The sequence below is a fragment of the Falco punctatus genome, assembly GCF_963210335.1.
Source record: "Falco punctatus genome assembly, chromosome: 11".
NCBI lineage: Eukaryota > Metazoa > Chordata > Aves > Falconiformes > Falconidae > Falco > Falco punctatus.
Genome location: NC_137591.1, coordinates 21,197,700 through 21,269,755, shown reverse-complemented (window position 1 = coordinate 21,269,755; position 72,056 = coordinate 21,197,700). Strand labels below are relative to the sequence as shown.

The 72,056-nt window shown below is 40.4% G+C and overlaps 1 protein-coding gene across 1 annotated transcript; it reads right to left on the bottom strand.

The window, feature by feature from the left end:
- Nucleotides 1-12,631: 12,631 nt before the first annotated feature.
- SNX7 (sorting nexin 7) lies at nt 12,632-64,243 on the bottom strand. Its single transcript, XM_080407125.1, has 9 exons — nt 63,724-64,243; nt 57,789-57,971; nt 55,830-55,940; nt 55,244-55,408; nt 54,133-54,334; nt 52,041-52,240; nt 48,489-48,575; nt 41,407-41,559; nt 12,632-33,209 (listed from the first exon to the last, which is right to left on the bottom strand). Exons 1-9 carry the CDS (start codon nt 63,910-63,912, stop codon nt 33,129-33,131), a joined length of 1,371 nt encoding a protein of 456 aa, XP_080263251.1. The 5' UTR covers nt 63,913-64,243; the 3' UTR covers nt 12,632-33,128.
- Nucleotides 64,244-72,056: the final 7,813 nt, after the last annotated feature.

Here is a 72,056-nt window from a genome sequence, read left to right as displayed (position 1 = left end):
CCTCTGTTTGGAAAAGTCCAAAGTCTTTTTTTTTTTTTTTTTTTTTTTTTTTTTTTTTTTCCCCCCTGGAGGAGCTATGCTGTTGTAATGTCTTCCCCTGGTGACTACAGCAAGAACAGTGGGCAGCTTCCTGAAGTGATCACATCAGCAAAATAATCATCTCTAAATTATGTACCTGCTAGTGGCTTCGTTAGTTGATGGGGTGCAGAGAACAGCTCTTGTGCTCTGAACGTGATTAAGAATGGGCACAATGGTATTCTCCAGCTGAAATTGCTGAATCCGTCCTCTAAGATGGGGGCTTTAGTAGAAGCCCCAGTAAAGAGTTCTAGTCCCCAAAACCAAATTCTTTGCATCAGTGTTTCATCTGACAATGTTCAAATCTAAATGGGTAAATAGGTAAAAACAGGTAAAAAATAAAATTTATTTACCTAAATAGGTAAATAAATAAAAATAAGAAACCAAATCCTTTTTCTGACAAACCTCTCCCTAAATAACTGTGTTATACCTAAATACCTACTTCCTGCAGCTATAGGGAACTTGCAGCCTTGCTGGCAATCTTTAATGTGGTTCTGAATGTGAGATTCTTGAGTTGTGAATTCCTAGGATTGCTCTGAAGTAGGCAGTTAACCCTCAAAAAGAGACTACATGTCTACAACTATAAAAGAAAAACTAAAAAGCTACAAAATGAGAAGGGGGTGAATTTCAGAAGCAGGGAAAATGCCATCTTGCACTTGTTAGAAAATTTGCTAATTTGAGGTAGATTTGCTATATCTTTCCAACTTAAAATATCAATACATTAGTGGATGGCATTTCCACATATTTTAAACGCTGCAGTAGAAGAGAACTGCTGCTCTTAGTCTGCTGTTTCTGCTAAGAAATCATCTGCTGTTTCATCATTTTTTACTACTGTTGTTTAAGGAAGCAGCTACTGTTCCTTCCTTAGCAACCTCTATTTATACAGTAGCAACTGACAAAGATATTCTATTCAAATATGCTAAAAATAAGTCTGATGTGATGAGAATGAAGTGCTTATTTAGGAAAACAAAAAGAAAAGCCCCTATGGCTCTTGTTGGAGACAGGGGACTCGAAGCTAATCCTAGCAGGAAATACAAGGAATTAAACAAGACCCTTGCCTTTTGGCAATACTTTGTATTGTTGTCAAGGCAAGGTGATAGATCTTTTTTGAGATTGATACCCATTTTTTTTTCCTGAGCTATTAGAGAAAACACTATAAAGATGTAGTCTTGGAGCATAAAGTCTTCCCAGAGAGAAACGGAGAATGGCCTTGTTTTTGTATTATATTTATTCTATGGAGTCACACTGGATGACAGTGAACTCCAGCGCAGAAGAGGGGGAACAGAAAGATTAAACAAACTATATATTGTCAATGGAGGGTGAGAGCTTTCCCACGCTGTCTTTTTAGGAAAGAAACCAAGTGAGTAGGGACTTGATGTCAGCTGATTATGTGACAGAATTCTGTCATCCCGGGTCTCCTATGGGAATGTTGCCTGCTTGTAATGTATACATTTCAGTCAATTACCATTTTTCTTAGAAGAACAGATAATCACGACATCTTTGATCTTTAGTTCTTTGTCAGATTAAGAGAAGCTGGTACTCCCATGGCATTGGAAACTATGCTGCTGCTTTTTATTTGCTGCCTCATGACCTGCCTTCCCTGCACATTGAAGGTAAAAGGCTGTATTCTGCATGTTTTAATGAATGGAATGGAATTTTTCTTCACAGATTTGGTGATCTGCATGTAGGGGTTAGTCATGGTCATTAATGTCATTTCCTTAGGAAATTGGAATTGCAAACTCACTTCAACCTGTATACTGCTATAAACCTGAAACTAAAAGCTTCTTATAGTTGAGGGGAAGAGTCATCTCTACCGGCTCAATGGAAGAGCCCTCTTCTACAAGTCTTAAGCACTGTGGTGGGAAATGCCACAAAGTTTTGGTCACCTACAAGGCTTTTTGTGACCTGCTTGATCTCCAGTGTGTGATTTGATTTTCAAATGTACCACAGCTATGGTGGTTGTTTCAATTGGAAGGAAGATTGCTGAGAGACACACATGTCAACACAAAAGAGAACAGTACTAAAACTTTTCTATGCATCCTCACTGGTCTTTAGTATACCTGCTTCTGTTGTTATATGGCTCTGTGCTCTGTCTTCAATTTTCACTCTGCTTCTGGCATTTGTCTTTCTCATTAGATGGTACATATTGCTGTGTCACATAGTGTAATAACCAGCAAGTGTAGTTGGACTTGGGCCTTAGCCAACATAAAATGGATTTTTCAGGTGCAAATGTGAATAGAAAAGTAGAAAAATATGATGAGGTACCATTTATTTTACTGGGAGTAGAGCAACAGTAGAAAATGAGATATTTTTTTTTCAGAAAAAATGGAGGGGTAAGGAAAATTTGCTAATAAACATGAGCAAGATAATCTAAACTAAAGGCTTGAATCTGAATACAAAGGATATAATGTACAGTGACTTTATAGACAGTGGATGAGCATTTCTTATGCAGCTGGTGAAGCAAACAGATCATACTAGATTAATTCACTACACTGCAGATCCTACAGATAGTGGCGTGACAGTCATGTTTACAGGCACAAATGTGGCCTGAATTTGTGATGACCCACAAACTAAAGAGAAAGCAAAGATGTTCAGGGCTGTGTGTATCGTGCCTTCCACAATACAGCAACAAAGAAAATTGCTCAAGAAAGAAATAGATACTGCTCCTGCCTATTCTGGTTTGTGTAACTCCAGGTGGGGGTCAGGGGACTTGTTCCAGATTTAAGTAGAAGACCTAGCAGAGAGTGGGAGGGGTTGTTTTGTATCTTTTTATTGTGTACAAATCGGACCATACGTTAATTCTTTCAAAAAACATTGGTATGATAAATGGCCCTTTCCAAAGCAAGCTTCTTGTGTGGAGCTACTCAAAGAAAATCACCAGCAAAGATGTATGTGAGACAGGAGAATCCCAATCTTCATCACTCTTCTTCAGTCGCTTTATGTCCTCCTACTTTGAGAGATCTCCTTTCTGAAACTCATACCCCACTTCTGATCAGGCTTTGAATTAGACCTCAAATGTAGGCCATCCAATGCAAATACAGTACCTCCTCTCATACGCGTCTCTCCTCTGCTTTTGCCCCCACTCCAGCCTGCACTCACAGACCATTTGCAATGCTTCAAACACAGCTTTTGCATTAACTGTGAGGAGGTCGCATGAGAGATGTAGCTTCCTATGTCACTGCTGTTCCTGGTCTGTAGCTAGAGCTGAGATACACAGCCATGCTCCTTCCTACTAGGGTAAAAGGATACCAGATGCCTTCAGCAGGACAGCATACTGTGGGAAACATGGTCCTAGTTGCTGATGAGTATTTTCACATTTGTATTGTTATGTTGGTATCGTTCTTCCTAACAGACTTAGTTGTGACAGGAGGCTGTAAGCTTGCGTAGATCAGTGGTTAGCCCTGGAACAGGGGAGGGCTCTTTCACCTGTCAGATGGAGACTGGAATTATCATGTGATTTATCAACTGTGTCTCCCAGAAGCTTTAAGATGTCCTGGCACAGCCCTTCTCCAGGACAGTATGTTATCAGAATAGGCTTTCAGTTTATCATTTCTTATTCCTTGAGTATGAGATAGATGTGATTTCCATTCATTTGCTGTAACAGATGCTGTCTTTGCTTTCATATGCCAGCTTCTTATTCTTGATTACTTTTTGAACTTACTCTTCCATATTGGTCTTTTATTGCTTTTATTACCAGATAGCATAGAGAACTTTGCAGCATATGTTAATCTAGCTTAATTTTTTTTTCTGTTTTCCTTCAGTGCCATTCCTCTCTGAGTTTGACACTTCTGCACTGTTAAGTGTGTCATCTTCCTCATTGTTTGATACTGGTTTGCAGTTTAATAATTGGCTTAGAATATATCATAGAGAAATAGATAGCTTTGCCTTGCACTTTTCAACACCTAGGCTTCTGTCTCCCTGTGGCAGTGGTAGAACTGTGACATTCTGCCAGGTTACGCATTATTTGACGTGAGTGCTGATTTCAGTGCAGAGGTACACACAAGGGGAAATGTAAGACATTCCAAAATCAGGGAGAGACTTCCTGGTCCAGGCAGCGGTGTCCTCCTGGCTGTCCTGGCACAGTCATCCATGAGACTGAGGAAGCTCTGTCACAGGCAACTGTGATCCTTTTGGAGCCCTGCTCTTGTGTTCAGTGCTGTTGTCACAGTAACGGCTGTATATTGCTGGTTTGCCTATATGCTTCTGTTTCTGTGTCAGCAGGGTCAAAGTGGATTAAGTAATGCCAGAAACACACAGGCTCCCTGACACCTTTCATTTTCTGTTGTCTAACTCTTCATGCAAACGTGCAACATGCTGATACCAGTGCAAGTACCACTTCATCTGTTTTCACATCTGTCCTTCAGATAGGGCTGACCATGTTTTTACCAAGGAAGCAACAGAGTCTTCCCTCATCTTACTCCCTTCCTTTAGTGACTCCCCCACTACTGTTAGTCCCTTTGACTTTGGCTGTATTGTCACAAAGATCAATACACATGTTGTGGTTTAACCCAGGCTGGTAATTAAGTACCACACAGCTGCTTGCTCACTGCCCCCTCACCCAGAGGGATGAGGAGGAGAGTTGAAAAGGAATGTAACACTCAACCCTTGAGATAAGAACAATTTAATAATTAAAACAGAATAAAAATGAAAGAACAATAATAACAATGATGACAATAACAGTTATAATGAAAAGGGGAAAAGAAAGAATAACGTCCAGAGGGAAAGGGAGAAAGGAACATGTGGTGCACAATGAATCTGCTCACCACGCACCGACTGATGCCCAGCTGGTCCCTGAGCAACCATCCACCCACCCTGGCCAACCTCCAGATATATATACCAGGCATGATGTCCCATGGTATAGAACATCTCTTTGGCTAGTTCAGGTCAGCTGCCCTGGCTGTGTCCCCTCCCAATTCCTTGTGCTCCTCCAGCCTTTTTGCTAGCAAGGTCTGAGGAACTGAAAAGTCTCACATCAAAGCCAAAACACAGCACTGCACTAGGTCCTAAGAAGATAATTAAGTCCATCCCAGCTGAAACCAGGACAACACAACAGAAGTAGCGCTTTCTTTGACTGTATTTGCTTTCTTACTACATGTGTCTACAAATGTGATGTGATTTATATCTGTTAGACTGCAGATTCTTGGCACTATGAATTGTCTGTATCTGGGTCTCCAAGGCTTCTCATTAAATGGAGCTTTCATCCAAAATGGGACCTTTAAATGTCATCCATAATCTTCTATAGATACTTTTATCTGTCTGAGACGTTTGGGATCCCACTGCTGAGCACAGCATCTGCAGACCTGGAACAGTGGGTGTAGTACTGAGATGATCTAGCCACCCTGTGAACATGAAAGAACAGGCCAGGATATATGAGCATCTTTTATGCTGCTGAAGACTTAAAACTGAAATTACTGTGAAGGGCATGAAAACAAAAAAAAGGAGAAAGAAATTTAGCTAAAGATTTAAAGAGCTGTTATTAAGATTCTGAAGAGGGAAAGTTGCTTACTGAAGTAGCTAAGTGTATCAGATGAAAAATTACTAAAAAAGTCTCAATTGAAAAGGGAGCTTTCCAAATATTCTATTGAAGAAACCATGTAAACACAAAGAAATGCAAATAGATTTCTGCCTTCTTTTCTGAGACTAAGTCTTTAGCTGTTCCCTCCTATGCAGGAAATTGCAGTCTATGATCAGTGTACAAAAGTATAAATTGACTATATTTACAGACTATATTTATGCAACAGGGATTTGTTTTCTGACCTGCTGCTCCCTGAATGGAGCTCATCATGATCACTGTGCACAACCAAGTGGAGTTTTGCCAAGTATGGTTGTGCAGCCAGGACTTCTGATACCAGCTAGATAAAAAGCAGCTTAAGAGCTGGAGGTGATGGCTACCAAATCCATCATTCACTGATTCTCTTATCACACACACATGCTCTGACAGATTATAACCAAATTACTCAATTTACAAACTTAGCAATAGAAACTGCCACTGTTGCTAATAGCATTAAAGTTTCTAATGACAGCAGTTTTGAGAGGCTACTAGACAAAAGGCAATTTAGATGCAGTTTGACTCTAGGTGTTTGAGTCATGATGTTTCTCACTGCTCATGTATTTTTGGAGAGGTATAGGAATAGGATTTGTCAGGCAGAGGCTGAAGGGACATGGCAAAAGTAATTCTGCAGCTGTGTGAGTGCTAACAACGTTTTGAGTAATGACTTAGGGGCTCCGTTTATTGGATAAGGTACTCAGCCTTACAGCTATGAGAAAGTGCTATAGGAGGATTCAAACTCATCTATTAAAACAACTGGTCATTATGGTATCCAAAAGCAAAATTGTGGTAAGGGACCTTTTTTTTTCATCTTAGTATAGTCACCTGCTCCCTGCTACACCTGCCCAGCCCATAGATCTTTCTGAATCACTTGGGAGGCTCCAGAGAAGGGAAAGTTTGGTTTGAAGGAACTGAGGGAGGTTTAGATTTTTTTTTTCTTTGTAATAGTTGTGCATCTTTTAGAACCCCACCTCAGAGCTGGCCTAATGAATCAAAGCTTGGGGAGTGGAAATGCAATATTCTGCCAGCATAAGACCTTGGCTTGAACTGACAGCTAAGTAAACACTTGAGAATTAGTGGGAGACAGTAAAAATTACTGGAGACACATTGAAGTTTCTTGAAACTTTAAAAAATAATGCAGGTCTTCTTTCTGTTGATTTACTAGGCACACCTGTGGCAAAGACTAAACATAGAGGAAACACTTCAAGCAATATTTCCTCAAAACAGAAATACCATTTAATAGTTGTTTTATTTTCCTGCATTCTTATTTCTTTCACCAGAAACTATCCTAAAACAATTGAAAAGACCTCAAATATATGCTTGCTTATAAGATGCTTCAACAGATGTATAAAAATGGCAGGTAATTCTGGCTTGCTGGATGTCCAAGTAATTGGAACACATTGCAATTTGACTAGTTTTTCAGCCAAAACAGCCAATTTGATTCTAATGCATTAGTTTTGATAGGAAAGGGCCTAATCTCTTGGCCGGTCTTCCCTGACTTTAATAAAACTGCTTATCACCTTCCTGAGGAATCCAGTCCTCAGGAAACCTGTTCTTTTCAGTAGCAAAGCACCAGCCTTTAGAAGTGAGCATTGCTCTTGTTTCCATTTCTCTGTTCTCCTAGTCTTCATGTCTCAGCTAGTATCAAAGCAGGACATTTCAGACAACAGCAAAAATAAAATCTGACCCCATCTTTCCTTTCCCCTGTTCTTCAGAAATGGTATTCTAAAGGTCATCTTTGGTGCAGATATAATTTTGTAGCTATGTCTTGTTTCCTTTTCTAAATGGATTTTAGTCTGAGCTGTAGTCCAAGATCTTGGTCATTTTGGTGAGAAGATCTGTAGTACATCTTGTATTCTGGCTAACCTCTAAGCATATCCTACCTGGCTTAATTTCCTCTGTACCACCAACAGACTCATGGAGTTTTCACTCCCTGTTCTTCAATTTGATTTAGTGGTGCAGAGCAACACTACAACAGCCAGTCCATGGTAGTCACTGGGTAAAAATGGTAGTGGCTGAAGAGGCAGGCTGTCCTAGGGCCAGGCGCTCAATACTCGGTGAAGCAATGCTGGATGGTGGTCTGGGCTCACTAGCTTAGGGGATATTGTTACTAAGGTCCTTAGAAAACTTTCACAAGAATGCATAAATGCATAAACTGTGTCCAGACTGTTCTTTGAGCATGAAATTTGCCTTATGTTTACCCCGTTTGGAAACACTTCCATGAACTATGAAGGAGAACCTTGTGAGGTGAGGAGAAATATTACAAGGAAAGCTCCATCTGCGAGCAAGGAGAGCTATAAATTAATTTTGAAAGGCAGCTAGTAGTTTACTGGGTTTCATATTTGCATATTCTGTAGCCTACTTAGCAGTGCCTCTCAGGGTTCGGTTGAAGTCTTGGCAGAGATTGGTGGCTGAGATTTCTTACACCTTGGTATCTGTCTTGCTACAGAAAATAGAATTAACTGAAGGATAGTGAAATAAGTACATGAAACGTGTTATTGTATAGTGTGACAGCACAAGGGGAGAGATGGGGAGGACAGAGCTGGGAATATGGAAAGTGTGTTTTAATCAGGACATTCAGTCTGGAAAGAACTAAATATAAGAATTAGTAGTTTGTGCTTTCAAAGTCATTTTTCATAGAGAAATTGCTTTCTAATTTGTATTTTGTATGGAGTTGTTCTTTATTATTTTATAAACTCAAAAGAAATTCTCTAAATGCTTTTTAGAAGTTTTGTTACTTCTAAAAGTGTATAATTTTATTTGATAACTATTTTTTTACTGATGGATCTCTTTCTGATTGTATGTAGTCTGAATAGATGCTAGTAGAGCTAGCTTAGTAGAACTACAGTTGACTTGGGCTTTTCCAAACTGTTGGTAGCAATTTTACTTTTCTGTGTCCTTGGGCCAAAGTTTTCAAATGCATTTAACTTTCAAATGTTAGCATTTTTCCAAAGTAGTAGTATTGTTATTATCATCATCATCAGTAGTAGCAGTATATTAACTGCCCACATCTACATGAATGTGCCTGCGTCTGGATGAAGCAGCCTAATGTTAGGCTGAACACTTGGATTTGGGCTTAATGTATGGACAGTTGTGAGTTGATGCAGGGTCAGCTTAAAAGTCTTAGTTTTTTGGCTCTTAATCAAAGAAATATGATTGCGTAGGGTGTTGAGCTGTGGCAATACATTACCGTGGGACAGACCCAGCAAAGGGCTTCCAGACGTGCTCAGGAGCTCACGTTGAGATTTTGGATTTGTCTCAAGCTCTTGATGAGCTCATTGGACACAGCCAGCAGGGACTGAAAGCAATGAGTGCCTCGTCACTGACTTAGCAGGGGCAGAGCCAGCCCAAACAGTCCATGTGGAACAGATTAGCCTGGAAAAATTCCCAGGAATGGAAAGTATAAAAGCAGAGAGTAGACCTCATTCCAGCAGGGTGGTGGAAAGGGCAGGCCGTGGGTTCACCCTTCTAGTGTGCACCCTGAGCATGGACATGGCAAGAAGTGCTCCCGTGGAGTGGCCTTGCTTGTTGTTGGGGCACTCATGCTGGCTGCCGTGCCGCTGCTGCCCAGCCAGCTCCTCTTAGGTCACAAAATAGCCTCTTCTGGAGGCAATTTCTTTGGGCTGAAAAAAGATGCTTATGTACCACAGCAGAGGGATTTGCTGAAGAGTCTGTAGAACTCAAACATCAAATGCTTTAGCTTGCGATTGGAGTTCAGTGGATTAACTTTTGGGCACCTTTGAAAAGCACCTTCTGTGCTACTCATTTGAGAATTTTAAGTGGAAGATTTTTGGATTCTGAAGAGCCCTTTCTTGAAATCATAGCGTCTGGATTTTTTAAAATCTACTAAGCCCCATATTGGAATATTTCTTCTGAAGCAAAGGAATCTTCATTTTGCCTCTACCATGTATTAAGAGATTTCCCATGCTTACAGGGCAGTTGGAAAGAGCTATACAAAGTTCAGGCTGGGAAACCTAGTTTTGCAGCATACAGCCATCGTGCACTTAGCACATGTTATTTAGTAGTATTTCGGCCCCTACTTCTCATTGAATGAGAAAGAAAACAGCGCAAGGCTTAATTTGCTAATACCTTTGTTGTTGACTCAAAACTTCCAGTTTAGATGAACATCTTTTGGAAGGAGGGGAAGAGAGGAGAAAAAGTTTAGCGAGATGAATTGTTTGACATGTAGGCTGAGGTTTTGGTTTTTTAACAGTTATCTGTGGCAACCTGGGCAAGTCACTGGGAAGTGAAATCCTATGACTCATCCCACAGCTAGTGAGGAGGCATCTAAGAGGACTTACTGGAGGATGGATGACCCTTCAAAGAACAGAGGTGCCTTTGTGCTTTAATTGCTGCATGGGTGATCATTCATGTTTTCCCAGTGCCAATAGTTTTTCTTAGTGGTGAAATAAAGCAATGGTTCCTACATGCAGGGATGGTGATTTTTCAGGGCCAGATTGGTAACTCATGATGCTGCTGGAAAGGTAATATTTAACCTGCTCTGGAGCACAAACTGAATTTTCACCATTCTGTCGGTTTCCCATGCATCCTGAGTGGTTGTCAGATGCCATCGTGATTCAGTCACGGAAAAAGTTGTTCCACTGTTTTTAAAATACATACTTTAAAGTAATTTTTTAAATGAGGTCCCTACCATTAGCTCTTGAGAACCATGTTTTGGTCCAGGGCAAATTTATCAAATGACAAACCATGGAAAAAACAAATTTTAAATGAAAATGCTATCAGGCATTAACTGTGAAAGCAGAATAATTCTGCTGTAATAAATTTATCTTTGTGCCTGCAAGCAGTCTTGTAATGGAAAAAAAGTATTAAATTGTGTTTATGACATATTATGGCATTTCCATCATTCCTTTGCAGAATAATACTCCCATGTTAGAGAAAAATCTGTGTGCTTGCATTTAAGCATGAGAATGTTTCTCTGATGTTCAAGAGTTCATTTTAAAATGAAATTTTACAGCCTTCACCACCATTGATTCATAGAGCCTAGGAGGCTTTTATTAAAAATACTTTCTAATGTATTTGTGATAATTTATGCTTCTTTGTTCAAACAATTTAACATTTTATTTAATTTAGAGAAGCCTACAATGATTAAACTATAAAAAAACAAATCACGCAAAAGCTGAGCATCCTCTGTAATGCAATTAATATAATAAAATTCCTTCTGAGATCAAGGGTAGATCCTATATCTGTATCTCACTTGTCATTTTTTCAGGTAACAAATTAAACTCTATAAACTTTATTGAAATATTTTAACTACTCAGTTATTCTGATTATCCTTTTCTGGTTTCTCTGCAGCCTACCCACTGTGCTGTAATATAGTTCAATAATACACAATATTTTTATTTTATTTGGTAGTGCGTACACATTTAAAATAATGCAAGAAGAGTTCTGCAACACTCATCGATGATTCAGTGCAGTGCTCCAAAGTGTGCTTGCAATTCAGTTCTCTTAATATCATCTGCAGCTGTTATAATGGCACATTGTACATTTGCAGGCTGAGATCACTTGAAAATAAAACCAAGATCTAAAATACTTCTAAGTAGTAAATAAGCAAAGAATTATGTTCTTCATGCTCTTCATTACAGATGCTTTTTCCTTTTACAGATTATTTCAGAACACCTTAGGGCCTACCTAGTAGTTTATAGATAATAATACCCAATTAAACTGTATAGTTTTTCTCAACACATCGCCTCCCTGAAACAGTCTGGTAGGTGAGGAACCAAACAGAGCATGTGGATGTTTTGTTTTTATTGATTCAGTGTCAATAAATTCTCTCTGGTACCAAACTGATGCCATCTGAATAATCCTTTCTTTTTTTTTTTAACTATTTCCCCTTCAGAGGTTAGAAAACAAAATTCACTTTTTAATGGGGCTGGGACTAGAAAGAACCTTATGTGCAAGAAATGAGATGGGGAATTTATCCTGAGTCAATCATGCACTTTGCCCTCTTTTTACAGCTATTTCCAACATTTTACTGAGTATTTATTGTAATGGTTATTGCTGACACTTGTGAGTGCTGTGTACTGTTCATAATCATTTCTACGTCCGCAGTGCACCCTCTGTGCCCAGGGGTGTTAAAAAAGACTTCTCTCTTCTTCTACAGAGGTCATTTTGGGCTTTCAAGAGCTAATATTTCCACCCCGGCAATTTTCCTCTGCCTCCCTTTCCCTCCTGCTGGGTTGGGAAGCAGCTGTGTGCCATGACTCAAGCTAGCAACCCCCCAGCTGTCACCTTGCCCTGTCACAGCAGTGCTAGGAGTGCCATTCAAAGGACGCCCTTCGACCGCTCCTGCCAGCGGCACTTCTGAAGGAACTTACTGAGGAGCTACTGTTTTCAGCAGGAATTGTGACCCCCACAACGTATGTTAGACATTTTATTGGGAAGATCAGAAATACTGTATTGCAGAAGTCACCTTCTGTTGGGAAGAAGGATGGTTCAGAAAAGTTTCTGATGGAATTGCAAGTTGTAGTTCACCCTTTCGATTTCTGAACTTGGAACTGGTCTCTTTATAGCTGCCACTCCCCTTCATGTGCATTTCAGAACAAACATCTTTGCTCTCTGAGGCTTCTTATTTTGATGTTTACCACACTGTGAGGGGCTTGGCATATTTTCCAATACCTGCATTCTCTTTAGACAGACTAGACAATAGTGTTGAAATATGTTTGGGTTTTTTCCTTATGAGCAGCACCATCTTCTGTGTCCCTGATTTCTGACACATGAGTAGTCAGGTATGTCAGACGTTTTATCCTGTGGCTTTTTACAATGCGCTGGCAGCTGGTACGTGGGCTAAGTGAAAAGAGAAAGGGCAGGGCTGTGTTGAAGCAGGTTTCCAGCCACCAGAAAACCCCAGTGTTAAAGTCAGGCTTTTAGCAGCACTGTGCTCAGTTTCTTAGCTGTAATATGACTGTGGTGTTACCTGTCTTAATGTGTGTGCCGTGCTCAACAGATGAAGCTATAGGAAAAAAAACCCAACCACCTCATCCTCTTCAGGGAAACAGAAGCAAAATATTTCGTTGAGCAAGTTGAATGCATATTTATGAAAGAAAAGCAAAAATACTGAGAGGAATGAATAGTATGTGTTGAGTAGTGTTATAATAATTTTGCAAAATAGACTTCTCTTCCAAAGGAAGACTGAATCTACTTTGGTGTGGCAACAAGTAAAAGAGGCCATGATGAAAGTAAGCAAGGGAGGAAGGGAGAAGCTCCAGCCACCTGGGAGCTGTTTCCATGTATACAAAGGATTTGTTCTGTGAGGCAAGCTTAAAACTGGTGACTTCTTAAATTAACTCCAGGCATCTATTACCATAGGGTTTTGCTGAAGCTAAGAGCTTAGTGAGATTCAGAAAAACTAATTAGATGTATAGATGATGGAAGTGTTCATGATTATTGTAGATAGGTTTTCAAGGTATTTATGGTATAATTAAACCATTAGGCTAAGGAAGCAATCTTAGTCCTGAAGAGAAAACTTCTCCTATGCTATTGTTACTGCGTATTTCCTCTTACCCAGCCTTCTGTGAAAAATCTGGTGCTGATATCCACCAGAGAGAGCATACAGGACAAAGCTGATCTCAGGTCAAGTCTACACTTACAAATCCTCTCTCAGCTATTTTATATCTGTGATTTGTCTACAAATGACTTAAAAAAAAAAAATGTTTAGTATTTACAGCTGTTGAGATTGGAAGTGAGCAAAGCATTATGTGGCATCATTTCTACTTTCTGCCTGGCTAAATATACAACACTTCATGAAGACAGACCCTTGGTTTGGGTTGTTTTGTTGAAGTGGGTTTGGTTCGTGATTAAATACATGGTGAAGTCCCATTGTAATGGGGCAGTAATGTTACAAGTTTGACAAACATGATTTGTGTAGCGAGCAAATAGTGTGTAGATCATAAATAGCTAAGGAAAATAACATAAATTTTAGTAGGGCATAATGTAAGGAGCAGATGTTGGAGTAATTTTCATAGTGTTTTGGTACCCTTCTTGTCTTTTCTGACTGTTAAGGTAGACAAGATACAGTTGCTGTACATGCAGCAACAAGGCATGCAAATATCCCTCTTTACTTCTATTTAAGAAATAATTCAAATACTTATTTAGTAAGTAATAATAGGAAAGTATTAATTGAAATATGACAAGTTGGAACGAACCTGTAAATAAGTCCGATGTGGGCAGCATCTGATCTTTCTATAGTATCACATTCAACATTAGTTTTATGTATTATTCCTTTGTGCATGTTGCAAAATCAGTCTTATATCTGTCCACTGGGATGAGGACGTATGGGAGCGGGCTGCAGGCTAGACGGGGACTTATTTGAATTACTTTGAAGTTTTTTGTTTAGCATTACTACTTAAGAGTTGTTTTCTTTGCCAGACAGAATTCCTTCTGGTATTTAAAACTGTGGAAAACATTTTCTTTTTTTTTTCTTTTCAATGGGAGTGTGAACAGTATTGGATATTAAAGAAATAGCAATACAGCAAAAGGTCATTATTTGTTGCAGTGCTAAACACAGAGACAATAAATGATTCCATACATTACAAGAATGTGAATCACTGAAAAGAAATGCATCTTGACTAAGGTGCAGTTAGTGAAAGTGTGATTTAAGAGCTAGAGGTGTTTAACAGTTGCTGTAAATCACCCATAATTTTAATATTCCTTGTAGTGGTTTAGTTTAAGTTGTATAACATTCACACTTGCTCCAAAAGGAAGATGTACGCTGTGGAAAGAGACTGGATCAATTTTTATATCGATCTGCAGTTTACACAGGGGATTTGACTGCACCAGGATCTGATGCTTTTCCATTAATTCAGAAATAAAAAGTAATAAACTGCAGTAAGTCTGATTAACCCCAAAATTAGTTTTAGGAGGATCAGTAGTATCTCAAAAAAATAAATACATTGTTATCTCTTCCACTGGGATTTTTCATTTGGAAAGACACAGCTATCTGAATACACTGTGTGTGAACTGAGCAGATCTGACTGTAACATTTTAGGCTTATTGTATAACAAATAGTTTGCCACAAGACCCAAGAGGAGGATATTTTAGGGCAAAGTATTGAATTCCTGTGGGTTATCATTTTGATGTCGTTAATTACATGTACAGCTGTAAGCTTAAGGAGTTCTGTTCCTTTTGGCAAAGATTCATCAATGCATGAAATTGTACAAAACGCCCTGGTTTTTCATACATGAGATTTCCTTAGTTACTGCATTTCAAAAAACCCTCTTCACTTGTATTTCCCTTTGCAATTGTCTTTGCTACAGGAAAAGTAGTGTGTTCAAAGACAGTCATTTAATTTTGATAACATCAGAGCTGTAATATTTTTGCTTCCTTGCAATCAGATCTATCTGTTTCTCTTAGGTTTTCAATGAAGTACATTCCCGTGACGAATGCCACAGGCTGCAGAATCCTTGATGTTAAGCTGTTGCTCTGATTAAGAGATAGGCAGCCAGCAAATTAGAAATGCTGATCCTCAGATGCCGAGCTGGAACTTTGATTAGTCACTAGCAATAAATATAAAAGTCCTATCAAAATATCTTCCTCACTCATAGATAAATATTATGTGTTATGCTTGTCTCTTTTGCAGCGATCCCTCCTGTTCTCTGCAAAGTTGACCAGCAGCCAAAATGTGGCACAGCGGCAGCAAGCAGTACAGTGGTCCATGAAATATTATGTCAGTTATGTAAGGATGAAGGGCATAATGTACATAAATCAAGTGCCTTGTGTGGATGGTTTACCTGGGCCAATCTGTTTAATATTAGTTTTTCTCATGGTGTGTACTGTTTCATAATGGATAATCTAGTCTGTGTGGCTTCTCTAGAGCCCCATTCAGCTTCGGAATCTCCCTCAATGGGGTGCACAGGCCAATATCAGTGTGTTTTTCAGATGCTTTTGCAAGTGATCTCATTGCTGCCAGACTCGTGGGTGGTGCCCAGGGGCTCGCCAAGTGGGAGCTGCAACTCCAGGCTTCCCCTAGCACTGCCTGGGCTGGAGCGCAAGGTGTTCCCACGTGGAGAGCTGAGACAGGTCTATAGGAAGAGCTTTAAAGTACCAAACTACCAGCTGCCCCCAGGCCTCTGGGAAACACCTGGGTCTCATGCAGGGCTGCACCAGTACAGGGAGTCTTACAGAGCCTTGCAGGGTTGATCACACCCGAGCAGCCACACCAGCAGATCACCAGGGCATAAGGGCCAAAATGGCTAGGCCAAGATGTCTGTTTAAATGCACTCTTGCCCTCCTCTCCGTTGGAGTACTGTACCATAGAAAGCTGTAACCTGGAGTACTGTGGCAATGGATGGCAGTAGTGGCAAGGAGGGACAACAGGCTGTGTAAGCTTTGATGCCGTAATAATCCTTGTATGTACAAATGAGGTGTTGGTCATAGCAATTATGTAAACATTGATTAATTACTTTCATAGTAGTTTTCAGCTGTCTTTTATATTGTATAACTCAGTTATAACAGTGATAACTGTGAAAAAATCAGTAGTATTCTGATTTCATAAGGATCTATTTTAAAGTTTAATTTTAACCCTTAGCTGCTTGATTTACTTCCTGTTTAATAGGAAATCCATCATGTGCTCAAAGAGCAAGTTCTGTAAATTTCGAGACAAGAGGGAAAAAAAGGAAACATCATCCACATAAATAATGAAGTTGAACCCCTGATTTAAGTTCAAAGCTTAATTCAGCCTTAACTATAGAGCTGCAGCTGGCATCTCATAATGAAAACTCTTAAGTGGCCTGTTGAATTTATCCTCAATGTCCACAAATGAAGTTATAAACTTTCTTTAGAGCTTCACTTCTGCTTCAATGCCTGCCCCTGGTTTTAGATCTGCAGACTTCTCAATAGCCCTCTGTTTCCCTGGCTTCGTGGAAAGTTCGATAGCAAACCTGCAAACATCCCGTGTATTTAGCTCTCTGCAGCTGTGCAAACAGCACAATGCATTTTCAATATTCTGCTTTAAACATGCACATGGATAATTGAACTTCAAAGCAACAGCTCTGCTAATTCTTTTATGAAGATGCAAATTACTAGTGTGACTTCTCACCAGATTGGGAGCTTAATGGAACAATCAGTCTGATCTAAATCTGCCCCGAGGCATGAGCACAGTTGGGGGTATTTCTGCAAGTCTTATCCATACTTTAGTCACTGGCAGGGTGCAAAACTAACAGTAGCCTGGAGTTACCAAAGTTTTCACGTTCAAATCCCAACACTGGAGTTACCTCCCCTTATAACCTATGTTATTTCAGGAACACTGGCCCTGATTCTCATAGTATTTGCAGGAATCAAGCATGAAGATAAAATTTTAACCAGGGAAAAAAACTCAGTGTCTTCTCAATACTATGGAATAATGGGGTATTTGTTAAATTCAGTGTCTTCTCTTTCAGCAAAACCGTGCTCAATGGTTGGTAAAATATGTGGCATATTCGGCTCCATTATACATATTTCCTGGTATATTTTTTTAAATGAGCCTTAACTTGAGAAATGTTTGGCATGTTCCCCTCTGACCATTACCATTGTACAGCCAGCTTTTAAATGAAAGACGGAAAAATACATTAGGTGCCTTCAAAGGCAGCCAACACAATTTACCATCTTGCTTTCAGATTCACAGAAACAGATATGAAAGTTTAGCTTCTAGCTATTGGGAAGTCCAACTCTAATTAATTCAATATAGAAAATCAAGGCCAGAGAGGAATAAATGGTTTTGGGTTGTGCCTTCACACTATTGCCTGTCTCCACACGTGCACCTAAAATAAGATTGAAATAACAGTTTTTTTCTTAAAGGCAAGATATTATGAACACTTGAAAATAAGTGCAAATTTCAACTTTGAAGTACAATTTGAATTTCCATGGAAGGCTACATAAAAAATATGGCCTATCTTTTCAAGTAGCTGGTAATTTGGGATACAAGAAGAGAATCTTCCAGTAAGTGCTAAGGATCTGTGGGCTGAGATTTTGCACCTTTTAAAGGTCTCCCCATCTGAAACGCATTTGTGTGTAGAGGGAACTGTCTAGCTGTTCTTCAGGCCTAAACATGGCTGTGATTTTCACATGTTTTGACAAGCTGCCAGCTTCTCAAAGGGAATACAAAGAGGACAGCTGTGCTGGTTTGGGCTGAGATACAGTTAATTTTCTTCACAGTGGCTAGTATGGGGATATACTTTGGATTTGTGCTGAAAACGGTGTTGATAATACAGGAATATTTTAGTTGCTGCTGAGCAGTGCTTACACAGAGCCCAGGCCTTTTCTGCTTCTCACACCACCCCACCAGCGAGTAGGCTGGGGGTGCCAAACAAGTTGGGAGGGGACACAGCCAGGACAGCTGACCCCAACTGACCAAAGGGGTACTGCATACCGTATAATGTCATGCTCAGCTGGGGGAAGGAGGAGGAAGTGGGGGACACTTGGTGTTTGTCTTCCCAAGTTGTGTGTGATGGAGCCCTGCTTACCTGGAGGTGGCTGAACACCTGCCTGCTGATGGGAAGCAGTGAATTAATTCCCTGTTTTGCTTTGCTTGCATGCACGGCTTTTGCTTTACCAGTTAAACTGTCTTCATATCAACCCATGAATTTTCTCACTTTTACTCTTCTGGTTCTCTCCCCCACCCCACCGCAGGGGACTGAGTGTGCAGCTGTGTGAGGCTCAGCTGATGGCTGGGGTTAAATCACAGCAGTCCTTTTTGGCACCTAATACAGAGCTTGAAGGGTTCAAGATAACAACAGGTTTGATTGGAGTGTGCTAGATTGAGTTTGTAGCTGTTATTGCTGTTTAGCTATTAATTGGCAGGCTTCTGTGCTTGCCATAAGGCTTGCTTGCCTTACTGTATGTTAGAGTTTAGTGCTTGCTAATGGCTGCTTTTTGCTTTTATTGTTTGCTGTATTGCTTATCATCTTACTCTGCCTGGTAACATTCTGATAACAGCAGTGGTGATGTGCCTGGGCTGGCAGGTGGCCAGAGCATCACTGCTATTTCTGTGCTGCTGTACTGGACAAGCTGGAACTCCAGTGTGAACTTGAGTCAAAGGGACTGTGACCTGTGGATGAGTCCACATGGGAGCAGGATGCCCCGAAGCATCTGTGGCCATGCATAAGTCCACACCAGAGCTGATACATCTTGAAACATCTGTGGCTGTGGTTATGTCTGCGTCACGGCAGATCTGCCTCTGAAGGGATTGTGGCCCAAGGATAAGTCCATGTCAGAGAAGGTACATCTAGAAGCATCTGTGGCTGTGGAGAAGTCCATGCTGCAGCAGGTGCAGCTTAAAGCATTAGTGTCTGTGCATGAGGTCGTGCTGGAATACGTCAAAGCATGTGGCCATGGATAAGCTCACAACAGAGTAGGTACACCCCTGGTTGGACTTAAGCCATGGGTAAGGCCATTTGTAGCAGGTTTACTTCTGAAGGTACTGTGGCTGTGGGTAGGGCCACACTGGAGCAGGTCTATCTCTGAAGGCATTGTGGCCCTTTGAAGTGCACCTGTTCCAGCATGTCCTTATCAAAGTGACCATGGCCGTGGATAGGTCTATACCGCAGCAGATATACCCTTGGAGAGACTGTGGCTCACAGGTAAAGCTTCACTTGGAGCAGGTACATCCCTAGGGGACTGCAGTCTGTGGATAAGTCCAAGCCGAAGCAGGGTGAAGGGGAGGAGTTCATTGCAATGCTAAACCTTACGGTCTGTCCAAAGGGACCAGGGGTGGAGATTGTAATCGTTGTAACCCAGGATTTGAGTTGCATGTTGTAGCAATAACTATAGCAGGAACCACAGGACCCAATGGAGGACAAGTCTTACAAGAAGCAGTGCAAGTGCTTAGATGCTGGCTGAGGTTAAACCATGACAGTGGCAAAGGGTGAAGTGTGGCATGAGAATTCTTTTTCAGGAGGTGGACATAGCAACAGAGGTACTCCTGGCAGCTCATTAGTTCATACTTTACTTGCACTAATGCTGGGGCCACAACAGGTTGTCCTGTATAATACTACCGTCCCCCTTGAAAGCCAGTCAGACTTTACCAAAGAGAAACTGCTCCTCCCTGTGCGGTGCCAGTTCTATGCATCAGAGCCACAGTGCCACTGAGCTGGCACAGAGAGTGGACGTTACACATGGAGTGTGTAGCATTTACTTATTTATCATCTCTTTTTTCTCTTCTCCTCTCTACTCTTTGATCAGAGACTCTACGTTTTTTATTCTACCTCCTTGTGCTCCATTTCCCAATCTTCTTTTCTCTACTGAGTTATTTCCTCTGGGTCTTATTTCATGTTCATTTTTCACAGCATTTTTTTGAAGCAGAAAATGCATCAAAGATGCTTCAAGTTTGCGCTGAACTTTAAAAACTACAGTCTTTGAGGGACTTCAGGGCTGAGGTGGATTCACTTCCCTCCTTGTTGAGGAGGATGAGGTGGGCCTGGTGTGTCTGGTTGGTCAGGCAGCCTTGGCAGGCAGGGCAGGTGCTGTCCCAAACAAGGACCAGAACAGAATAGGAGCAGTCTGGTGGGAGCTGCTCACCCAAGTGTAAAAAACACCACAACCTGCCACCTAACCACTGCCACCATTGCTTTGCCTCACTGATGGGAACACATTTACTTTAAAGATAATCTGAAATTTTCCCAAGCCTCAGTGTTTGGTATGCAAATGAGAAATGCTGTGAGTGATAGAAAAAGCCCACAGTAACAAAGGTGCTCTTGTAGTGTGTTACTAGCAAGCAGCATGGAGGTGAGCAATGATGACCTTCAAAAGCTGCATGGAAGTAATGATGCAGCTCCACTGCTAGGGCAATACCATGCAAACCAGTTGTGTGAGCTAGGGAGAGGGAAGCTGCTAGATGGTAATTACCTGTGCTCTCCCTGGGAGCTGGCACAGGTGAGTGTCCCACTACAAACACACGTGCTGTCACACCCTTCCAGGAATTTACCATCCCACCTAATTATCCTCTTAATAGAAAGGAAATGCTAAAAGCCAGTGCAGCCATGTGCAAGCACCCCTGAAAGACATGGCCTGCTGGCACTTCTTTAAATCTGGCATTTAAAATTGCTCAGACAGATGGAACAAAAGTATGTAATAAAATGTGACATTTTATTTTATCATCTATATTTAAGTGAATTCTTCTGATCATTCCCACTGTTGGTAGCACTGAATGGGAATCGGATTCTGACACTTTGCAGTTTATAAAACCCAACTCCAGGGGTCAGACAGAAAAACAATAATTAATTACAGGATACACATTCATCCACAGAATCTGGCTACTGTGGATGACAGCTAAGCCTAACAGAAAAAAATGACACAGTTCCAAAAAGTCATAGCTCTGTAGTCAATCATTTACAGACTACTTCTCAGTACCAATTGTCTGCTTTGTGGTCTTCCTTATATATTTTTCTATGTATCAAGTTTATTAGAAATTCAGAAAGAAAAAATATATTTGTTTTCCTCACTGGTTTAACAAGTTAGTCCCACTTGTTTGCTTTGGTATGTAACAGAGCACCTTCTCTGTCTTCCTTAAACGCAGCTCCATTTGATACATGCTGTCTCTCCCTGTTAGTGTTTCACTCCCCGCTGCCCTGGACACACTCCCAGAGCCTCTGCAGAGCACAGGTATAGCTGGCAGCTGTCACAGACCACAGCAGATAGCCACACTGATTTAGCTTCCAACTTTTTATTCAAGAGAAGCTAACCCTGAAGGTCAGCACTCCCCACTTAGCATTGTTAACAAAAGGAGGTGGAAAATTGGCATAAGCACAGAGTGAGCCCTTATGCTTTGAAAGATTGCCCCCCACCTATCCTTTTCCAATTTGGTCAGGGACTTCAGCAGCAATTATATCACTTAATGTTCATTTAGTACTAAATTGGCAATATTAAGCAGTAAATGATTGAACTTTTAATTAGCAATTAAATTAAAAGCAGCCTCCTCACTGCAAGAGAGATGTCATTGAGAATGAACTTAATATCTGAGAGTATTTTACAAACAGCTTTACTGCATTTTATAGGTGATGCTTTTCTGGGGCTTGGCCCTGAGTTTGTGATGACTACTTGCTCCTACTACAAACATGAATGGTTTGCATCCCTAGGACATACCAAAAATACATGTGCAGGTGTAAATATTAATTCCACTGTAGCAGCAAGTAGAAGTCCCAGCTTCAGAGCAGAAACTGCTGTGTTAGGTGCTTTATCAGCAAAACCAAAACACATCCTGGCCTTGAAAGCTGACAGTCTAAGACATAGATGCTTAGACAAATGCCTGGAAAAAAATAACCATGCTACTACTAAAATTTGTGGTCAGTTTTTTATTTATGGCACCAATTTTCTCACCGAAGAAATCAAAGCAGCCAAGAAAGCACTGCCACCTGTATATAAGGTGCAGAAATGAGCTGGAAGCTGGGGATGCAAGGGAGAGATTTGTCAAAGGATCTTCCCTTGAGTATCTCCTTAACAGAGAGCTTTATACTCTGGGACTCTTGCTTGGAAATGGCAGTTGCCCCAACAAGATCAGACAATGACTGCAAATCTAGCTGCTCACAAGTGGGCAACGGGGCACAGGACCTGTTGTTCCTGCCAGATTTTGAACTCCTGAAAGCCTAGCCCATCACTCCCCAAAGTGTGTCATCCGTCATCCATGTAAACACAGCACCCATACCCTGGGTGCCACTGGTAGCTAAAAAATGTGTGGCTGAATCTAAATGAAGCCTCTTGTTTGTGTTCCTCTGCTCCAGCGTCAATGCTGACCTCTTGGTGCTCCAGCATTGATGATGCTACAAGGGAAACTCTCCGGCAGTCATTGCTCTCAGTTATCAGCATTATCTCTTCCAGGCTTCCTGTAGGCTGGCTATGTAAATCATATGTACAACATCTAATTTTTAAGGAACTTGTCACTTGGGGTAACCTGTGCTGTTTGATGGTGCTGAGGAGTGAAGGGAGAACCTGAATGAAGACAGCATGGGCTAGTTGAATAAGCTGCAAGCTCCCTGGTAGCACTCTCACTGCTTAATGAGTTTGCTTTGACCACTGACTGTCATGTCCTTCCTTTCCAAGCAGTCTAAAAATACGCTCTTATTTGGTAAGTATTTTTTTCTATATCAGAATTTTTAAGTGAACATTGAGTATTTTCAGGAAGCCAGTTTCAAATGGAAGCATTTTCAGCAGGTGCATCAGACACTGGATTAGAAAAACTTCTGTCAGGGAATGGTTGGATGAAAGTTGAGGTTTTGCCACTTGGGTTTTTGGTTGCACCTCTGAACAATACACAGGCCAAGAATTATTTGCAAAAAATTGTTCCGCAATACATTTCAAATAATGAATATTTCAAGGAAATCATTATGGACCATACTTGAATAGGAAAAGAGGCAAAATAGTTGATAAATTATTTATGCAGCTTTAGCACTAATGTAATAAATATTACATGGTGTCGGAGGGGAATGAAGGATTTTGAAGTGAAGAAAGAAATTAACCATGAAGGAAAAACACCTGAAAATTGGAGAAGGTGAATATGCAGATTTGAGATATGTGAATGATAATGAAGAGACTAACAGGAGAAAATAAAAAGGCTGACAACTACAAATCACTTTGAGAGACAAAAATACTCTTCCTCTTTAGTCCTTTTTCTACAGAGAATATGCAAACTTCTCAAACTTCTTTCAGCTCTGTTTAAAAACATAACAATGAAAACAAAGGAAGACCCCCTAGAGTTAGCCAGGTGGGAACATTCCTAGATCTGGCTAAAGGGAATTACGTGATCAGAAGTACTAATTTACAAAAGGGCCATAACATTTGGAGAAAAATACCATTTTGAATATCAAATGGTGTGTCACTTTTATTTTGCAAAGTGACTTTTCTTACAAGTTTAATACTGAATTAGGATAATAGGGTTGTATATTTTTTAAGGACAGAATCCATAGGGCTTTGTTATGCTTCGGGTAGGCAAATTCAGCAGCATTAGCTGCCACCACATCTGAGCGGTTAGTCAAATCTGCTCCAACATACCGCATATCAAGTGACAATGCCATTATTCCTTGTTTGCTGTTTTGCTCAGGTATAGCGTGTACAGATTCTTGCTGATCTTTTAATTTCGCTCTTCATTTCAACATTTGAAAAAACAGTATGTTTTTAATCTTATTTTTGTGTTGAGAAGAGGATTTAACCTTCCCCCCCACGCCCTGGCCCCCAAATCCCTTCCTGTTTACCTTCCTTTTCAACAGTAAGTAGAAAATGAGAGAGAAGAGAGGCAAGTTTAAAAAGCCCAACATATTCCAAACAGATTTTGATAAAACTAATTTTTCTAGAAGTGGAAACAGAGACACATTATACATTTTTTTCCCCACTGATAATGGACTTGGGCTTCTTTTAACCTCAGGAATAACATATTAAAATGAAATGTTTTATGTTCATCATTTCCGTAAATGTCTCATTTACAAAATCTGTCATGGGCACACTAGTCTCCTCCTCATTGGACATTTACCAGCCTTGGCATATCAATCCATCTTTTGCACATCTGCTCAGAAAGTGTAATTAGTTATACCCATATGCTGCAGAAGTACATGATAAAACTGAAGAAACAGAAAAAGCCAGGAGACTTGACAGCCTTTCTCCTTCCTACTATGTGTGTTTTGTTGAAGATTTAGAAAAGTAAGAAGCTTTTCTTGCCCTGTGCCACAGGGTGGGGATATCACTGTGGCCTAAGCAACTTCTAAGAGATTAGGCAAAAGCAATTCATAGTTTATTCTAATACTTCTGGTTCTATTCACTTGAGAACAATTATTTGTACTGTAAAAAGATGTAGTATTCCCCAAATAGACATACCTTCTTTCCCTGGTCATTAACATACTTATGAACTCGCCCTTGCAAAGAAATGATAAATAAGGCAGACGGGGATCTCACCTGAAGTTTTTTGACATGAGAGACCCAGATGGGAAGTTCTTGCTGCACAAAATGACACTCGTCTGTAGCAAATACGAAAGCTCTAAGTTTGTTGATCATCTTTTTGACAGCCATGCTCAGTTTTACTGGCAAGTGGCAAAGGAGACAGGGACTACAATCCAAAACCAAGCTGTGCCTCAGCAACCAAATTTGTTCAATGGCATCTTTGTGCTACTTTGGCTCATGGGCAGAGCTGTTCCACTGACCAGCATTCAGCCCCTGCATTCAGTGGTGATGTTTCTGCAAAAGGGCTGAGCAGAGGGCTAGTATAATTCCCTTGAACTTTACTCAGTTACAGGATCTTCTAAAATTTGCTTTTTTCACTAAAGTAGCGTTCATTACCTTGCATTCATATTAGGCTCTTCTTTCTTAGGACACCATAGTTCAAGGCTATAGATACTGGAATAAAGCTGTTACAACTATGATTTATCCATTAATCCCAGCTTCTTCAACGTTAGCCCCAAAGGATGAAGTATGTTCAGGGTATGCTATAGTTCCATCTCCATGGCAAGAGATTTGCAGCCATTCTCAAAATCTGCTGTAATGAAATATTAGTTTATTTTTTTCCTGGATGGTACGTTATCAACCTCAGTGACATTTTTTAAAACCCAAGATTACAATTCAATTCATAAGAAATTTGAGCTTTCAATAGGAACTCACCATCACAGTGTGGAGCAGAAGCCACTGGTCACTAGTTAAATGATACAGTACAAAATGAATGCTGAATTCTTTCAACTCTGTTTTCTTGCTTTCTTACTGAAATCCAAAACAATGTCCCTCTGTTCCCATAAATCTGAACAAATTTTTGGTGATTCAGCATTACAGAAACACCTTTTTAAGTTCATCTTTGACACATCACATTTAGTTGTTATATATGTTGTTCAATGGCTGTATATTTTTCTTAAAAACTAAACAAAATGAACTTTCACATTATTAGTATTATTTTACTTCAGTAGGGGGTTCAAAATCAAAGTGCTGTACCTCCATCCTGCCACTTTTCTTTTGGGATTAATAGGGAAAAATGAAAAGCTCTCCTAATTACAGAGATTCAGCTTTCTTTATAAACTGGCTATTTTAAGATCTGTTTACAAGATCACAATATGAAACGTCGTTCAAAACCAGTGTGAATTGATTACATCCTTCTGAAGAACACGTAGCAGTAGAATATGCATTTGTAGCTGTTACAGTGCCCTATAATTAAGGCTTTATTACGCATGTTGCTGCTGCTGGAGAACAGCTGAGATACTTAATATGAGACAATGGAAAATGCTTGTCCCCCCACCCCCCCAAAAAAAAAAATCACAGCCCAACCTTTTAGAAACAAATGGCAGAAACATTGTGGTCACTACCACATATAAGTAAGTCAAAATACTGGTTGTATTCTGCTCCAGTTTCTTTTTAATGAGCAATTTTCCCACAAATACTATTAAAAATTTGAATGTTGCTTAATTGGGAGACTTCCTATTAGAACAGCTGAACACAGTCTTTGGTCTTTTCATTCATTTCCAAGGATTCTGATCACAGGATGATGATGGAGTGGTCAGCAATCACATCGGGAATATTCACGTATCCCAGAATGAATGAACAGACCAAAAAACAAGAGGCACTCTATAAATACATTGGCATGGTTAGAATCACTCAGGAAACTCAATTCTGCTCTGAACTGATCTCACATTTTTTAAGAAAACAAAATTAATACTGAAATGTTCCTTGCACTGAGAAGCTCTCCACACAGATGAGCGAGCTAAATGTCAGCTGCAGGCTTTATGGGCACACAGCCATGCCATGTGACACTGCACTGGCCATTTCATGTGGTTATTTATACCTGTGTTCCTACATCCTTGCTATAAAATAGCTGTACTACAAATAATAAATTAGAATAATCTAACATCTGGATCTGTGTTATTGGAGAGGGACTCTCAAGGAAAATCTTTACAGCCTTGTGGTTTATTTGTTCTTAATAAATACTTTTGATAAATGATACAACATTATTAAAAAGCAGATATGAAATAATATAGTTTTCCATAAAGGTCATCCATAAGACACATGCTTCTAAGGGTAGATGAACATATATAGCAATAACATTGATCAGCTTTGTCAAGTTGCCAACAATGACTTGCTGAGCAGTGAAGCCAGAATTCCCATAGCAACCCTCACAAACTTAAGACACAATGCATTTGGTGGAGGTAGCAAGCCATATAAAGTAGGAACAGGAACATTTCAGTTGAGGGTTAAAAACTAAGCTAAATATAATTTAAATCATGAAAGCAAATATCCTTCTAATTGTATCCAAGGTATTTTTTTCCTTGCGTACTATTTTTGATCTTCTATATTCTGAAATCTATGTAGAGACTGCAATCCAAGTGACGGATGACAGTTATCTTAGTACCACTCCCAGAATGTGAGTAATGACACAAAGTACAGTAGCTCTTTTGGCTCCTCAGCATCTCTGTCAGCGATGGGGCAGCGCTGCAGCTGAGAGCTGGGGTTACCTTTCCCCAGCATGTGCTGGTTCCCAGCCCTCCAAACCCAGCCCCTCTGCCAGCTCCTCTGTCAGGGGACTACATACCCTGTCCTAACGGGTTGTAAAAGCCCTATTAAACCTAGGTGAGGTGCTCAGTGGGTGAGCAGGAACCAGTGTGGGACTTGTAGGAAGTGGCTTTGCAGCTGTTATGGAAAGGGCAGGAAAAAAAAAATCAGGGAATGTCTTCTGTTGGCGTCTCTGCATTTTAGGCAGATTGTGCATGGCTTTTTTTACATTGGTTAAAAGAAGCAGGCTAAGACTTGCTGGTTGGACCCACTACTGCCTTCCTGTATTAGATCCTCTGGCTAGAGTTGATGCTGGTCAGTACTGAGAGTCTCTCTGCTTCAGCAAAAACTCAGAAATGAAGGAAAGCCTAATATAAGAAAAAAGGCTGCAGTTTCAGTCTTCAGCAGAAGGGTATTTCTTCATTAGCTGTACCCATATGTGACAAAATGAGGCACAACTGTATTTATATAATATTTTAAAATTCTGTTAACAATTGCATGCTATAGTGCACAATCATAATCACAGAAGATGATAAATTAGTTGCTTTTTCTACTTTCACGCCTCCCCTTTTGTATTTCTCCGTTATTTTTCTTCCCCACAATGAGATGGTAACAAAAATATGTGCAATCACAGGAATAAAGCCACATGCTGGACAACCTACTTTACTATGTTAAGCTGTCACAGTTAATTTGCTTATAAAATTTGTACTGTCCTGTCAGTGAATGCACACATAGTCTCCACAGAGCTATACTCACATAGCTGTTTTCTTTCAAAACCAATTACAAATCTTTCTCTAACCCTGCTTTAGCCTTGTGCCTTGCTTTTATGGCAGCAGAGTATCTGCTACGTCTTTTTGTTCATTGCAAAAGGTATTGCTGGTGGACAAAAGTAGGAAAGGATGTACTAAATTCGTGTAGTAGTTTTTCTTTTCATAGAATTACTGTCAATTTTCACTGTATTTCATAGACTCAGAATACTTTTTAGGCTGAAAGGGACCTGCATAAACTTCCCTCATTTGGTTTTTATTAGATAGAAACTTTGGACTCCTGTGCTGTGCATACTGAAGTATCAAGCAGTAAAAAGAGGTGAAAAAACATTAGCGAGTGAAATTTCAGTGAGCTGCTGCTCATTTAGGTAGTCCCTGCCAGCCTTAAGGGCTCAGTACCAGCTTTGTGGGGCCCAAGCACCTGGGCAGGAGGTGCTGATGTTTGGAGCAGCTCTGGCTTTGTCTTGTAATCCAGCAGCCAAATAATGCAGTGCCTGAGAATAAAGAAACATTTCTTCACTTAGAAGTAAGGAGCTTTGTGATAGTTGTACGTGTACAGAGCTTCTTGCTCAGCTCTCATTCTACATACTATTTTGTTACCTTCTGGTGAAAGCTTGATTTATTATTTAAATGAATGCAATTCCAGAGTACAAATAATAAAAATATTAAACATCTTATTTATTTTCATTTGCAAAAAAGCCTGGTGAGATGCTTCACTTTTGTAAAAAAAAAAAATAAATAATCATCACATTATAACATTGCAACCATGTATTTTTTGATTAAAGAAGCGAATTCAAAAAGGCAATTCAGTTGCTCTTCAAGCTGACGTAGTGTTATAACAATTACTTAAAGAAAAGTGAATCTTCCCTACACCAGGTAATCAACATTACCTTGATTCCAGGGAGGTGTCTTAGTTTGGCATTTACAGGTAATGGCTTACTGGCAATTCTTGGTTAATTATTAATGCAGACATAATGATGCTTATTCCTTAACTAACCTTCTAAGCAATACAATTATCAAAGGAATTATCCCTGCTGAAAACTCAGTGTCATGTAATAGTCTAGATCAAAAATGTTAAACCTCGAAGTATGGCTTTTTGCCTGTAGGAAAACTAATGTTTTTTGATTGTTTCCCCCATTATATTTTAAACAAGGATATCCTTTTACAGTTCGGCATTTCTTTAATTGTGTACCTTGCCTAAAACAGGATGTACCTTCACATTTCAGGTCCCCAAACCCTCCCTGGAAGTTTGTGGTGTCACGTTCAGGTTTGGATGAGCTGCCACTTCTCTGTTCCTCCCAGTCAGGCAGAGCCACTGCCAACAGGGGGGCTGCGCCCCAACATTGGTGCAGCTTGGAAAAGCAACACGATAGGTTTCTTGAATGAGTTTAAGGTTCAGTTTGTTGGCCAACATTTCTTTTACTCACTCTGTATTTAATAACCTTCTCTACCTCTCCAGTAGCTGAGAAGCTTTTTGATCTTTGTGTATGTTTTCAGTCTAACGAGAGAGAGAAATGCGTTGTTTACAGGCCCTAGGTACGAACCGCTGTGGTATGTTCAAGAGGCATGTTCTCAGCAACTGACCTTTTCTTCTGTCTTGGAATTGTTTCCTTTTTATGGTGAAGACACAAACCATGATGACTGAACTTTGCAGCCCTACAAACTGTGCAACCACACTTCTCCTTGAGGAAGCTCGTGGTTAGCCAGGAGCTGGGTCTTGCACACTGAACTGAGCAAAATGAGGCCTCTTTTCTTTTGTTTAAATAATTATCTGACTTGTGCTTTCCAAGTACCTGTACATAATTTCAGAACGCTTTAATGGGCACTTTGAAAGTAAGTCATGACTACCTGCCAATGGTTCTGTCTCAGATGCTGGGCAGAAAGGGCATCACTGCAAAAAAATGAGCCAAGAAAACACAGTCACATTTTCTTTGCCTGCCTAAGGAAGCTGATAAGCTGTGCTGCTTCTGTATTCTGCAGGTGGTGATTATCTAGCTAGGAAACTGAAGGTGCATTCGAATTTTCTATTTTACAGTAAAACATTAATGTTGTTTTTGAAGTGATCTCACATAAATTTCAGAACAAAACCCACACAGCTGGATGAGAAACTTTCTACCACTCAGAGTTGTTTCATGCTCTCTGCAAACAGACATACTAAAACATCGCACCATTTTTACACTGATTTCTTTTCTTGAAGATCAGTTTTGCCTTTTAAGTGTTTAATTAATTTCAGTCTGCAATCTGCATAAAGAAGTCTAGGCCTCTAGATGAAAGCTTGTAGCTGTAAGCACCTAAAAGTTGAACACCTCACTGGACTTCTGGCACTTCGGAAATTATTTAAAGTGGTGGGCTCTAACAAAGCTATGTGAAAACAGCAGAAAGAAAATCCAGTAAGAATAGGCAGATTGGTTTTGAGTAATCAAATAATTTAAGCACTTTCTAAGTATTAGCCTAAGGAAGGTGAGACTTCATGAAAGAAAAATCGTTGGAAATAGATTTAAATATACAGTAGGCTTTCTAAAATTATACTTTGCAGAAGTATATGCATAACACAGAAAGGACAATGTTTGATTTTACTAACAACAGACCTTGGTTTTGCATGATGATAGTGCTACTAGAAGTCAGAAAAACATGGTCACAAGAAAGCCTCTCTATAACTGATCACTAAAGCCTTTCCACCCGTAAGTTATGGCCTAGCTAAAAAGGAAAAGAAAGTAAAACTAAATCATGAACATAATGAACTGCAGCCCTGTGTTTACCCAGAATGCCAAATCTCCAATGATGCTTCTGATTTCCAGATGCCTCAGAGAGCAGCTTTTCTGCTCTGGCAGAACATACAGATAAAATCAATGCAACGCACTTTGGCATGAGGAGCCTGGATTAGGGCACGGTATTTAATTTTTGGTTATACTTATCCTTCCAGGTAAGACTGTTCAAGCTCAATTTCTTGAACTTTTGCTTATCTGGTATTCAGAGTGTTACTGCTGTCTGTCTTGTTGGAATCCTGTTTATAGGACTGTACACTACTGAGAGATTAGGAGCTAAAAACAGCAGGCAAAATTGAGTATTAATAAATGCAAATTAATGCTCACTGGGGAAAACTCAATTCTCCTGTATATACACACTGATGGAAATTAAATTATTTAGTAACCTTCAGAATAGCTCTTAATGTTAGTGGACAGTTCTATGGAATGGCAGCTCAGCATTCAGTGGTACTTTAAAAAATAAATTAGGAATTAATAGGAAAGAATGATGAAAAAAATAAAAGCATCATTATGTCAACAAGTACATTTCTGGCGTGCCTGCATTTTGAACATTGGTTGCAGCAGAACTAGAAAATACAGAGAAGAGCAATAACAATGAGCACAGATGTAAAATGTCCTTTGTACAAGATATTAAGGTACGTTTTTTCCTCTGGGGAAAGAAGCAGCACTTGGAAGACACAATAGAGGTTTGTAAATTCTTGAGTGGCACAGGGAAGACAAATAGGAAACAATTGTTCATCTCTTCTCACAATTTAAGAGGCAGAGGGCGTTACCTGATATTGGGTAGCTGGGTTAGCCAATCACAAAATTGATTTTTCCTGCAAATTAAATTGTGGAATCCATTGATATTCAGCATGGTAAATACTAGAAATTTAGATGCGAAAAAAAAGAAAATAAAGCACAGGGAAAGGCATTAAGGGCTACTAAGCACATTGACAGAAACACTGATACTAAAAAATAAAAATCAGCAGGAAGGATATGGAAAAAGAGCATAGTCCAGCCATGTTGTTCTTCCATGCCTCCTGTGAGCATCCACTGCCAGCACTGCTGGACAAGGACACTGCGTGGCACAGCCCTTGGGCACCGCACTGCCTTCCTAACGTGGACCCAGGTCCTGTCTGTGAGTTGTCCGTGCTGGCAGAGATGCATGCTTCCTGCAGCAGCATTTCAGAAGCATCTTAACTGCTATTTTATAGCTGAAAAAAAGGAAAAAAAAAAAAAGCTGACCTTTCATTAATACTGCATGGAGGCAGCATGAGAGCAGTCTTCCTTCCATTGCTGAAAAGGCCATACTGGTATTCCAGGATCCACTTGCAATCTACATTTCTTAAGATCAAAGCTACACGATGACTTGTCCAGCTTGGACAGGCCCACGGCCACCCACGTGCAGCCATGTGCTTGGGAACTGACCCTCCGCAGCCATTAGGTCACTGGCAAGAGCAAGCTCACAAAATACAACCACAAAAGGCAGAGGTGACAACTGAAGCCCTGCTGTTCTGTAAGGCCAGAGCTGCAGTTGGGCTGTCTCCATTCTTGTACCTCATTCTTTCCATATTCAGACTTAGACTTGCTCAGACCTCAACTACCAGGGAGAAGAACTGCAGGAATTAAAAATGCAGACTGACAGACCTTTTGGGTGGAATAATTCAATGACTGGAACACTTCAATGCATATTGCATGAGTGAATCAGCTAATCATTTTAATGCAAAACTCTCTTTCCCTTTCTTATCCCTTTCTCTTCCACACTGGCTATCCAAAGAGGAAGGAACTTAAGGATTTCAGGAGGGTTAGCCATGGGAGTAAAAGGTTTGATCCTGCAAACTCCAAATGGAAGCTCCTGTGTTGGCAGGATCAGTCCTGTGACTAATGTATCATAGCAGAGAGAGTCTGTTTCATGAACTGTCAGGGTTTTCTTTATCCTTTAAAAAATGACAAATTGAAGATGTTTAATAGATACGTAAGTACTGCAAACTGAAAACTGAATTAACACCACTTTAAAGCAGCATCAGTCTCACAGCACATGTTCAGCATCATTCCGTACCATGTTGTCATCAGGTGACTAGCACAATCTATTGAAATAATCCTAAAGAGCTCCTTGAAGACTACACTAGGTAATGTTACAATACTGGAAATTACTCAGCAAAGAGAATATAATAAGCATGCTAAAATACCAAAACAATTCTTAAAGACTAAGTTACAGAATGAAGACAAGCTTTCCTTATTAAATTTTTTTATTAAAATTGAGCTATTTTTACATATTTAAAATATTTTATATCCAAATTTTGCAATATTTATGAAAACAATTGTATGCAAACACTTGCATAAAAATATGTAAAATCACAGCTAAGCAATATAAAGCAATACATAGCATGTTCCAAAATGTATTTCAGGACTAGAATACCTGAGTTTTCAATAAGCTGGTTTCCTGCATTTCACTGATTTTTAACAGTTAAATTTAATAATGTATCTGATCTCGTATAAAGCACTTTGGTTGGCAGAAACTGCATGGAAAAGGCAGAGATGGAGCAGAGATATTACTCAGGGTCTATCTTCAGAATCTGCTTCCACATGAAGATCCACTGTTTGAGATGCTAGGAAGGACTCCCATGTAGCAAGGCACTTAAAAAAAAAACAACACAGATACATATGAATATAGTGCATAGGGAGATTTCTGTAAAACTGGCAGCCAAGGAGAGAAAAAAGAAAAAATAAATAATCACAGAATACATAAGCATTGTCACAAACTGCTTTTTGTGGGACTATGGTAAAAGCAAAATATGGTTTCCTAGGCAGCTAAGTGATATGCAAAATGTTAGCCAACATGCTGAGTGAGCTGTAAAGGTCACTTTTACATAATGACAAGCGCACAGTGTGAGCATCATAATTGTATGTGTTAGCATGGAAGATGCTAACATTAATTATGCTCTTCTTTAATCTCTCCCTTTAGTTACAGGCCAAGATCTCTTCCAAATAGAAAGCACACTGTCAGGCAGTTTCCTTGTAATCTCTGTGGATTCCTATTGTATAGCCAATTTTCTTTCCAAGTTAAATTAAAACATTTTTTTTCTAAACACAGAGGGAATTAATTTTTCCCCTGAGTAATGGGAAAGAAATGGGACCAGAAAGACGGGGGCTGGAGGGGTGGGGAAATTGTCATCCTTACAACACATGGCATTTTTCTCCTCATGGAAAAACATAATTGTACAAACTAATTTTTGTATTTGAAGCACCAAGATTGTAGGCAGTAAAATGGAAAAAAAAGAAAAAAAAATCCCCAAATGACTTAGGTTCAATTTGGCTTAAGTGAGTGTTGGCAGCTTAGCAAACCATTATAAATCATAGATTAGTGTTGAGAGTCATGGCAGGGCTATCGCTAGGCAACCTGTGGTGTGGTGATGCTTGTTACTCAAAGTACCAAGTTTCCACTGTTTCAAGTCTGTCATTAGAACATGGCAGGCAAATTCATGCAATAATTTTATTGTTTTGATGCTATTGAAAAAAAAAATGAAATGGAAACGTTCTAATAAAAAGTTGACTTACACATTCACATCTATTGCTCTTGACAGTGAAGCTTATTTACTACTTACTGTACACCGTTTTTTTCCTGAAGAATGTGATATACAATAAAGTCTTCTGAAATTTATCAGGAAATGTTTTCTTTTATATTAATTAATTTTATAATTATATATTAATTTTATATTATCTGAACTTTTAATTAAATCAGTACCTTGAAAACAGCATCGTTTCCTGAGTGAAAACTTTTGCCATAAGCTATTCAAGCCATAGTAATTTGCTGTGCCCACCTACAATGAAGTATCTAGCATCCATCTGTCATTGCTTAGGAGACACAGACAATATGTTAGCATTCATGCTGCTTGAATACAGCCACTGAACTCTGTCATGTTAGACAGCTCTAGTGAATGACTTCAAAACTCTGCCATTAAATATGCAGATTTAATCATACTGCATTAAAGAGCTCGGGTCCTGGTATTATTGCATATCCATGTGCAAGCAGACAAGTGGGAGGATCTGACAGTCATGAATAATGTTAAAGTATAAGCTCAAAAAGCAAAATGAAGACACACAGGATGACTGGACTTGGGGGAATCCATGATGACACAAGGACACAGAACCAGGGATGCCCATAGAATTATGAGTGACAAAAGTAAAAAGAAAAAGCAAACAAAAGTCAGCAGTGATGCCTCTGAAGACACACAAAAGTAGAAGACGTGGGTCTGCAAGATAATGATAGGCTAAAACAGTTGACTGACTTAAGAGATTACAAAGAACAAGTATGTGGGAGCTTATTTCTGCAGAGGTTTTTGTTCATCAGACATGTTAGAGACTGTTCCTGGGGTTTTTATATATTGTCCCCTAGACTATGGAAACCATGAATCTATTCCCCCAGTCTTTCTTTTCCCATCTGGCTGACAAATTCCCCAACTAACTTCTGCTGCGTTTGCACACAACATTATGCTGCTGTTCAGAGCACATCTAAGGTCTGAATTACTGTGAAAAGAAGAATAACAGCGTAAGATTCATGTGGAAATCTGCTTTCTCCACTGACTTTTTGAAGAAATTTATTTTGAAATGGTAAATCAGGGAGAAACTGTGAAAATAGTGCTGGCATGAATAGTGATCTGCAAGTGTTGCAAGCTGATTTCTGACTTAAAAGGTCTTTTTGACCTTTTGTATAAAGCCTTTAAGGTTTGATCATTAGATTCTCCCCTACTTCATGTGACACTGTGGCAGGTGAGTCTGTCTGAGATGCCTGAGCTGGAAAGGTAGCATCTTGGTTTTAAAATGTCAGTGAGGAAGCTGCTAGCAACGTGTCTTCACTGTGGTGCTCAGACTCCGACTTCTGTTCGCTAGATTACCTCAGCCTGGATTACCATCCTAGAAAGCTGCAAGGCACATCTGTTTTCCTAGGCTTTTTCTAGGTGTGGGACAAGAAATGATCGCTGTTTCTTGAAGAGCCTTTTGCTGGCAATGACGACTTTTTTTGTCTGAACCACAGTTTAATTTGTACCATGTAGCTCCATGTTTTGTCATTCTGTAATTTCAGTAACGTGAATTAAAATACATATATCAGCACTGGCTAGAATGTAAAAATGGCTTTCTGTTATCTTTGCAACGCGGAGCCAAACTGCACGTGTTAACATGCAATCACAATATGTTGCTTAACCAGACAGATACAATCTACTGAAATCTTTCCAGACCAAGATCCAAAGCATTTTTTCCAGTTACATAAGTTATTCAGCTTTTAATTTATCCTTGTTTATAAAACCAAAACACATTTTCCAAAATGTAAGAGCAATGGTGGCTCATTTCACTGTCAGACATCACAGTGCTGCTACAGCTGACAAGTTTTATAATTAACCATACCAAAACAAAACTAGGTCTCTGTGCCTTAGGCTCAAGCTTTTTATATTGTGCAGCATAAACTGCATGAACGACATTTTGTTAGTGATGTATACTTCAACATTATTACAGAATGATTTTACTTCATTCTCCAGGGAGGTTTAAAATGGAGATCTAAATAGAGGATCAGCCATCTTTTTTCTAAAAAAAGAAAACCCAAACCTAGGAAATTAAATGTGCATGCATAGGACTGAAATTCGTAATCCAATTACTTGTAAAAGCCCAGCAGAAGATATAAAAAAGCCTAAATACACAAAATGAAATAGCAACAGCTTAAATAAGGCTACTTCACCTAAAATATTCACATTACTAATGCAGGTCACACCTCTATTCTGCAACATCTTTCTTAGAAAAAAAACAGAAAAAAGGTTTTCATATAGTACAATTACATATCTAACTCAAAAGGAGATATGAAAATAGAACATGTAGTAGGGATCATAAGAGCAGCGGTGTGTCACATGCAATGCGTGTTTCTGTTCCAGTTCCCTGTTTTCCATGGTTGAAGCCTTAAAAATACCATTCAATGATGGCATTTTCTGGAGTAGAATCCGAAAATGAAGTCTTGTGTGTGTCTGAGAGAGAAACAAAAAGTACTTCCCTAGTTTCTGGGTGCAAGGAAACAAAAACTGGAGTGCACAGAAACAGTGATTTCCACTTGAAAAAATGTATTCCTAAATGTATTTAAAAGAAATTTTATGGTTCAAAGATGGATTCTGGCTTTGAAGCAACATTCACAGAGACAAACTGGCTCAGCCATGTGGGAGCTTTTGAAAATCACATGAAGTTTGTTAGCTAAGTTCCCAGGCATTGCTAAGGTAGGATGTGATCAACATGCATGAGCAGCCAACCTTTTGCTGGGCAACCAAATGACTAATTAAATGCATCACTTCAGAGGCCTCCAGGACAAACAACTCTCATATATTTTTCTGCAGCCTTTACTAGTTAGAGATGTACAGAAGGGCTCTGGAGTTAGAGGGAATTTACCGTAATGGGGAAGGGGTATTGTTTTGCCCTAATGAATCTTTTGGATCGATTTGTGTCCGTACAACATGTAGGTTACAGAAATAAACTAAATTATGCTTGAAATAGTTAAGAAAATCAGGAAGTTATGTATAGTTTTGGAAAAGAATAAGCTGTGTCAATACCAACAAGAATCCAGTATAACAAAGATAACTTCAGCTTTCTATCTGATGAAGCTGCAAAGGTTTAACAGGATTAATCTTACATGAGAAAAATAAAACTGGAGGCAATGCTTAAAAGCAAAGGCTCATCCATGCACAAGAAAATACATGTTCTTTCAATGCCGAAACTAATTATCATCCTACATTATGAAAAGAACCCAATCTTCCTGCATTTACTAGAGTGTCTCATGGGCAGTGGAAAACCAAACTGTGGTACATTTGCTGGATTTATAATGTCTAACCAGTCTTTGGACTGGGCTGCAAAATCTAGCCACTTACTCGGGTGTTTTTCCTGAATAGAATAGGTTAACAAAGTTCTTTGCTGAGAAAAATTAAAGTGTTTCTTTTTCTTTGATGCTGTAAATATCCTAAAGACTTTAGTAGACATGTGAGAAAAACAAAAGGAAAAACTGAATAGATGTTTAATTGCTATTGTTCTTTGAAGCCAGACTTCAACATTGCCTGGTTTGATTTTGCTACTTTGTACCAGAAACATGTTAGCTAAATAATAATACCACTACCACCACCACTACCAATAACTTTGTATCTTGCTTTGGTTTTAGTAGGGCTGCATCTTTAGGGCTTTGCAGAATATCTAATCCTAATTTAAGAAAAATCACCCTGGTGACAATCAGCCTTCTCAACTGTAAGCTCCACCCTGTGGACAGCCTGTGATTTCAGCTGTTTGGCAGACAGCTCTTCTGGACTAAGGTGTGACAACAGTGTCACACCACAGGCATGGGAAAAAGGAATAAAATAAATGGTACGGTGTTAACAAATGGTTCATTCAGGAACTTTTCTCTGTCAGGCAAACAAATCGATGCTATTTACTTCAGAAATAGGAGTAAAGTTCTGAATTTTTTAAAAGTAAAACCTTTTTCATATTGCTTCAGAAAATCCTCCTTATTTCAGCAATACACTTACAGTCATTATTAATACAGTATGTTATTGGCTTTAAGCCTTTGTGGAATACAGGGAGACTTAAGCATATATTCAACTCTTTTCCAGATGCAAAGAAAAGGAAGTAGAGAACTCTATGAACTCTTGAAACCAGCTACAGGAATACCAAATACTTGGTCAGTCATGGTAATTCTTGGCTACTAAATAACATTATATTTAAATGTATTATAACATAGCTCATACATTATCGCAGGAAAGCCTTCATTCTCATAGGCCTGCATAGGAGCACCCTGTAAATTTGCAACACTGGGCTTTAATTAGTGTCTTTGTTACCACAGCACTGAGAGACACAAAGAGATTATCGGTTCCACAACTGCAGAAACAAGGGAATACTTCTTATTCAAGTCTATTAAATGCAGATGGTCAGTAAACTGGAAGGCTACAGAAATACCTCTACTTGTTTTGAATTAGTAAGTATGGAGAAATATAATTACAGGTAACACTTTAACGTAACAGTTATGTAACGTGAACATTAATTCAGCTTAAGGGAGACATACTCTTTTATGCTAGCTAAGTGATGCTTGACAAGTTGACAGCAGAATCCTTAGGCAACTACAATCAAGGAAAAATCCAAACAAATGTAAGGCCATACTCCTTCCCCATACTGTCACAAAGAACAACTAACATTTTAGGAATTTTAGTGTACTTTGACACACTGCTATGTTGTATTTGATCATGCTGGGTTTAGTTTTATACAGTCTTGAAGGACTGGATTCTCTACTGCAAAAGCCACCGGAAAACATGAGATGTCTGTGTGTCATTACTCCGTAGTTCTCAGAAATGTAAGGGATGCAGAGAACGGCCACCAACAGGAATCAGTCCTGATTAGGGTGTGCACCTGGGAAATTAAGTTAGCAAGACTGGGGAATAATGAAGAGCACAGAACACAGTGAAATGCTATGGTAGGGAAGGGAATGGGACGCTGCTCCTGGAGAGAGGCAAGAAAGGAATTTAACTGGGGCAGAGGGGGGGCAAAGCTGTGGAAAGGAGGAGAAGTAAGTAATGACTAAGTTAGAAAGCAGATGATTCCTCATAGGAGACAGACAGAAGAGCTGGGCAACTGAATCGTGTTCATGGCATGAGAACATGCAGAGAACATGCTTTTGGGGGGGAGGTGTGGGGAAAGGCAGGAAATAAGATGAGGCATGCTACAGCAAGAAAAGGCTTAGTAAGTGTCAAATGGTGCATCAAAAGTGTGAACAAGTAATTTAACTTCAGACCTGAGAGAATGCTAATGATGCAAGTAATAACTGAACAAGTGAAAAAGACTGTAACAAGCACTGTATGCATGAGTTTAATGAGCGAGACTTAAACTATTATCTTTAAGGCAGGATTTTGTTTTCTACTGAAAGCATAAAGATCATATTCTGATTCTCAGGTTTCTGACAATCCCTTCCTGAAGTTTGACTTCCAAACAGTGAAAGCAGATGCCAGGGCTTCTTTTTCTGCTGTTCTCAGGGCTGCATTGCATACCTGTAGTTTGTAATATAAGGTCCTCTGACAGTAATCACTTCTCCAATAATTAACCATCAGCAATAACCACAGGTCTCCAATAAACACGCATATTTTAGACCAAAGCTCCCATTAAATATTAATTTTATCAATTTCTCTTGAATGTCAGGATTAAGATAATGTTTTTCTGATAAAACAGAAAAAAATTGATAAGTCCGCACTTTGCAAAGAATGAGTGATACACTTAGCACAATGTTTTCTATTATTGCAACTGCTGCAGTAAGATAAGGTGTTTTTCTTCTAAAATCTAGATCTACCAAGATGTAACAGCAAAAATGTTTTATGCAGATTTCAATATTCAATACAAGCACCAACAAAGAATAATGTCTCTGTATAAATGAGTTTGTCTGGTATTTCAGAGGCTATTTAAGAAGAACCACTGGCAGTTACAGAGACAGCTGAAGCATTTTCTGCAGGTTGTGACTTAATGATAGTCATTTCATGTACAGTACGAGCTTTGGTGTTCTAAATTAAAATTCTAATCCAGCAAAAGGCATTTCTAGACAGGAAAGAGAACCAAAGAATTATTTTTGTATTTTCATTTAGCTAATCATTCATTAACAAAATATTCCCATATATTTAGCATGATTTTAACATATGTATTGCTGATATAGAAGTCAGAGATCATCAATAAGTGAAGAAAATGTGAGAAGATGCCAAAAGCTTGCTGCCTGATTTCAGAAAATATTTTGATCTTAATATGTAACAACAGATTGTCAATGTCCATGCATCTCACAGACTGTATGTTAATTAATTAGACTTGATGATCAAGAACTCTGTCTTTTCAATTATGTTTTAACAAAATGATTTGTAAAATCAGGGCACTGTCACTGGCTAACAGGCAATCCATATAAAGTTTAGTATATAGAAATCAACATATATCCTAAAAATTACTAATTTATGACTAATAGATGGCTTAGTGAATTCAGTTTTTTTCTTCCCAAACTAAGGAGAAATACTTTAAAAAAATTCAAGACATATGGGATATTTTCAAAATGCGTACTTCAGTCAGCGTGTTCCCCATGAAGAAACTTCACAGAATGCTTCACATGTTTTGTTATATGCCTTCGATTTCTTAGTATATACTCTTGTAAAAGAGAATTCTACCAATAATATGAGCCAAGGCATTTAAGGTGAGAATCAGAATTAATTCCAACATTTTTCTTTCTTTCTGAAGCAGTGACTTTCAATTACAAAAAGATACAATGTATTCATTGCATACACTTGCAGCATTTGTATTTTTTAGAAAAGTGCAATAAGCTTTTCATATTGATTTCTCAAAATTGTATTCTTCTTTATCCTTGTAAAGTCTGATTACTCATGAAAGAAAAATTCCTTAGAGAAAGAATGTGCTGTCTGAAATGGAATCACATTTAAACGTTTTCCTCATACAAGATCATTTACACAAGTCTGAGCTTTCCAGAGGGCTTCTTCATGCAGTTACAGCAAAAGGTTTCCAAACTGAAATATAGCAGCTGATGTTGAACCGGAAAATATGTTCCAGATTGCTGTGGTTAGTAAAACAAGAGTGCCCTCTGTCGATGATGAACTCAGGATCAACTACTTGGGCACAAATAAAACACATTTTGCTTGAAATGTGTCAAAATAAGGATAACTGCCTCCCCGCAAAAACTGGTTCTGAAGCTAACACAGGTTTGAACTAAAATGCAAAATTTCTCTTTACAGACAACCCTTGGACTTCTCCATTGAAGTAATAACATTGCTATGAGAAAGGGTTTTACCTCTTCATAATAACGGAGATTGTTCTCAGCCACATTAGTGAACGTTGATCTCATATCACACTGCATGTTCTGCTTCCACCTGTCCCAATCCGCTTTCAGAGCATTATTGGCACATTCGACTTTGTCTTCAAGTTTCCCAATCTCTTCTGAGAACTAAATATGAATTGTAAACATTGAAAAATATCAGTAAAGTCACCATTTCAAAAGTGATTGCAGTGCAGACAAACAGAACTGCAGAACTAAGGCTGGTATTTAACTTAGGGCAGAAAATCATTCCCTAGGGATAAATGAAAATTTTATTCTTAATTAATAACTCAGTACAATTTCTGAAATACTAGTAACAGAAATTATAGTCCGGAATTAAAGTGTTGCTGAAGATATTGTTTTTGACTGAGAAGTTACAGACTGGTGCCTCTTGACTAGCAGTTGACAGTAATGCATCTAACAAGGAAAATACAGGGGGCTTTACTGAAGCAGAATCAACTATACAAATTAGATTTGGCCAGAAAAGCTGAGAGAACCCTGACAAAACCTTTGATAACCCCAGGAGAAACGAGAATGGGGAGAAGACAGCAGAAATTAAAAGAACAAACTTTCTGAATTCTTGCCTGTCACCTTGCCATCTTCTTTTGTGGACCTAACCGCTGCGCGACCATTTGAGGGAGCGAGAAATACAGAAACAGAGAAAGAAATTAAACCAAAGGACTTCTGCAGTGAAGAAACCCTTTCGCAGTGATCCTTGATGAAAAACCTTGAGGGCTACTCCACAGACATTATTTGCTTCTAATTACTGTAGATGCACAAAGTGACTTTTCAGCTAATGGGAATGAGTGAGCGGACAGAGGCCCTCTGTTTAATGAGTCTTCTAGTCCTCTCAATAATTTTGTGACCTGTTGTCATTTACTAATCAGCTGTGTCAATTCTGGCTGGCACCCAGTCACAGAACAAGGTACACCTGCAGTTACAGTGCAAATTCAGCTGTGTGCTGGGCCTGGCCGAGCCCCCAGCAGCCCTGCAGTGCTGCGCTCGCACCGGTGCCCGGTGGCGGTGACAGCCCACTGGGGTTCGGGTGCTGCTGAGTGGGGCTCCCGCAGCACCACGGCTTCTCCAACCACCCACCCCAGGCTGGGGGGGACAGGTCTTGGCAGGGGACGCAGCCAGGGCAGCTGACCCAAAGTGACCAAAGGGATACTCTGTACCGTATGACATCTGCTCAGATATAAAAGCGAAGAGCGAGGAGGAGGAAGGCAGGGCATTCGTTATTTACGGCATTTGTCTTCCAGAGCAACCGCTATGCGTACTGAAGCCCTGCTTCCCGGGAAGTGGCCTAACATCACCTGATGATGGGAAGCAGAGAGTAACATCTTTTGTTTTCCTTTGCTTCTATGTACATGACCTTTGCTGTTGCCTCATGAAACTGTCTTTATCTTGACCCACAAGGTTTTTTCCACCTTATTTCCCACCCACCTCCCAGCCCCATTCTGCTGAGGAGGGGAGTGATAGAGTGGCTTGGTGGGCACCAGGTGTCCAGCCAAGGTCAACCCACCACAATCTGCTGGTACTGCACAGCGACTGTCTGCAGCAGGGTGGAGGTCAGGCAGAAACACCACCAATGAGGAACATCCAGCAGGAAAAGTTCATCTCTTTGTATTGTTTCCATTGCAACTCAGGTCCCACACATCATCCTCTTCTTCCTTGTATTCTGCTTTCAGGCAGGTTGGTTTTTTCCTCATACAACACCCCTGTAAAGTTGCATATGTGCTTATGCTCTCTGCAGAGCTGGTGCTTTCATTATATGAACATTAGGATGCCAGGGTTAACTTCCCGGATTTTCAAGGAAAGCTTACGCTATTGGCAGAATGCAGAAACATCAAAATTCACAGCAGGATGTGGGAAGTCTTGGTGTGCAGTCTGCAGCTTGAACCATGCAAGGAAGACAGAGTTCCAGTACAACAGCCAGCAGTGCTGCCGCCATCAGACACGAACAAAGCAACACTGCCAGAAATGGTCACAGAACCTCAGCCCAGTGCTTAATTCACAAACCACAGATCACAATTCAGTCTGACATACTAGAATCCTTCAGCTCTTAAAGTAACCAAAAACTCAGCTAGTAAAACTGAAAATTTCATCTGAATGGATTTTCTCCACATTCCACAATACACAGATGAATAAATGTTTCTAGTTTAGACTTGATTTCTACATTGATTTCCCTTGCCACACTTCTAGATTAATGAAATACTGGTTATTAATCGAGAACAAAATGCAAAATATTATTTCTACTTTACTGAAAAGTCCAAGTTCAATTATCTAGACAGACCAGTAATTAAACTATGGACAAGGGTAATTTCAACTACCAACACTGTATTCAATCTGAAAAGGTCAATCCAAAACTTGAATGTGGGGAAATTTCCTTTAAAGGAATTACAGGCAGCTGGATTTGGTATCTTGGACATGTCCCAAGTTAATTGCCTTTCCTTCAAACACCAAAAATGAATGCACACCGAATACTGAAAAGTGAATATTTTTAAATGATTTAGAGTAGGAAAGGCAGTTGGATCCATTTTCTGCTTTTGCAGAAAAAGTCCCTATATGGGAATGAGCTAGGCTATAGACATAAAGAACTCTTCCAACTTAGAAGTCCTGGCTGCAGCAGCTTCCCCTTATCTTGTCCTTCATATCTTTAAGATATTCATTTTTCAGTTTGTTTTTGTATTGCCTTTTCTAGGAACTATGACTTTCTTCCACGGTGTAGTCACATCATGTGGACAGGCAGACTGTTCTACATCCCTGCCTGGATATGTGGTTTACACATCACCCTGTAAAGCCCAAAAGAAACTGTCTGTTGTATCAAGGCAAGGGTTGGACTTAAGGTCTAAAGACGGCGTTATGCCGCACTCCCTCATCTCAGGTACAGAGGTATAAGATCTACTTTTTCACAACTGAAAAGAAACACAAATGCCACCCTCTTCAGGGGCCATGACAGCAGAAATCAAAGAACAATGGCTTAGTCTCAACAAAAACATCTGCCTAGTGTGTTCCTCATTTATAAGATGTACATTGTTACAAGTTATCCTTCAAAGTAAATATGATTCTGGATCCATTTTTTTATGTTGACCTCACTGAGGCAGCCTGTGTGGTAAGTTAAACCTCACATCAGTGATGGCCAGAAAAAGCCAGCACAGTGCTAACCAGACATCAGAGCACAGGACGGGAAGGTGGGAGGCAGCTAGGGCAGAGCACTACCCGACGTGAACAGTGAGCCTGTAGCCAAAGAGACTTGGCCCGTGAGCCAAACTACCTGGTAAGTGACGCAGCATTTTACACTATCTCACTATGCAAAATAGCATGCTTTTCTATCTGCTACATGAAATAATCCTACAGCTTGGTGATACTAACCCTTTTTAGCCTGCAGTTAAAACATAAGATATATTCAGAATGTGATAGATTCAGCATTTAATCTCTTTACTACTCAGTTTCAAGCCTGAATACTGGAGTCCTTAAGTTAGCATTTAATGCTTATCTGGTTCTGTCAGAGCACATTACACCAACCTTTTGTCAGAATTACTGTTAACACTAGTGGCAGTACCAAAGCTGTTGAAAACTCCCAAACCACAGAGGGAGGCACTAGCATTGCTGTGTACGCCTTCAGAATGGAGTGTGGGAGCAATGGAGTCAAAAAACTCCAACGTCTTTACAGCCAGAGCTCTAGAAGTAAAAAAGGTCTAGACAAGCAGGAGGGCACCAAAGTCCTCCCAAGGATCCCTGTCACAGCCTGCATCCAAAAGCACAGCCTTCAAACCTTCCACACCCTGAACAACTGCCGCCTTCATGGACTGAATTTTGGCATGGGAGACAAGGTTTTGGCTTTTTAGCAGCACCACAAGCAGCTTTCTAAAAGCTTGGTGGCAGAAGCACAGCTCAAGAAAATGTGTTTTCCCAGCCAATGAGCCTGACATCTCATAAGGTTTAATTTGAGATTCCAGCCTATTTCAGCTGCGCTGACCTTGGGGATGTTCTGTATTCTCCTGCTGTATAACCTCCTGTTTGTTAAATCATTTAATGTTTGCCATTTTGTTTAGCATTTGTGACCAATGCTAAAGATCTTACGCCTTTTATCAGCTCTAATGACAGTCTGAGATTCCATCTCTATGGTGGAAATCATGGTGGTTTAACCCAGCAGACAGCTAAACACCACACAGCCACTCGCTCACTGCCCTTCCGCCCAGCGGGATGGGAGAGAGAACTGGGGAAACGAGTAAAATTTGTGGGTTGAGACAGAGACAGTTTAATGGGATAGAAAAGAAATGGAAAATAATAACAACAGAATTACAATGTACAAAACAAGTGATGCACAATGCAATTGCTCACCACCCGCCGACTGATGAGTTCCCAAGCACCAGCCCCCAGCCAGCTTTCCTCCCAGTTTATATGCCGAGCATGACATCATATGGTATGGAATATCCCTTTGGCTAGTTTTGGGTCAGCTGAGCCAGCTGTATCTCCTCCTAGCTCATTGTGCCCCTCCAGCCTACTCACTGGTAGTAGTAGAGGCAGGGTAAGAAGATGAAAAGTCCTTGACTTAGTGTACCCAGTGCTTAGTAACAACTAAAAACATCAGCATGTTAGCAACATTATTCTTATCCTAAATCCAAAACACCGCACCCTACCAGCTACTAGGAAGAAAATTAACTCTATCCCAGCTGAAACCAGGACAATATGTACTTCAAGATTAGAGTTCACACCACTCATTGTCAGCAGAATTCTGGCTACTAGATGGCACTGACCAGTTCAATCTGACACCTATGAGATCATTAGCCGCTACACGAGTTCTGCTTAGGAATAGAAATGCGCAAATACAGCCAAACTCAGTGTTTGACACCAATTCCAGTAACAGTACCTCTGTTATGACCACCTTTTATTCTGAAATCAGTCTGCTTAAAAATGGCAGCAAAATATTTCAACACATAATAAAAATTAGAACATCGTAACAACCTGATGAAAACAACTAACAAGTTACTTGAATTGTTAAAAATAGTAGTACACCATTCTCTGTGGCCAAACTATCATTAATAGAAAAAGCCTTCGACATCTAATTAAGAAAAAGTCTTCAGGACACAGCTGCCACTCAATTAGAGAACAGAGGATTTTACGATTAGATTAGACTGACATCTGTTTTACTGCTCTCATGAGACTGCAAGGAGAATCAGGCTCTCAGAAACAGGGTTTTTTGAAATGAGTAAGAAACAGAGGAGTTGGAAAGATAAAACAAAAGTCTGAACACCTGGGTAATCACGCTGTCCAAAGGCTTTTACCAAAACTGTAAAAACAGTTTTGGAAACAAACAGTGAAAAAGACCAGGTTGTGCAAACTGATCTCAAAACTTTACTGGAAGCAAGTACAAACATCTCCTTATGGAGTAAACCATTGTCAATATCAAATCGACATGGCATGATCAGCTCTATGCTAAAAGAAAAACAATCCTTTTTGTCTGTAACAGTTCAGGAGAAGACAGTGTATGCACCTGGTTTGAGGACCCCATCAGATTATAACGGTAACACATTCTGGAAAGACCACATCCTGCTAGGCAATGTTCTCTTACCTATGGTGGGCAGCAGTACGACTAGCTGCTGAACGAGCTCTGTGACATTGGAATTCTTTGCTGAATCACTCTGTGCAAATGCAACTGTTCTTAGCAGGTTGCCAACAAACCATACAAATAGGAAGTACTGATTAAAAGGGACACAACATTACAAAGTTGATACAACTAGCTGCATATAATTAACTTATGCAATGACGTCTTACACTCCTTTCTACCAGAAAAAATTCTTAGAATGACAGACTATCTCACATTGGAAGGGACCCATAAGGATCACTCTTAATATATACTGTGCTTTTACATGCAATGCAACTAAAGCATGCTGCCGGCTTGTGGGGCACCCACATGTGCATTTTCTAAAAGCTTCAGACTTTATACATTAACTAAGGACAAAGGGCAGGAGAAGCACCAGAGGAAGTACAGAAACAAAAAAACAGATGAGAGAACACAAAGGCAGTGAAATGAGAGGACAATATAAGATAGAAGTAAACAGAATTTCTACTTCAGGAGAAAAAAGACCCAGAGGTCTGTACTTACTGTCCCACTGCAAGACACAACATACCATAGCCATAGTAGATATCAGACAGTGGCAATGTATTATTTATTCAGCTCAGTGACAAGAAATAATAAAAATATGCATTTCAGGTACCAAAAACTATCTAAACAGCTCATCTTTACATGAAAGCTAATTATGACAACCCTAATAAAAAGTATCTGAAATGCCACGGACTATCTCCTTTGATGTATTAAAATACTGTTGTTATTATTATTTGTCAATTACATATTATTTACACTGTGTAACACCTTGTGTTAACACTGTGCTAAAAGGACATTATTTAGGCTGAGAGTTAACCAAAAATTTTAAAATGCCAATATGCATCCCAGAAGTTCCCTATCATTGGCCTGCTGAGCCTTGCCGACGGTTTTGGGGATGCCTGCTCCCATGGGCCTGACTTCACTAGAATTAATGAAGTTGTCATACTGGAAGTAAAATAATATCCCTGGGCCCAACCAAATAAGACTGAAACCTGAAAGAACAGAATCCAGAACTTTTTATTTCAAATTAGTTTAATGAACAGCTTCGCTCATTCTAACCACCTCCTCTCCCTCTCCTTCTCCTACCAGAATGGCGCAGCAGCTACGAGAGCACTACAGCCAGTCTTACTTTCTTTTAACTCCCAGTGTAGAAGTAAACGGAAATGCTAAAAATAAGCTGTGGTACAATCTGTGTTGACAAAACACAGCAGTCGCCCACTATTACCATTCCTTTGCTCCAGCAGCTTGTCTACTGAAGTTTTGCATCTTTTCACGATCTCCCTTGCCTGGCACACATAGCTACAAAGACCAAACCTTTTCAGAATAAGTATGAGAATTACAGAGGCACCATCCAGTTACAAAGCACGGCTTCAGAGGACACACTTTCTTCAGGGGATCATCTTTTGCAGTTACTAAGGCCTGGAAATTTCAGCTTTCTGTACATACTCACCAGATCCTTTTCTGTCTTTTTATTGGCTAAAGCATCAACTTTGGAGTCAAGCTCGCCTTGAATTTGGTCTCTCCTTTTCAAAACACCCTTAATACAGAAGAGAAAAAAAAAGAAGTAAATTACACCAAATTTTAGACATCTATTCAGAAAACCACCCATCAAACAACTTGCCTAATTAATAATTTAAGCAAGATCACAGAATTATGCCATTTAATAATTTTGATGTGATACATGTACTTTCCTCCAAAAAAAAATCTTAAAATTATGAAGACCAATTTTTCAATACCTGTGTTTTATCTTATGTGTTTTTCAAGAATCTTAGTAAATCCAAAATCGGTGCCGAAAGAATCTGACATATACAATATCATTGCTCGCTGTATGAGAAAAGCTGCAACAGCGGTTTACTTAGTATCTGAACTCAACTAACTTAACTAAGCTCAACTTACTGTATATTCCTATTTTAAAACAGCACAATGAGTTTGCCAAATCTCATGAACAAAAGTATCTTCTTTGAGTAAAAGTTACAACAGAAAGTAGGATGACTAAAAATGGTTTACCAAGCATTATTGAAATTGTGACTTTAACCTTCGATATTATTTTGCAAGTCCCAAATGTAGTTCAGAAACATCAGATAAAATTATCATTAAAATGATAGATGTTCTAACATCGATATACTAGCTTATTTTCAGCATATGTAATTACTACCTCCTTTAAAACTGTCTTATCGGGTATTGGATTTTTAGCATAATGTCAAAAAATAATTAGAAAGGGGAAGAAACGTTACTTGTTAAACTACAAAACAGGAATGGTATTACAGATTAAATTTCCATTTCCGATGCTCATTTGCTCTGTGACCTTGACGAAGCCTTACAAATTTCTCTTTGCCTTAGTTTCCTCATCTGTAAAAGCACACTCAGGTGTGCTTATCTTGCAGAAATGTCCTTTAGTCCCTTTGAAAAAGAAAATCAGAAACGGGACATATATAATTATAAATTTCAAAACCTTGTTTTACATTACCTTGCCACAACTGGTTTTACTGCTTCTCCTGCATATACTGAAGAGGTTTTCAGTAATCACCTCTAGCACAGGGCATGTTGAAACAGCACAGGACACAAGCAGCTCTACTTTCTCTAGCTGTCTTATTTTACAGAGTTCTTAACAAACACAATAGAACAATTTAGGAGGTTAATTTTCAAATAATTTTTTGATGTTTCTTTTTGAACAGGTACTCACTAGAAAAAATCAGTAAACCTGACTTTGGACAGTTCTGAGTAATAGATTAGTAATACATACTAATGCTTTATAGTTGAATAAATAAGAATAAATGTAAACCTATACTTCAGTACTTCAGAATATCTTTTGATTAGATAAATACAGAAAATACTTAGCTGCAAACACAGAAGCAAACAAAATATGTCTCGAACAGCTTTCCTTCATATTACAAATGCTTTCTCTTTTTTACCATTTCTTTTGCCTCCTTTAAAACTGTTTTAGTGACTATTTGGCAACTTCTATCACAAATACTCCTTAAATTACAAGATAAAACCTATTATTTTAATATTAATGTGCTACAACTATAGACAAGTGCTGACTTCTAACAGCAAACAGAGGGACTGTGTTTGAAAAAAATATTATGATACTTCTATAGTTTTTTTGTGTAATATTTAATGGCACCCTGCCACAAAACCCTCAAATAGTTTTATGTGGCCCCATAACCAATTTATTGCTGCAATTTGTGCCCTGAGGCACAGCAGTACTCTGCACACCCCAGATCTGTTCTGTGAGTTAGGTAGGAAGGAGCCAGCCCAGATGTAAATATTTTAGCTATGAATTCATCTCTTTCCCCAGTTTAAGGCTGAACTCCCAACACTAGAAAATACAAGGAATGTATTGCATTGACCGTACCTTCTTCTGCACATGTGCAGCACCGCACAAAGGTCCCTGTGACGGGGGTTAAACACACCTCTGAAAGCAGGTTTTACTAGTGTGTCACTTCCCCTCTTGTGTTTTGGTTGTGACTAGTCATGCCCTCTCCAAACTGTGAGAGGGAAATAAGCCATTGGAAAAATAAACATCTACGGTGAATGAAAGGAATGGAACAGCTGTAGAACAGGAATGAACTCGTGGAAGAAGATTTTCATCCAGATAGGACCTCATGGCAGCCTAATGCTGCGTTGGCAAGTGTTGCATCAAGAACACTGCAAGTGGAAAAAAAAATGCAACGGGCAACAGCTACTTGTAAGTAACGTGCATGAAGAGCCAGGGAGTCATTCTGGGGTTTGTCCACAGAAACTCCTCTGTGCTCTGGACAGAAGAGAATGCCTGAGAAAGGGTGAGCCAGGCTGCAAACTAGAAGGCAATGGGCAGGCAGCTTCTCTTCAATAGCAAAGGCTAGGATTGCTCATCATGGGTAACAGAAGTTCTGAAAAAATAAGTTTGGAAGTGAGGGAGAGGAAGAAGACCTGCAATTGCTAGGACAGTGATCGCTTTAGATCTTTAAGCAAAGCAGTACCTACCTCCATTTACCTGCACGTACATGTGAATAATGAGGCCTGTGAGATACAGGACATTTTGTATGGCCCTTCTTTCAGTGGAGCTTGTTTTAAAGATAGAAGTCATTGCAGCAGTAATTCTTAACCTTCTGGTAGCTAAGCCTTACCAAGAAACTGGCAATGTTCTGCATAGTGCCAGCAAAGGCTCAGTTAACTTGGGTCTTGCTCTACCCATGCCCCGTAACACGCTCTAAGCCCCTACTCAGAAACTACCGCAGTAGGAGTTGGGTTCCCAGCAGCAAGGCAAGAACAGATACTGCATCTTGCACCGCTCAAAACCTAAACAAAGAGGGGTTTGTACACATTTTTGCTTTCTGGAGGCAGCAGAGTGGGAATTATGACATGCTGAATTCAGTTACTTAATTATGTTGATTATCCATCAGCACTGAGTTTATCAACTCTGTACTCAGATTTTTTACATTCTCTCCAAGTGCAAGAAAAATATGTACATAAAGGGAACTGAGAACATCATCTTAGGGCAAAGACTAACACATGCTTATATAATGGCACAGGGACTGGAAGTTCCCTGCTGTTCTGGAAAAAGAAAACATAGTTTAGGAACATCTCCTAGAAAGGGAAAAACCTCTCCACTCCTTTTCCCCCACACAATCTGTTACTCGATGAGTTCATATTTCAGCAGTGTCAGAGGAGGTCTTAGCTGCTGTTTTCCAAACCTTTCTGTTCCCGTCCCTCTGCGACAACGCAGTGCGCTCTGAAGGTGGCACAACCAGGCTCTCCTTAGCACAGCTACCAAGGGCTGCCTGCCACGCAGAACTATCCAGCGCTTCTCAGCTGGAAGGGGCGCCTCTTGCCTGATTAGCAAGGGAAACAGGACCAGCTGGATCCTCTGCTAACGGACAACTATCCTGTGCTGTGCACGTTTAGTAACAACAGAGGGACTGCAAAATCATTTTCATCATTACAAATTCTCTTCTAGAGTTTGTCACTGGACTAAGCCAAATTTTATACACAGCCACAGCAATCCTTAAGAAAACCTTACCATCAGAATTTCACTGTAGAGAACGTATTCATGTAAAATGGGCAGCAGGTTTTCCGAGAGCCCTGCCATTCGCTTCTCCGTAGCCTTGCAACACTTGTCGATGCAGCTGGCAACACCTTTTAGGGAGTCTGCTATATCTTCTTCTGATGCTGACCAGAGTGTGTGGATGGGGCCGTACTCCTTCATTTCATTAAAATACTCTTAACAGGAACATATACATATATTACTCTTTTGTTCATTGGTAGTTGTCTAAGTGATACTAACTGCAACCTCATATTTACTGTGAACAAAGCAAGAGACCGAGGCTAACGTTTAATTAAATGACCAAGATAAGTAAACTGCAGTTCATTGTTCATGAATAAACTAATTGATGTATTGTAATTAAGTAGTTCCTAGAAATCTATCAGCAAAAATGGCCCAGTGATTTCAAAAGGATACACAAACACAGGTAGACCTCAAGAGTTGTATTCAAGATGACCCAATGGCCTGAATTACTTTATGTTCTCCTCATAGAGAGGGACAGGAGCCATAGCAGCCCCAAGCAGCAATTGGTCTGACTTGCTTCTGCTGTCCTGAATTTCTCTGCTTACAGGAATGCTCTGGATCCTGTCTTGGTTATTAAAGCTAGCAGCCTTGGTGTGTCCCAAAAGCTTCAGATGACACACCGAAGTTCACTCCAGTTCTGCATGTGTTATCTCTTTTAGTAGGTTTTATTAATCTAAATACAAGGATATCCTACGTATTATTTCTCTTGTGTCTCCAGGCCAATTAATTCATTGTGCCATTTGGTAAGGCTAAACTCGGGCAAGGCTGGATATGACCTGGAAGCTGCGTGTTCACAGGAGGGTACTACGAATGCATTGGTCATGTATTGAAAACACAATTTCATCACAACTAAATTTATAATGAAGAAACATCCAAGAAAAGATGCAAAGCAGCTGGGTGGCATGAAGAGTGTAATGTTTACTTTGAGGTTAATTGGACAAAAAAAACCTCCATGGAAGATGTAATTAAGAATCCCATGTTAAGCTACCAGAAGCAGGAATGTTCTCTGAACCACAGCTCTCAACAGTTCACATCCACAACAGTGCGGCCCTGCACACAAGTGTTCTGACAAGTGCTATCTGGAAAATCTAGAAAGAAGTTCTAACCTACAGCATTTGGGAGCATGTCAAAATTAATAAGGTTTTCCAAGAAATATTTTGGCACCGATGCCTTGAACCTATGGACCTCAGCCAGCTGTTTCCACTGAAATTAGCAATATCAAAAGGAACTCTTTTCACCAACATGTATTTTCCTTTTGTAGCACCCCTCCAGTTTAGTGAGGACACACTGTGATCTGGCACTGCACAATAAAGCACAAGGCCTCAGTTATTAGAGAACACAGTGGAGCTCTTCAAATTATATTATACAGACAATAAGATCCCTCAGGTGCTGACCAGTGGGAATTCTACTGAACGGGCCTAACCTGAGATCAGGGTCAATCTCAGAAAGCCAGTAATTTAGCGTTCCAAGTAGGCGTGCAAATTGCTGTTAATTAAGGAAAAAAATGAGATTTCAGTCATCCTTCTTAAGGAAACTCTTAAGAGGCACAGTTTCCCATGACAAAAATTATGGCCAGCAGTAAAGCTATGTAAAACAATTAAAATCTACTTGGTCAACACAGAAAAAAGGTGCAGAATGAAACCCAAAGAGAGATGTTTAGAGATCTGGAATCTAGACAGCATTATGCTAGTATGAGACAGCACAGAAAACTGTGACTACTTACATTCCAGTGAAAGTACAAAACAAAAGGTCATGCAGCTTTCCAAAAAACACAAGGAAAAAGACAGCCAGACTTGCTACATTCTCTTCTAAGTTCCTTCTCAAGTACTTCAATGACATGTTAAAACTCTTTCTATTAACAACTTATTCAAACTAACTTGAAGGTCTGCCAAAATAATGACCATTATAAAAAGCACAGTATAAGCACAAATTTCCCTTTTCCGTGCTTGCCAGAAAGTGTATTTTGCCTGGCATAATGGAAACTAATTTATTTTTCCAATATATTAACTTCTTAAATCAATAAAACCGGTACTTGCTTTCTACTTACCCCTTTCTTCTTTGTAAATTCTATGAGCTATTTTGTCTAGTACATTTATTTTCTGACTAAATGTTTCCATGTAGTTGTTCATTTCTGTAAACATTTCAGGACGATTTTTCACTCCTCCTCTTACTGAGGATGCTACAGCTCTGACGGTCTGTCCCATCCTGCTCAGCAAACTGGGACCTTGCTTCTTGTGTGAGGAGAGTTCCTAAAGACAAAAGAAGCCGTGTTTACTTCCAAATACTTTTTTAAATTCTCTGAAAATAATGCATACTTTAAAGCCTCTGTGTGTCTTTTGCATGTGTAAATCTTACTTTAACATTTTTAGACCAGTGTCAGAACCATCATGTATATTTATTAACTGAGCCTTTCTGGGCAAACACAAGCATGCCGTGTATCACACTCTTGCAAGAATGATTAAAGATGGCAGAGAACCTTCACCCTTTCATTCCTTAGGGTGAGGTGGCTAGTTTGCAATTTGGCCTTTTGAACAGGAAAGCAGAGGTAATGATTGCAGAAGGAAGTAATTGAGAAAAGCAAACAATGATCCCACTGGAAGAAGTAATCCATCTATCTTTTTTGTAACTCTTTTTTAATACGTTGTGCTAGAATAACCTTTACTGAAGTTCAAGGCAAGCTTTTCTGAGTACAAAACTCCAGTTTTCAACTGGACACATCTTGCAAAAATACAACAGGAAATTCAAAGGCTGTATTTTTCTTTTATGAGACTAGTATCATCTTTTTTTTAAAAAGCAGATGAAAAAGACAGTGCCATGCCAAAGCAATAATTAATTTTAACTACTACTTCGGAAGCTTATATGTATAGCAAAAAGCATGCAGAGTTGAAAGGTGAATTTGCCACAAAAATCCAAAACGCAGCAACAAAACCTGCTTTGGAAGGTACAGCAATATTTATGGTCACATGCATGGTTACCAGGAGCACAGAAGAAAAGGTTATCTCAGGGGATGGATATTCAATAAATCCCCTGCCACCTTCTGACACTGCTGTAACAAGTCGTGGGAGGACACTATTGAATACTGAACTAGGGAGACTCCATATATACTCTACGAACAAAAAAACGTGGTTTCACATAACTTTAAATAAAAATAATTTTACCCAAGCCTGCGCAGTAAGAAAAACTTTGAAGTCTTCATTAAAAGTTAAAGTTGGATGATCAGCAATACGGTTCAAAAATTTATGTAAAGCTTTTCTTCGAGTCTCAATGAATTCATCACTAAATCGTTCCACCATTCCTTTCATTATGAATTTTTCAGGTAATGGCTAAGGAAAAAAGAAGAAATGTATTGTACAATTTCCATAATATTTGGAGTATTACAATAGTTCTCCTACTTGCTAGAAACAATAGGTATACCTTGTAAAATCCACCATGCAAAAAAATAACTTACAAAGTTACCATATTCAACAGTGGTATGGTTCTTGTAGCACACAGTGCAGAAGAATACAAGTACAACAAAGAAAGGATATAAATTACTGCAAATTACTGCAAGTGGCACAATTGCAAACGTAAGAAGTATCTTCATGAGAGTTTTAATTATCACATACATATAAAGCTAATGAAAATAAATTGATACAATGTTTGTGGGACTTCAGAAAGACCCGAAGAAAGACCTCAAACATCTCTGTATAAAACTGCAGCCATCTTATGAACAAATAGAAATAATTTAAATTTTAGCAAACGAACAGGAATAATCAGTGTTGGATGTGCTTCTTCAAGTTTGCTCTTCAACCAAAGGAAATCCTGATACCGTCTTCGAACTTCATATTCGCTGGTGTCAAATTCACCACGGGATGTCTGAAATCCAGAGGGAGAAAAAACAGGCTGAGGTTAGACCACCACGAAAAAAGAACAAAATCGGGTTAGATTTTGGAGAAAACTTGAGTACTTGTAAGGGAATATATACATAATTCTATTTTGGCCATGTTATTTGTTGCAATTTTTTAAAGTTCAATGATCAGCTAGTTGAAGAGATAAAACATCCCATTTTAGCAAGAAATCAAAGTTCGGGGGGGGGGAGGGAAGCAAGCACTAAACAGCACACAGAGTGACTTACAATAATTAGCCTATCACAACATTTCCAAAAGATTTCAATCATTATTTTAGTGTGGCATTTTTCTTTTAGCAATCACAGTTATGTCCATCACTTTTAGGGCACATCTTCTGAAGTGATTAGTAATCTGCAGACGAGGGAAGTCCATTTTTTAACATTCTGTAACAAAACCCAAACAGCTGACATACGTCCTTGGGACCTGCTGACACTAGTCAACAATCCCCGCATTCAGACCCTGAAAACTTCAGCATATCATAGCAATAACACTTCCTCTGCTGCTTAATGGATTCCGTGTTCCATCATCAATTCCGTTTTCTAGCCCTTTATTAAACTTGCCAACAAGCCTTTAATGCCTAGAAAAAATGCTTATTACAGTGTTGCAAAATTGTCAGACCATGAGATTTATTTTATCACTGCTCTATCTTCTAGAATCAAGCCACAAAGAGCCCATGTTTTCATTAAAGTAACGTGTGCTGTTTAGCATTCATTGTTGCACAGATTTATAATGCGATGCAAGTAAATTCTAAACCCCTCAAAACACGCTTTTGTAATCTAAACATTTTTGAGGGTTGAATAAAAATTTTTCAAGGTATGTGGGAGGAATGCTATTACTTTATCATCAACAACCAGTACTTCAAATTAAATACTATAAGAAAGGATAGAATAGATAAAAAAGCAAAAGCAATCCACCTTGCAGCCCTTCCATACTTGCCTGAAGAAAAAATGTTCTCTCGTCTACAAAAACATGCATAAAGTGAAAATTATTGCTAGCAACCTAACAAAAATAGCTCTCTTCCTACTCTTTAAATATTTTATGAGGAATTGATATCACCTCTTATTTAAGGATGAATAATTCCCATTTGAAAATTTGGTTTTAAATGAATCTTTTAAAGAGAACTCAAAGTAAAATAAATTAACAGTGCAATTCTCAAAATGCAGCCCACAGAATATTTGCTGGTAATCCCAGGAGCTGGCTGGTCTCATAAGGCTGAATTTCTTCCTTATTTCCCGTAAATAACTTGCATTCAGGACATCTAGAAATACAATTAGTTGTTTCCTAATATTACTTTTTCATTGGCGAATTGTGGTGGTTTCCACAGAAATTGCATGCAACTGTAAATGGGAAACAAATGTCCATGTGATAGTGGATGCTGCAATTAGAAAAGAATGGAATCGAAAGACTTTGTAGCAGGCAACATTTAGACAAGACAGAAGACTGGTCCAAGTTGATCCAAAAGTCATAAATATTTGGGCTAATAAGAGTGTCTTCAAACTGAATCAGTCCTGCTGATTCATATTCCAGCTGAAGATCACAACAGAAAATATTACTCTCACATAGAACGGATTTTGCTGTTGAAAAATTAATAAATATTTTCTCAGCATAAAGAACATAAGCACCCACGTGTGCAGATTTACACTGATTTTTCTTTCCCGAATCTACCACACAATTTCATACAGTTTTAGTGACAGCTCATGGCAAAATCAGAGTGTAATTTAAATTTAGCAATATCCCAGAGAATGGTATGCAAGAAGAGTGAAAATGCTACTACTGTTATCAATGTGAGCCATTATAGCCATGAATAGATGCTTACCTTTGTGACTACTCTGTATGTAATAAATGTTTCAATGGTTGTAATGTGGCTTTCAGGATCATCAACTGTAATGAAGAGGTCTCTTAATTCTGGTTCATCTTCAATTTTATACTGGTTTATCATTGATGAGGGGGATATTGGCATTGAAGGACTGAATAAGTTTACCTCAGCCAGTGATGTATCCTACAGATAAGATATAAGAACGTCCCCTTCAATACATCTTTGTATACACACTCACACATACAAACACACCTCAGATGCTAAAATAGCAAGCTTTTAAATAATCTGATAAAACAGATAAAACATGGAGCAGATGAAAGAATTATACAGTACATAGCAAATCTATTATCCTTTTTGGTATTGCTTCAGTGAGGATGCAAGAAATGAGATTTATTCTAAAACTGATGAAAGAGCAAAAAGCTACCATTTCAAAAGAATGTTATATGCACAGCTAGAAAGAGAACTTGCCTATGAATGGTAAATTAGTTATGAATCCAAGCACCCAGTAATTGTGTAGGACACTTATCAACTTTATTAAAATTGTTGGAAGCCAGTTACACAGGACTTAGGAAGTTTGAATTATCTGTAATAACCTGAACAGGGTGGATAAAAAATTATGATTTTAAAAGAAAACAAGACAAAACCTGAATCAGAATGTTTATTGGAATTGGATATTTCTGTTTGCATCCATTTTATAATTAAGTTTGAAAAAGAAAATGTTTAGAGAGACATAAAATTAATCTTTTTTAAAAGAAAAACAGTAAGGATGCAGAATAAGTTTGCTGCTTAATTTCTAAAAAAAAAAGCCAAACCGCTGTTTTGCTGAAGTGGAAACCCACTTTTTGATAGCATCAACCACTTCCACCACAGCTCTCTAAGAATATGTCCCTATAGCTGCTGCTTGTGCTCAGAGTGTTCAGTGGTGATCACCCCAATGCTGAGAAAGGGAGTGGAAACTGGAAACAGGCAAGAATTCTCCTTTTCTTCCTCAGATGCAAGTCTGGATGAGATCTACTAATCTGAAATCTTGAAGGACATAGTGACTAGGAAAATAAATTCACAAACTCCATAAAAGAGCATAATAACTGAGTAAATCATTAAAAGTAATAAATGAGGACAATTTAAATAAATTACTATATTTAAAATATCATAGAATCTATACATTTTTTAAATATATCCAATGCAATGAAGTACTTTCATGAAAAATCTTAAAATTAATCTATTTTCTGGAAGTTTTCTAAAAACGTAGTTAGACTACACTAACTACCGAGTGGCAAAGAGTTCTCCTTTCCAGTGCCTTGCTAACTATTGGAGCAAGGAGAAAAGGGATGTTGTTAAGGAGAAAACTGCTCACATGCCAGAAGTGGAAGCATCCACACAAACTAGAGCGATGGCATCATCCCAAGGCCAACCTCGTGGCAGTGAAGAGCACACCACAGCAGTGCTGCTGGGCTTGGTGAGGGTTGTTTTCTTCCTTTGGATTCAATTGGATCAGAACTTTCTCTGAAACACGTTCTCTCTTGTTCTTTTCCTGCTTTAAACCTCATTGCCTACCGCCATCCCTCTCCTTTGGATTTATCCATGTACTCCCACAAATATGGGGTAGAAATTTATATTGGTAACTATGCCCAGAAAGCACTGATGTACCAGTTCTCCTCCCATCACTTACATGCAGTTCTTTGAACTGGGAGATGAAAGCAAGATGGAAGACTAAAGGCAAGACTTCAAATGTTGTATAACTGCTTGTACACCTGCGTGTCCCCACACATGACTCCTATAGTGGCAATCAGGCAGCACTGTCTTGAGTGATGGAGGATAAAAAGAGAAACTTTTCACTGCCCACTAGCACTAGCTGGCTGTGCTCTACGTGAAGGTGGAGGACTGCTAGTTCAGAGCAGCCCATGGGATTCAAAGCGCTGAGACAACGGGAAATTTCCAGGGAAAGAAAAATGCTTTTGAGCATGTAAGGGACTTCAGTGGCTGTGTAACTTGAGAAATAATGACTTTGCAAGGCCTAAATTGGATCAAGGCAAATGTGTTTCATACTTTCTCATTTTCTGTGGATCATTAATATCTTATGTTTCATTCCTCCTTCTAGGTTGCGACTAAAAATTGTTCTATACAGGCTGGTTTCTTAAAGTATATTTTTATATGGAAGGGCTTATGAATATGTAGTTTGTGAAACACAACACGAGCAATAACAGTCCATAGAATAAGCAGGTGTTCAGTTCCGCTGTAATACATCCAGCGTTCATCTGCACATGAATGAATGCATGCGAGTTTCAAACAAGCATCTGTTTCTCCTTCTTCATCCTCATGATCTTTCAGGTTTACTTCCAGTGGTTCTTGAAGTTTATGTGATCTAAGTCTGATGTCATCACTGTAAAAAAAAAAGATGGTAATTTTCTGTTTTCTATACAGCTGCAATTTTGTGGTTTGAACTATGTTTTTGTGTGAATACAGATGAGGGCAGAAGGAGTTTTGTGGCACAGGAAGAACAGAGAATTCTTCTAGCTCTTGGGTTTTATAACTTCTCTTTTTAAAAAAAGACCTTTTTTTCTCTTCATCCATGCAAAGAGCATTAAGGCCCTGTCCCAGATAATGATGCCCTTTCCCACACCACCCCCAGCCCCAGCTACCTACAGTGCCCCTTCTCCCTTCCAAGCCCCTTCAGTCCTGACAGAGCTGCGTGCCAGCCAGCAGACAGGGTCACGCATTTTGATTTACTGCCCAGGAGACCAAACAGATGGAAAATCAAGGAGCTCCTGGCAGCATGAGGGCCTTGTTCTGGGTCTCCTTCCCTTAACACTTGCAGTTACCCTCCCTCACTCTCACATCTGGCTGCAACTGGTCAGTAAGGCTCAAAAATAAGTCAGGGAAGAACAATCCTACAGCAGGAGGAGCCTCCAAGTAGGCTGAGCACACAGCTAGGCCTGCAGCTCTCTGTAGAAGACATTAAGCCCAGGGGTTTGCCTTAACACCACTGCTCCCCAGAGCACAGATCACTGACTCAAGGTTGCCTGTGCGCCTCATCCATCCATCCCTCTCTCCCAGTGAGGATCCAGAGCTTGCAGTCTTCTGAGACCAGGGATCCAAAGCAGGTCTGGAGATAAAGGACATGGTGGCAGAGTCGGTCTTAGAAGAGCTTGGTTGTTGGAGCATTCTTCAAAGAAGCAAAGAGATTCAGGAAGACAGAACAGTTCCTTGGCCAAAAAATTCACTTGTAAATCAGCCTCAAATCCTTGATCAACTTGTTTCGGAAGAAAAATCAGCCTCTCTGCAATTCTGAAGTGGCATGTACATCTTTTCCAAAAATACCAGTAATTGAGTCTTCTGTAACTATGAAATGCAGACTAACACTGCAAAATAAGAGTTTGAAAGAAGAGTTGCTAAAGATTTTAAGTATTAACCACAGCGCTGACAGCTTTGTCAATGCTAGGTCATCGTATCAGGTAATGAGGAAGGCAATGATTAACGGAACGGGTATTGCAATACATGTGTGGTGCTCTATACTTTGAAAGTAATGCATCTAAAGCAGGTTGAAAACGTATTTGTGTGACTCATAACTCAACTCCCAGAAGTTGTCTCTGCCAAGAAGACCTCAGAACTTTTTCCACAGTAAAGGAAACTAGGATAAAGTGAAACGCACATCACATCATGAAATGCTTTATCAGAGTTGTCGAAGAAGATGCTAGTCTATAATATTTGAGATATGTCACAGGATACCAGGTCAATGGTTTATGACACTATCAGGTTAAATGTCTATGAATTTTCATAAAATAAACCCCTCTGTTTACATCTTGAGTAATAACTTAGGGTATTGAGGCTGACAATTTTTAAGAATATCATTTTTCACCATTTTGGTAGCTGGTACATTTCATTGACTAAACTGAGAAAGATGAAGTCGATGTCAGTGTTCAGGCGCTGAGCCCCAGACTGCCGCTGCTGTCCCACTTGGCCTGCAAATGCTACACCACTACCTTAAAGACAGTGGTGTGAGAAACCTCATTAAGATACAATTTAAAACAAGGTGGTCCTGGAACAGTACGTTATGGAAAAATCAATTTTACAAAACTTAGTCTGAAGCTATATTTAGCCTGTCAGTTTCCCTGCATATATGGAACATGAACAAATAGGGTGTAATGCCCAATCAACTTCACGGATTTTCATCAGCTCAAAAGATCAGCCCTCAAATTGCACCTGAAAGCAAACCATGAATTTCTGGTCTATATATAACCACTACATGCAGGTGACCAAGCTTTGGAAAGAATGCTGCATTTTCACATAGTATGACAATTTTTCTTTTTTGCACTAGTAAGTTATCATGTGGTATGCATTAATAATAGGTAAGATTTAATATAAGAAATATCTTGGCATTAATTCAGGTAGCAGACATTTAAAGATACAGATATTTGCCATTTAGCAGCAGCAACTCTTATCAACTACGCTTGGTTTTTTATTCCCAGGGAGCATCACTCTTGACAAGCAAGCAGCGTAACTGTCAATACGCTGTATTAACAGGCAGATGCCTGCGAGTAGAACTGCCTGAGCTTACCTAGTAAAAGCAGGATTCAAAGTAAGAAGCAAACAACTAGAATTATATTTTAGCACTGCTTTTGCATGCAAGTTCAGTGAATCATTCATCTCTTTATGCCAAACAAAGACTGGTGCTTTCCTAGAAAATATGATTTAGCCAAGACCCTAGTTACGCTTCAGAAAAACACAGATAACGTGGTGAAATTTAGCCTGACCTCTTGCACGTTACAGACTATTAAATCACCTAATAGTCCCTTCTGGCCTTAAAATCCATGAATGTCGAGAATTTTACTACAGTCAAAGTTTAAATACATAGCTCCCAAGAAAGAAGCTCTGATTCCAATGTTTTTATCCAAGCATACCAAAAAATGTATCTCAGGTACAGAAACAGAATGCATGTTTAATTCATATGACAATTGGTCCTACTGAAAGTATGTCTGTTGTTGCATTTTCAAATAGGAAACACGTCTGCTGTTTCTCTCCAGTGTCGCACATCCTGTCACCAGTTCAGAGGTCTCAGAAGGTGCAGGGGCCTCAGTCCCCTGTACACATTTTACCCACCTATGCTCTCCGTATGTCCCCATGCTATATTTTAGATGCTGCCTTGTTAAGGCCAGCAGACCCACAACACACTCTCTTCTTTACGGGCTGAGGAGGCAAGAGGTAAGTCTCATCTTGACCACATCGGTACAACATGAGAAACGGTACCCACGGCAGCCAGATTGCACTTTGTTGGATTAATTACAGCAGGCGATGCTGGCGAGCCTGGTGCCACGTACCTGGCTAACCGCACGCCGTCGGAGCGCGGGCTCCAGCGAACCGTCAGTTACGGTCCTTTTATTCCCTTCACAAAAAAGTTGTCACCTTCTCCAGCCTCCTACATGGCAGTGCCAGGCTCCCCCTCACCTTTCAAACGAAAGCTCAAAACTGAAACTCGGAGATATTTATTTAATTTACATACATCTGCAATTACTAAATACGGGCGTTTATTTAATGTACAGACACACACGCGGTACATGACAGCCGCGAGTGCCGGTAAGGCCACGGATGTCCCGGCAGCGCAGGGTGAGCGCAGCGCGGCCCGGCCGCAGCAGCAGCCCCCACGCCCGCGCGCGAGCGAACGCCCCCGGGGCCGGGCCGGGCCGGGCCGGGCTGGGCTGCCGGGGCTGGGGGGGCGGCGGGGGGGGAGAGGGTCGCGGTGGCGGCCGGCGGGGCCCGGTGCTTCCCCCGGGCGGCGGCAGCAGCCGCCCCCGCCCCCGCCCCGCCGGTCGGCGGCCCTGACCCCCGCGTCCCGCTGCCCCGCGCCGCCCCCGCCCGCCCGGCGCCCGGCGGGGCAAAGTGCCGGCGAGGCAGGGAGCGGCCCAGGCCCGGCCCCGGCCCCCGGAGGGCGCTGCCGTACCTTGCTGAACACCTCCAGGTCGTCCTCCTCGTCGTCCAACGACAGCACCTCGGCGGCGGCGGCGAGCGGCGGCCCCCGGGCCGCGCCGGGGGCACCCGCGGGGGCATCGGCCCGGGCCCCAGCCCCTCCCCCGCTGCCGGGGGAAGGCGGGGGGAGCGGCGGCCCCGGTACCCGGCCCTCGGCCTCCATCCTTCCCTGCGAGCGCGGGCGGCGGCCCCGCCAGAGCCGCTCCCCAGGGGACCGCAATTGGCCGCCCGCCGGTCCCCCGCCCCCGCCCGCGGCCCGCCCCCGGCCCCGGCCCGGCCCGGCCCGGCCCGGGGGGCGCGGCCAGTGCGCAGGAGTGGAAACGTCGGCGGGAGGGCCGCCCTGCCGGGCCGGGAGGAAGTGGGAAGCGGAGCCGGGACGGGACGGGCCTGCCCCTCCGGGGGTGGCGGGGCCGCGGCCTGGCAGCGGAGGCCGCCCGGGGCCGGGGGCGGCTCCCAGCGCCCACAGAGGCGGCGTGGGGCGCTCACGTGCCGCCAGCTCCCCGCGCCGCCTGCCCTCGGGGAGCCGCCCGCGGGGATCGCCGCTGCGGCCGGCCCGGGCGCTGGGAACGGCGTGTGCCGTGCCGCGGGGCGGGGGGCAGCCGGGGGGCCGCCGAGCCGCGTACTCGGGGCGGCAGCTGTGTCACCGCGGCCAGCGGTCGCGCTGAGGTCAGAGACCGGCGTGTGAGGACGAGCGGACGCCGCCTCTGGGAAGGCGCGGGCAGAGGGGCACCCGACGTGTAAGCCCGGTACAGCCGCCGAGGGTGCAGGCAGGCGAGCCGAGCGGGCCCGAAGCAGCCAGCGCTGAGCGCGGCGTAGCGGGCAGTGCCGCCCGTTGCAGCGCCGGGACGGCCGGTAAGGCGGCGGGGGCGGCCGCTGTGGCCCCCGTGTGCGCCTCCCGGCGCCACCTGCGGGGCCTGGGCCGGGCCGGCGGGGACGCGGTTCCCCAGGTCGGCTTGAGCAGTCGCGGGCGGACACAAGGTCATCCGTGTGTGCCCCGGTCCCCTTGCTGTCAAATTGGAAAAGGCAAAGCCCGTGATCCAGCGGTTTTGAAAAGCCTTTCATCTGTGAAACCTCGTGAGGCAATTAATTCGGGATTTCATGCTTCTCCGTGAAGTCCTGAGCCATAGGAACTTGAAAGAAAGTAATAAAAATAAACACTAAAAATTCACTGAACTGTGCAAAGAGAAAAGGAACATGCTTGTGTAATTACAAAAATCTGTGCTAAGACATTTTCATGTTTGTTTTTTTGAAAAAAACCAAAACAACCCTCCGAGCCACACGACCCGAGGGGGCCGTAGCTCCTGCCGGGCGCCAGCCGCCAGAGGGAGATGGACGCGCCTGGGCTGGCGCTGGGATGCTGCCGGTGGCAGGGTGTGGATCGGAAGCGTGAAATAGGCAATTTCGGTAGTTTCAAGACTGCCCTGGTACGAGAGCCTCCGCCTTCTTTCCCTGCTGACCCCGTGCAGCCCGGCTGTGCCCTGCTGCTGTGCGCTGTGTCCCGGCACGGAGCCCCGCGGCCCTGGTGCGCGGCCCCGGCTGGGTGCTGCTCGCCGGCCCGGCTCGGCAGGGTGCGGGCGGGGGGGTCCTGGGGGAGCAGGGGGTCGTCGTTCAGCGCCGCATCTACAGCTCTTCCCACCTCTTGCGTCTTTCACAGTTCCTTTCCACTGTCCTGCCTGCTCCGTATCCCCTGGTTACCCTCGGGTACCAGATACCGATGACAAGTGAATATCAGAATATAATTTTTCTACTCTTCCTACTCTGCCCTTTTGTCCATCAATGACAAGACAAGTGTGCTAGTTTGTTTTCTGACTTTATATATAGGTGATGGATGAAGTTTGGTTTCCTCTGGGTTTGCTTTTATTTCACTGTTTGTGAGCACCGCACGTTGTGCCAGGTTTTCTGAATAGAGTGAGTACCTACAGCCCATATAATGCCAGGGTTTTTAATATGTCTGTATTTAAATTCAGATGTTATACCTGTGAGGTAGTTACAAAATAAAACTCGTGGAGGATCAGAATTCCAGACAGCACACATGAGAGATGATAAATAAAGGACAGCCAGTCAAAGAAAGTATAAAACTGATGTACTGTAGGCTTGAATACTAAGGCTGTCATCTGGATCATACTAATTTTTCAAAGTTTTACCATTCTCTTGGGTTCTTTATTTCTGTTTGAGAGAAATCTCACAAGATGTTTTAATTGGATTTTTTCTTATTATACCTTTTTATTAGCTCGTTAATCAAGCTTAACAAGACATATTTTTAGATTCCTCACTGGCGGTGCTTATCTTTCCGTGCTTTATATTTGAAGTACCAGTCTGTGAGGAAAAGGTATTCATTGTCCTTCGCTCTAGGAAAATATGCTTTACATTTAACAGTTATTTGCCATTTTAATCATCACAAGGACCCATGCTAAAATAGGAGACCGCCCTGCCATCACTCTCACCTGCCCTCCCCAGTCTCTACCCCAGGTGTCCCTGATCTCTATTGAAAGGGCCCAGGGAGTAAATGTAACTTCAGGGCACTTTCCTTCCCATGTGGAGTCCCGGTGGAGTTGCCAGCACCTCTCTCCCAGCTGTATTTAGCAAAAAGAGCTTTTTACAGCATCAAGAATTTGTTGATCATCTTCTGCTGCAGGTCCAGAGACGACTTTAAAAGGTTGAGTAATTGTGCTGTTCAGAAATATTGCAGGCAGCATAAATGCAGAGCTGCACTTAGCAGAGGGGATTTCAGGTTTCTCCTGTTGTTTCAAAAGTGTGTTGCTGTAGATCTGGGGGTTTCTTCCTTTCAATGTGTGTATCTGCATACGCACACGCCAACGGGCTCTGTGTTTCCTGAGTACCTGGGATTTACATATTTAACTGCAGATATCCTTCCCTGAACCTGTGAAATTAGATATTGGATATAAATAAGGGTCAATATGGCAGATATTACACCATGAATATTATAGCACTGCTTACTTAAAGAAATAGCTATTGCAGTGAGACAATACTCAACAACATTTTGCTAAATACTTTTAAATGTTTTGTAAAATACGGTATTTTCTAAATACATATACAATCTTTGTGAAATACCCAGCCTTTCCATGCCCTCCTACTCAGGAAGACCAAGTGGAGTATTCACATATGCCAGGGCTGAGCTGCAATTGCCTCCAACTTTTATTTATTCACTTAAGCCCAAAAATCTATTTTGTATTACAAAAATGTCAATATTATTCTTACTTGCATTTTCCCTTTTTCTTTGGTACGAGTGTTGATCCTAGCTAGTAATCCCTTCCAGAGTTGCTTTTTCTTGAACAAATTAAATTTACAAACACCGAAGCAGAACCAAGCTATTTCTTTGCTCTCATGTGCAGGCTGCGTGTGATCCCTTTAGGCCACAATACCACTTTGAATACTTAATGTTGACTTGTCGAGTCTCACCAACTGCACAGTGATATGGACAGGATTAAATCTTGTTGTATTTCATCGGCTCCCTGGCCAGGCAGTAGTGGGGTATGGAGGGCTCATGGTGTTTTACTCTGTTCCACCACTGCAGTGCAAATAATAAGCATATTAGTGAATCTGCTGACATTCGGCACCTTGACGCAAATAAGAATGTTTTTCTAGGTCTGAAATGCATTGTCGAGTAGCGTTCTTGTCAGGGTTGTATAGTGTATAAGCAGAAGTCATTATGTTTACACCCAGAAGATATTTTGATGGTGAATTAAGGGCTGACCTTCATATCATACCATTTATTAGAGCAAGCTTTATAGTAAGCTCCATATAATGGCTCAAAATAAGGTTAACCATTTGTTTTCCATGCCTGAACTGGTAAAGGAGTCTGAGCGTTAAAGCTCTGATGCATTGCAAACTGCTTAGCTTTTCAGTTGCCCTTTGTGATTTGGTTGAAAGGCAACTGTTCAGCTCTTCTGTTATTTCTGTTGTTGTTCCTAGTTTAAGTTTGGAAGGTGCTTTAATTGTAATATTGTAAAATGATTTACCTGTCAGTAGATATCCTCCAAGATATTTTTTTTTCCGTAGACTATCAGACTGTCTTTGCTTTCTGACTGCCCAGAGGAAATTACAATGTAGTGTACTCATAATCACATTATCTCTTTTACAGCTGCAGATCATTTTTATGACGCTGTAGATGTACAAAGCCCTGATCGATATCTAGAGGCTTGCTATCCTTTTAAGTTATGTGACTCTGCCAAATTTTAGACATGAAAATATTCAGGTGAAGTGTTATTTGGTTTCATAATTTTTACACTATCTAAAAACAGTTGCCAAGCTTCACTAGATATGAAAGCATTGATTTTTATTTTTTATATACTTTGCACTGTTGTCAGATAGAGTCCATCTGTTCTAATCTAGCATTGTCTCTTCTGCTGAAGGAACGCTTTCATGTTTCCAAGTAATTGCTGCTGTTCTTGTTTTTTGATGAATAGTATATTTAGCAATCTGTACTTCATGGCATGAAATATTAGAGTATCTCCTAGTCCAAATATATTAATACTTAACATCTTTAAAGGCTTATTGAATTAATTTGATATATTAATCTGAGTTCTTTTTATTTTTAATTTTCCTGATGGCTAGTTTGGGAACTCTGAACTTCAGGTAAAAGGAAACAGGTTAATACTGGACCTCAGTTAACCTGTTTATCAGTGAGGTGTGGTCCTGTTTGTTAAATAACTGGAAAGAAATGACAGTGACTGTTATTCATTTACAGATGTCTGTTTATGACCCATTTAAATGGAAGAATTCTGTGTTTCAGCTGTCGCAGTGTAATGCACAGGCTCTGATAATACTGTGCAAAACCTGTGATTGTTGTTTGACCTTTTAGGCACAGGGCTTAGCATTGTTTTCAGGATTATTAGCCTTTACAGAATTGCTTTATAAGGACTAAGCAGTCTTTTATTGTTCACACACACTTTCAGAGACTGTACCAAAGGGAGCTGGCAGATAGATGAGCCTGTTTAAACCAATCTAGGAGGCACATCATGGTTGAATTAACCCTCTGTATTCTTGGCATTTTAGTAGACTTCTTTTTTTAAGACAGAAACTTTGGGTTCCTCTTGCCTTAGTTTATTACTACCAGGATGACTATTAAGAAAGTTTTTATATGAAATGTTTTTTTAGTCCTCAAATTCACACCTGTACTATTGCCGTAAAATGGGGATCTACATGGGACCTAATTAACACCTTAATACTTATCAATAGAAAATGATATGTATATAGTCGTTCCTAAAACACACGGAACATTCATTCTACAGCTACACTGCCACAAAATCTTTCACTTTTATCTTGTGTCATTGGGCCCTTTTCTTCCGTAAAACTAAAATAAAAAACTAAAACTAATTGTAAAGAACAGTGGTTCAAGGTCATTCTTGCTAAAAAACTTCCCCTTTTTGGTGTACAGAGATCAGAAAATTAAAAAAAACCCACATCATCATCATAATGCAGAAATAAAAGTATGGTCATGGACAGCAGATTATTACCCGTAGGAAAGAATGAACAACGAGGTCGCAGAGAGGAGTTTTAAGTGATGTATGTGGAACTGCCAAAATGGGAATTGCAGCTGAAGGAAGCGAGCCAGCAGTCTTAACGACAATCAATATCCAGGTTAAGTAAACAATTACAGTCTGTTGGAGTTGGAAGGAAATCCACACAGCCTGACAGGGTAACTGTAGCATCTTCAGGTGTTAATTCTGAACTTACTCCATGGATACCTTTCTTGCCATTTACACAGTGTATAACTGGATTTTTTCACTATCAGGCAAAGGCTGCTCTCAGTTTATGGAGTGCTGTTGTTAAGTCCTTGCAAACAATGGATGTGTGTCAATTAACAGTGGAAGTTGTTTTAAAAATCTGCAAACTAGTGAGACTCGGAAGTGACCAAAAGAACAATGTATGTTATCAGACAATATGATTAGACAAGGAAGCAGGCTTATGAATAAGTAAAGACTACAAAGTAACAATATTAGGGTACTTTGTGAGCACTGAGCTTGCCCAACATAGAAGATATCAATCCTAGAATGGAAACAGCTGTGTTTACAACATTTTAGGATAGCTTCCTTCTCAAATATTAATATGTGGAAAAGCTCTTGTGTGAAAACTTGGCAGTTGGTCCAACAGAAGATTCTTCTTCTCCTTGCAATATCTGCTATAAAGTTGCTAAATAGCTCAAAATAGTTTCAGTACCATTATAAGAGATGCCTAAACCCAAAAAAGAGGTGAGATAGATTTATAGATGAAAGAATATTTTTTAAATTTTGGCTTGGCCTCTTGCCCCTTAGGCAAAACTTCTTGGGAAATTTCAGAATTTTTGTGACTGTACATACATATGAAACTGATAGTAGATAGCTGTTCTTCTGTTATCCCCTTATTTTATATTTAACTGACCAAAAATACATTTATGCTTTAAAAATATCAGTTGCTCCTAGTGGAGGGTAAAGTGCCGGATAGTGGGTTTTTTTTCCTGTACTCAGAACAGATGAAATACAACGCACCAGCTACTGTCCTCCCACTGCTTCATGTTTCGTTTAGGATTAGTTAGGGCGTGTAATGTATCTGGTGGGAACACTATGTAGTGAATGTGTGAGTGAGGTGTGGCACAAGTACACAGGAGAGTAGACTTCATTGTGTAGCCCAAATAATTTTTTTTTAAAAAATTATTTTCTCATAGCATGTCTTGGTGTGTTTGCACTGTGTACAATTTTGGAGACTCTTTGTCTTCAAAACTGAGAAATATTTGTCTCCAAATACTGAGAAGAACCATTGCCAAATTCTAGAAAAGAATAGCAGAGGATACAATTTGAATTTCAATACTTTATGCCAAGATGTAATCCAAGACACAGAGCGGCTTTGGACAGTATGGTTGGACTGCAGCTGCAAGAGCTCTCGGTCAGGCGGGGAAGGAGGTATTCCATCAGGGTGATTTACAGTAGTGGCGCAAACAGTCACAGAACCACAGCATGGTCGGGGTTGGGAGGGACCTCTGGAGATCATCCAGTCCAACCCCCTGCTAAAGCAGGGTCACCTGGAGCAGGTTGTACTGAATCGTGTCCAGGTGGGTTTTGTCTCCAGAGAAGGAGGTTCCCCAGCCTCTCTGGGCAGCCTGTCCCAGGGCTCTGTCACCCTCACAGTAAAGAAGTTTCTCCTCACATTCAGAAGGAACTCCCTGTGCTTCAGTTTGTGCCAGTTGCCCCTTGTCCTGGCACTGGGCACCACTGAAAAGAGCCTGGCCCCATCCTCCTGACACATGCCTCTTAAAATATTTGCAGACATTGATAAAACTCCGTCTCAGCCTTCCCCAGGCTAAACAGCCCCAGCTCTCTCAGCCTTTCCTCATAAGGGAGATGCTCCAGCCCCCTCATCCCCTTTGTAGCCCTTCGCTGGGCACCCCCAGTAGTTCCCTGTCTCTCCTGAACTGGGGAGCCCAGCACTGGACACAGTGCTCCAGATGTGGCCTCAGCAGGGCAGAGCAGAGGGGCAGGATCACCTCCCTCGACCTGCTGGCCATGGTCCTCCTAATGCCCCCAGGGTCCCATTGGCCCTAGGGGCACACTGCTGGCTCATGGTCAGTCATATGCTATGCTTCCTTCAGTTTACTAACTACTAGTAGTTTTGGTTTGGGTTGTGGGAAAATGAGAAAGACCACATTGGTCTGTATCCTACAGGGGAAACAATGGGATTAATTAGGTCTCTATTTTATTCAGCTGATCTTGCAATTAGGGATGATGTGATAGCAAAGCACTTAGGACGTTGACCCAATGGATTTCCAAGAGAATGTCTGTTTAAAATGAGGTTTGTGGATGGACTGTGTCATTGAAAGACTGTATTCTGGTGAGTTACAGTGAGCTCTGTAGTTAGCACTGGCACTTGTTTTCCACTGAGAGAACGAGAAAAGTTGTTAAGCAAGATGAAACTGCAGGGAAGAGTAGGTGTACCTCCCCAGCTCCTAGGAATTAAATCCCTGTCATATTACATGAAAGCTTAAATACATTAAATTTCTCTATTCATCTTTCTGATAAGCGGTTGCTAGAGGGATGCTATAGACTTAAAATAATGGAAGGAATATAGGAGAACTTGAGAGGTGTGTAGTACAATATTTACACTTAACCTACTCCATACTGTAAAAAAGTTTGGAAATCAGAGAGGTCAGTTCCTTCTTCTTCAAGTGTATAACTATGCTTTCCTTATCTGTGAAACAAAGCTGTGTGCTATTTTTGGCTTTACTAAACTTCTGAAGCCTTAACAGAATAATATGGGTTTTTTCTATGTTATATCACTTAAGACTGCAAATGACTATCTGCTAGATTGCGTTTT

Bases quoted from the DNA above. Each gene is read 5' to 3' on its own strand.
- SNX7 (XM_080407125.1), bottom strand. From the start codon at position 63,912: ATGGAGGCCGAGGGCCGGGTACCGGGGCCGCCGCTCCCCCCGCCTTCC. The intron at 57,972-63,723 runs GTACGGCAGCGC...TCTTATCTGTAG, and splicing joins ACCTGGAGGTGTTCAGCAAG to GATACATCACTGGCTGAGGT. The intron at 41,560-48,488 runs GTGAGTATGTAC...ATTCATATTTAG, and splicing joins AAAAGACAGAAAAGGATCTG to TTCTCAGAAGAGATTGGGAA.